General features: G+C 44.3%; 1 protein-coding gene and 1 long non-coding RNA gene across 3 annotated transcripts; both read left to right on the forward strand.

The window, feature by feature from the left end:
- The first annotated feature begins 16258 nt into the window (after positions 1-16258).
- On the forward strand, positions 16259-19610 carry LOC310782834. The gene is made up of 3 exons (XR_014553050.1): positions 16259-16391; positions 16776-16889; positions 19010-19610. It is a non-coding gene; the product is annotated as an uncharacterized lncRNA (long non-coding RNA).
- Positions 19611-22277: 2667 nt separating this feature from the next.
- On the forward strand, positions 22278-60457 carry ppp1r13bb (protein phosphatase 1, regulatory subunit 13Bb). Of its 2 annotated transcripts, none has more exons than XM_083642514.1 (17): positions 22278-22511; positions 32909-33056; positions 35670-35789; positions 37963-38033; positions 44728-44829; positions 46835-47009; positions 47869-48068; positions 49238-49402; positions 50258-50450; positions 54020-54153; positions 54303-54753; positions 54987-55774; positions 56215-56352; positions 56543-56676; positions 56817-56983; positions 57520-57719; positions 58044-60457. In XM_083642514.1, exons 2-17 carry the CDS (start codon positions 32909-32911, stop codon positions 58083-58085), a joined length of 3228 nt encoding a protein of 1075 aa, XP_083498640.1. In that variant the 5' UTR covers positions 22278-22511; the 3' UTR covers positions 58086-60457. The 2 variants fall into 2 exon arrangements, with proteins under 2 accessions (XP_083498640.1, XP_083498639.1); XM_083642513.1 differs by lacking the exon at positions 22278-22511 and adding an exon at positions 22853-22945.
- Positions 60458-60948: the final 491 nt, after the last annotated feature.

The following is a 60948-nucleotide window of genomic DNA, read 5'->3' on the forward strand; positions in this document are numbered from 1 at the left end:
CCCGAAACATCCTATGACCCCAGGGTACATCACTGAGGATACGTCCCAGTTATGCATCCATGCAATGTTTTCTTCATTTATTGTGCAGGAAAAACCCTAAATTCAGGCACTTTCAATGTATCTGTCTATTTTCAAAAACTTTTAATGCCTAGATCTTTATTTTTCAAGGACCCGTGGGAACCCTGAATAAAAGTTTAAAAATAAAAGAAAACGTTGAGTCAGGTTTGTTTTAACCAGCATCATCAACACTTTTATTTGTATTGCCCATTTCAAACATAAATGTATAATGTGATTTTTTTTTAATGTAATGTGAAACAAAATTTAAGTGGATAAACCAACTGTAAATGAGGGTCAGTGAATTAAACATAAAAGCTGAAACAAGTGAACCTGGACCAAGTATACTTTCTTAAGGAAAATGTTTTTCTTCTGTTTGCCCAGTATGATAGAAGTTATACAGTTATATAGTGACAGATTCACTTATTACAATTATTCTACCTGCTTTAAGAAAAATGATATAATAGAAGTGTCTGGGAAGAGTACTAACAACTCTATAAATCAGCAAATCCAATTACAGTGTGAATTCACAATGAATGAGTACACAGAGTTAAACCACAGAGGAATTCAATTTCAAAATATAAAATCAAATGTTCATTGCTGATTGTATTTAAATGTGGACAACAGAGTCATGGAAAAGATACAAAAAGTACAGCAAACCTTTTCTGACAGATAAGCCATTTGATATGTTGAGTCAGAACGTTTTGTCAGTCAGTGTCTTGAAAGACTCAGTTTCTTTCATGTAAACTGATGATCTTTATCTTCTATCCTGAACAGCCTCCTCCACTTTTCCTAAATCTCAAGGAGCTTCATGAGGCATCGATGCCTGATGCAACTTTTCAATAACAATATGAAAATAGTGATGTTCATCTCCATTGAACGATATGTAGGATAAGATACAAAACATGTATTTTCAAATAATATTCTCTCATTTGTTTCATCTCATTTTGAGACAATAATTTGCATTTTATAATTAATTTAGAACTGAATTGTTACGACAATGACTCGATCAATGGTCTCATAATGTTTCCACTGTGATAATATTGAAATATTGTCTAGCCCAATATGAAGTGAACTCTGCTGTGTGCTCATGTGTCTCTTCAGTCTTTGTTTATTATGACCGCAACTGTTACCACAGACTGAGCATTTAAATGCTTTATCTCCTGTGTGTGGACTATCGTGTGTCTCTTCAGGTATAGTTTATGACCAAAAAAGCACTGCCAACAGACTGAGCATTTAAATTGTTTATCTCCTGTGTCATGTGTCTCTTCAGGTTTCGTTTATCACCATAACATTGCCCACAAACTGAGCATTTAAATGGTTTATCTCCTGTGTGGACTCTCATGTGTGTTGTCAAGTGTTGCTTCTGACCAAAACATTTCCCACATACTGAGCATTTAAATGGTTTATCTCCTGTGTGGACTCTCATGTGTCTCTTCAGGTTTGGTTTATCACAATAACATTGCCCACAAACTGAGCATTTAAATGGTTTATCTCCTGTGTGGACTCTCATGTGTCTCTTCAGGTTTCGTTTATCACCATAACATTGCCCACAAACTGAGCATTTAAATGGTTTATCTCCTGTGTGGACTTTCATGTGTGTTGTCAAGTGTTGCTTCTGACCAAAACATTTCCCACAAACCGAGCATTTAAATGGTTTATCTCCTGTGTGGACTCTCATGTGTGCTGTCAAGTGTTGCTTCTGACCAAAACATTTCCCACATACTGAGCATTTAAATGGTTTATCTCCTGTGTGGACTCTCATGTGTCTCTTCAGGTTTCGTTTATCACCATAACATTGCCCACAAACCGAGCATTTAAATGGTTTATCTCCTGTGTGGACTCTCATGTGTGTTGTCAAGTCGTGTTTACAACTAAAATTCTTACCACAGACTGAGCATTTAAATTGTTTATCTTCTGTGTGGACTCTCATGTGTCTCTTCAGGTTTCCTTTACGACCAAAACTTGTACCACAGACTGAGCATTTAAATTGTTTATCTCCTGTGTGGACTATCATGTGTGTTGTCAAGTCGTGTTTACGACTAAAACTCCTACCACAGACTGAGCAACTCAATTGCTTCTCTCCTGTGTGGACTATTATGTGGTTCTTCAGCTTTCTTTTATCACTAAAACTATCACTGTTTTTCTGTGAGTCCAAGAGAGACTGACGTCCACTACTTTCCGTCCATTCATCACTGTCTTCTTCAGTCTCAGAAGAGTCTGAGGTATTGCCAGCACTGGCTGGTTCTGATACTCCACAGTCCTCCTGTTCCTCTTTAATGTGTGTGGGTCCTGGGTCCTCCTGAAGCTGCTCTCCCTCCTGACTGATCCATAGTTCATTATGTTCCTCTTTAATGTGTGGTGGCTCTGGGTCCTGTTCCTCTTTAATGTGTGGGGGCTCTGGGTCCTGTTCCTCTTTAATATGTGGTGGCTCTGGGCCCTCCTGAAGCTGCTCTCCCTCCTGACTGACCCAGAGTTCCTGTTGTTCCTCTTTAATATATGGGGGCTCTGGGTCCTCCTGGTCGAGACTGGGGCTCCACTCCTGCAGTTCAGGGGAAACTTCTGAGAAGAACGACAGCTGCTGGAAGTCTGGAGGTACGGCTGCTCTGTGTAACCGCACTACAGGATTTAAAACTGTGTCCAGCAGCTTTCGTTGTTGCTCGTTCTGTTTGGAACGAGAAGATTCTAGCCTGATATCAGACTGAATTGTTAACTCGTTAAACTCCATTTCTTGAGAAGCAGTCAACTCAGTGGAGTGGAATATGGTCTGGACTCAAGACAAAGAAGCCTCCTCCTCGTACTCTGCTATCTTCTTTCAAACAGCACAAATATCTCTTCAACTGCCGCAGTTAGTCGCTAGTTCACCAACACTGTCAGGTTTTGGACATTAAACAATGATTTCCATATAGTGACATCGGAACTTTCCCCCCTGAAAGATTTAAATTGACTGACAAACGTTCTTCAAAGATAAACGTTAGCTCCGCTCCGCTAACGTTTATCTAGCTAGCTAGCTAGCTAGCTTCACAGCTAACTAGCTAAACCATTAATTTGAGTCCATAAGAAAGAGAGAGCTTCTTCCTCCTCTCAGTGCTAAATCATCCATACATACAGTCTTCTGTTGGTCAATCGGTATGGTATGCCTCGAATATCAGAGACCTTTGTATGTTTACACACACCCGGTCCAATCGGTCTGCTGCACATGCGCGAGCTAGCTACGGCAACTCAACTTGGACAAAGACGGCGGGAGAGAAAAGCAAAGAGCGGACATGCGAGACACACACGCACACGCGCGCACACACACACACACACACACACACACACACACACACACACACACACACACACACACACACACACACACACACACACACACACACACACACACACACACACACACACACACACACACACACACACACACACACAGCTTTCCCTATATTGATTGAAAGGGCTCCTATCAGCTCTTTGTTGTATTAGGCTACTGCCCTGATGGTGTAATGTTTTAAAAGTCAAAAGCCCGATGAGCCAGGCTGGTCCCCGCCGGGTGGGGTGGCGCAGACCTGTAATCCAAGCTACTGGGAGGCTGAGGCTGGCGGATCGTTTGAGCTCAGGAGTTCTGAGCTGCAGTGGACTATGCCGATCGGGTGTCCGCGCTAAGTTCGGTATCGATATGGTGCTCCTGGGGGAGCTCGGGACCACCAGGTCGTCTAAGGAGGGGTGCATCGGCCCAGGCCGGAAACGGAGCAGGCCAAAGCCCCCGTGCCGCTCAGTAGTGGGATCGCGCCTGTGAATAGACACTGTAGTGCAGCCTGAGTAATACAGCGGGACTCAGTCTTTTCATGCTGCTTCTACTGACACATCTTTTCATTCTGCCTCTTCACATTCACTTCATTTTTACGTCTCATAGACAGCTTGATCAGAGCTTGTTTATCTGCTCTTTCCCGTCACAAACCTTCCTAACAGTCTGTCTTCTTGCTTGTCAGACACCGCCTCCACTCGGAGTAGAGGAGTAATAACCACAACCCAGACTGACTACTAGTACTTCTCCAGCTGCCTGCAGGTGGCGCTGCTCCACATACTGATTAAATAAAACAATATTTGAATAAATGTAGCCTACTTACATTCCACCACTGCTTAAATGTCCTTCTTCTCCAAAGCAGTAGCCTCTCTACGCCATTAACTTACTCTTGTTAACTACATCAAGCACCGTTTGGTCTGTAAATTCCTATTTTAATGCCTATTTAACTTGGACTGTAATTCATATTTAATTCCTACTTAACACTCCTATTCATGTATATTGTATTGACTGCACTTGCCAATGCTGTGATTTCTTGTCTTTAGATATTTTCCTATTTCCTTTCATCTCTGAATATTGATATGAGTGCTATAGCTACACTGCATACTTAAGACACATTCCTCCTATGTAATCTTGCAGCTGATTCTGATTCATCAGCAGCTTGGTTGCAAACCTGAACGACTGTGCTGATTTTCAGTTGGCGCAATGCTGTCAAAGGTGTGTTTCTCTTATATATATATTTTATTTTTGCCTGTGATGACCAGTGTAGAAATGTGTTCCCCCGGCAGACAGTGCCAAATTGCAACCACTAGACTACCAGGGAAGGATTATGAGAATGCAGTGTCTATCATATTTCACTTAACACTTTGGGTGCCACGGCCCTTGGGCAAAAGGTTGCTGTACTGTGCCACATAGGCCGCAATGCATTTTAATATAGCCATATCATTTTTTGTGTTCCTCTTATATGGACAACCAATAGCCTCAATGAAACTTTGAACCCTTCTGTTTCATTAAAAAAAAAAAAACTGTGTTTATAAACCGTTCCATTTTGGAAATACACCCCTCTGAAAAAGAGTGTTTTCGACCGAAAAGAGCATGCTGAAATTAGTTTCTGAGATAATCACATCTTTATGTTAGAAAGGCGACAGAATGAATTCTGCTTTGAGTTGAACAAAATGCTATAGCTGAAATGAAAGGTTAGAATGTCTAGTTTACCTGCGGGAAAAAGTATGTCAAAAGAATGTTTTGTTTATTTTCTACAAATATTAGTAAACAGCTTGGTCTAACATCAAAATGCTCACTTTCATGGGGTCATGCTGGATATTGAAGTCCATATTTCCACAAAGAAAGAAGATATCAACTTTTTTTTTTCTGGATGAAACTACACATTCTAAGCTTTCATTTTTTGTGTAACATAACAATATTCAAACACAAAATTTCCTGCATTGTTTTATTTTCTTGAAAAGAACCTTCACAGGAGTTGGAAATGAACACATGCTGTATATTGGAGCCAAAAAAAGGTCACGAGCGATGACATCATCACTGCTGACATCACTGGACACTTGTACCGATGACATCATCCGAGCCTATGACATTGAGGACAGTTATGACATCAGCAGTGATGTCATAAAGCTTCCATTTGCATCACTGTTATAGAAAATATTATTGTCTTATACTATAATCAATGGGCCGTGGCCTCTCTGGGCGTCCCCCTGTCTGGACAGCCATATTCAGATGACCTGTGTGGCCTACGTGTGTCACCCTGTCCACACACCATGTTTACAGACCTTTACCAGAGTTAGCACAAAACATACAGATCTTTTATAACTGCTGCTTTGAGATGTGGGGGCGAGTCATCTTCCTGGTGCGATCGTGAGTGCGTCTCTCTCGAAGTGGGCTCTTTTCAGCAAATATAATAATAATAATGTAATCAGCTATTTTGAAGAACTGTATATTTTCATATACCATTAGATATGCATGTTCTAATTGGAAATACAATGCATCCTGAAAACAAAGCAGCTTTGCCTGGTGTTTCACATTCGGCACTTATCTAGTCTCTTTTTGTTGTGAAAATGCTTTATACAACAATCACTGTGAGTGATACTCAAAAAAGCAGGGGTAGAGGCAGAGAGGTACATGGTCACATTGCGGGCAGACAAATTTGGTCTCTCTTCGGTGTCCCTTGGCTGCGCAGTGTGCACATTTCCGATATGCCTTGCTCTTGGTGGGCGGGACTTTCACCGGCTGTGGCACATGTCCCGCAAAGTCCACATTCTGCCTCACTGAAGCTGACCGCTTGCGTGTGTGTCTTGGCGTCTTTCCTGGAGGAAGAGGAGGTGGCTCGTCTGCCGGAGGAGGAGGGGGGGGGCAAGCAGATGTCGCCTCCGTCCACGATTTCACCACAGACAGGGTGAAGTCTTTGAGCGCTTTGCAGCTGGACGTAGGATTGCATTTCCTGTATACAGTAAACGCGTTGCTCATTGCAATCTGCATGAGGTAGACCACAAACTTAGAGCTCCATTTGGAAGTCTTCCTCACAAATGGATAGTAGGAGCAGAGCATCCCTTCATCCACACTAATGTTTTGTGAGGGCTGGTACATTTCCTTGAATTTGGAGAGGAGCAAATCAAGGATGAGCCGCACTTTGTGGAGCCGGTCGGTGGCATCGACCCTCTGATTGTCACAGAAATAGAGAAAGCGCCAAATCAGCTGGAACCTGTTGCGGGGCATTGTCTTCCTGAAGTATGGGGTCTCCATCGCCACATCAAGAGACCAGTAGTCAGCAATCTTGGGCTTCTTGATAAGGCCAGTCAGGAAGAGTAACCCCAGGAAACGCTTCAGCTCTCCCACAGACAGCGGTTGCCAGGCGTTTACCCGGGTGTAGGGCTCATCCAGCACGGCGATACACTGTTGAGCATAGATGTTGGTCTGCTCAACCATGATCTGCAGCAGCTCATCACAGATGAACAGCTCCAGAAAATCTGCCGGCTTGTCCGACTGGAGTGATGCAGCCGCATTCCTGGGACCTGGCACTGCTGTGAAGGGGAAGACTGTGGGGCTCCAGTCTGGCAAATCAAGCTGCTCTCCCTCCTGACTGATCCATAGTTCATTATGTTCCTCTTTAATGTGTGGTGGCTCTGGGTCCTGTTCCTCTTTAATGTGTGGGGGCTCTGGGTCCTGTTCCTCTTTAATATGTGGTGGCTCTGGGCCCTCCTGAAGCTGCTCTCCCTCCTGACTGACCCAGAGTTCCTGTTGTTCCTCTTTAATATGTGGGGGCTCTGGGTCCTCCTGGTCCAGACTGGGGCTCCACTCCTGCAGTTCAGGGGAAACTTCTGAGAAGAACGACAGCTGCTGGAAGTCTGGAGGTACGGCTGCTCTGTGTAACCGCACTACAGGATTTAAAACTGTGTCCAGCAGCTTTCGTTGTTGCTCGTTCTGTTTGGAACGAGAAGATTCTAGCCTGATATCAGACTGAATTGTTAACTCGTTAAACTCCATTTCCTTCTTGAGAAGCAGTCAACTCAGTGGAGTGGAATATGGTCTGGACTCAAGACAAAGAAGCTTCCTCCTCGTACTCTGCTATCTTCTTTCAAACAGCACAAATATCTCTTCAACTGCCGCAGTTAGTCGCTAGTTCACCAACACTGTCAGGTTTTAGACATTAAACAATGATTTCCATATAGTTACATCGGAACTTTTCCCCCTGAAAGATTTAAATTTACTGACAAACGTTCTTCAAAGATAAAAGTTAGCTCCGCTCCGCTAACGTTTATCTAGCTAGCTTCACAGCTAACTAGCTAAACCATTAATTTGAGTCCATAAGAAAGAGAGAGCTTCTTCCTCCTCTCAGTGCTAAATCATCCATACAGTCTTCTGTTGGTCAATTACAGTAAACTATACTAATGAAAGGGGGGAAATCGGTATGGTATGCCTCGAATATCAGAGACCTTTGTTTACACACACGCACGCCGCCTGCCTGGTCCAATCGGTCTGCTGCACATGCGCGAGCTAGCTACGGCAACTCAACTTGGACAAAGACGGCGGGGGAGAAAAGCAAAGAGCGGACATGGGAGACGCACACACACACGCACTCACACACACGCACGCACGCACGCACGCACACACACACACACGAGAATGAGACTGTGTACACACACACACACACACACACACACACACACACACACACACACACACACACACACACACACACACACACACACACACACACACACACACGGTCTCTCTCTCGTGGCCAGAATGATGAGGACATGCCATACTCACATATTCACAGTGATGTCATTACTCATCACCCAAAACCTTTCAGTCCTTGGGAGCTCGATCTGCAGGATTTGGAGATGGCTTTTGGACTGAGTTCATGACAAGGGCTCCTATCAGCTTTTTGTTGTAGTCGGCTACTGCCCTGATGGTGTAATGTTTTAAAAGTCCGCGCTAAGTTCGGTATCGATATGGTGCTCCTGGGGGAGCTCGGGACCACCAGGTCGTCCAAGGAGGGGTGCATCGGCCCAGGCCGGAAACGGAGCAGGCCAAAGCCCCCGTGCCGCTCAGTAGTGGAATCGCGCCTGTGAATAGACACTGTAGTGCAGCTTGAGTAATACAGCGGGACTCAGTCTTTTCATGCTGCTTCAACTGACACATCTTTTCATTCTGCCTCTTCACATTCACTTCATTTTTACGTCTCATAGACAGCTTGATCAGTGCTTGTTTATCTACTCTTTCCCCCGTCACAAACCTTCCTAACAGTCTGTCTTCTTGCTTGTCAGACACCGCCTCCACTCGGAGTAGAGGAGTAATAACCACAACCCAGACTGACTACTAGTACTTCTCCAGCTGCCTGCAGGTGGCGCTGCTCCACATACTGATTAAATAAAACAATATTTGAATAAATGTAGCCTACTTACATTCCACCACTGCTTAAATGTCCTTCTTCTCCAAAGCAGTAGCCTCTCTACGCCATTAGATTACTCTTGTTAACTACATCACGCACCGTTTGGTCTGTAAATTCCTATTTTAATGCATATTTAACTTGGACTGTAATTCATATTTAATTCCTACTTAACACTCCTATTCATGTATATTGTATTGACTGCACTTGCAATGCTGTGATTTCTTGTCTTTAGATATTTTCCTATTTCCTTTCATCTCTGAATATTGATATGAGTGCTATAGCTACACTGCATACTTAAGACACATTCCTCCTATGTAATCTTGCAGCTGATTCTGATTCTTCATCAGCAGCTTGGTTGCAAAGCTGAACGACTGCGCTGATTTTCAGTTGGCGCAATGCTGTCAAAGGTGTGTTTCTCTTATATTTATTTTTTATTTTTGCCTGTGATGACCAGTGTAGAAATGTGTTCCCCCGGCAGCCAGTGCCAAATTGCAACCACTAGACTACCAGGGAAGGATTATGAGAATGCAGTGTCTATCATATTTCACTTAATAAAGCACACTGTTTTCTGTTTTTAGTCGTTGATTGAGCACAATATGGCCAGTGGTGTCTCATGATGTCATACCACACTTATGATGTTGTGCCCAACAAGGCACACTTGACATCATCATCAAGTGGTGGCCAGTGGTGACTGATGGATGATGCCATACCCCTCTGATGATGTCATAGACATTGTGACATGATGATGCCATATACTCAGGCACTTTCAATGTATCTGTCTATTTTCAAAAACTTTTAATGCCTAGATCTTTATTTTTCAAGGACCCGTGGGAACCCTGAATAAAAGTTTAAAAATAAAAGAGAACGTTGAGTCAGGTTTGTTTTAACCAGCATCATCAAGACTTTTATTTGTATTGCCCATTTCAAACATAAATGTATAATGTCTTTTTTTTTATGTAATGTGAAACAAAATTTAAGTGGATAAACTAACTGTAAATGAGGGTCAGTGAATTAAACATAAAAGCTGAAACAAGTGAACCTGGACCAAGTATACTTTCTTAAGGAAAATGTTTTTCTTTTGTTTGCCCAGTATGATAGAAGTTATACAGTTATATAGTGACAGATTCACTTATTACAATTATTCTACCTGCTTTAAGAAAAATGATATAATAGAAGTGTCTGGGAAGAGTACTGTAGTATTTGTTTGGATTAGCTTTAAGCCGGCCAAGGCTACCAGATATACCAAAATGAGATTTAGGATCAAAATGTCAGTACCGGAAAACAACCACGCAACCACCAGGAGTACAGGTACAATATAACAATCTTTATTTAAGGCACAAATTAAAACAGGGAGTTTGGGGGTCACTAAGTGCAGACAGAATTGCTGTCTTTTGGGGGGGACCCAGAACTGGTCATATAATGTACACACCACCATCAAAGGATGCAAAACACATCAGAATAAGAGCATATCTCGGCTAGTAAAAGCACATTCCTGCTGAAGAACACCTCACTGCGAGTAGGAGCACGCCACTGCAAATACGAGCATATCACTGCTTAAGAGAACGTCACTGCAAGCCACTGCACACATACGATATGTAAACCTTAACACAGAACTGGTCACATAATGTACACACCACCATCAAAGGATGCAAACACATCAGGATAAGAGTATATCTCAGCTAGTAAAAGCACATTCCTGCTGAAGGACACCTCACCGCGAGTAGGAGCACGCCACTGCAAATACGAGCCTATCACTGCTTAAGATAACGTCACTGCAAGCCACTGCACACATACGATATGTAAACCCTGTCACACTACACACAGAGGGTCACATCACATGACACATCTAGTAGGGAAAAGAGTGAGCACAATACATAGCCCCCCCTTTATCACAAGCTCCTCCCCCCCACTCAGTTTCCCTCTATAAAACGCATGGGATAAATATACAATAGAAGATACAATGGAGTTAATTCATTAAGACATTAATTGAATGGACGATACACAAAAGGTTAAAACAGATACGTAACTTTTGTGGTCACCGAGACCCCCCCCCCCCCGGGGTCAAGGCTGTAAGCACCGTCCAACTCCCCGGGAGGAAACAGCTTCGCTGGGCGGTGCAGCAACCAAGTCTGTGATTGCACAGGTAGCGTAGCAGACGCCAACGGCGGCAGGCCAAAGGCGGAACGATTGCTGGGGCGCGACGGTGGAGCTGACGTTCCTATAGAAGAGCCCTAAACTAACCCTCTCCTTCCTACATGGACGAGACTAGACCCACGCTGACATATACTTTCTTCGCACCGGCAGCCCTAAACAGCTGCGAATGCCCCACCCGCTTTGAACACAGCCCCACACAAAACATCCGCGCGCTCCCAGAACAAGAGGCAAGTGTCAGGCTCTCTCCTTTTGTCAGCGACCCACGGCTGCAGAATCACTCGCACCTGACGCTCATCAGTTCCATTAGTTGCGGCCGGTGCGATGACGTGAGTCACTGTTTACATTACAGTACTAACAACTCTATAAATCAGCAAATCCAATTACAGTGTGAATTCACAATGAATGAGTAGACAGAGATAAACCACAGAGGAATTCAATTTCAAAATATAAAATCAAATGTTCATTGCTGATTGTATTTAAATGTGGACAACAGAGTCATGGAAAAGATACAAAAAGTACAGCAAACCTTTTCTGACAGATAAGCCATTTGATATGTTGAGTCAGAACGTTTTGTCAGTCAGTGTCTTGAAAGACTCTGTTTCTTTGATGTAAACTGATGATCTCTATCTTCTATCCTGAACAGCCTCCTCCACTTTTCCTAAATCTCAAGGAGCTTCATGAGGCATCGATGCCTGATGCAACTTTTCAATAACAATATGAAAATAGTGATGTTCATCTCCATTGAACGATATGTAGGATAAGATACAAACATGTATTTTCAAATAATATTCTCTCATCTCATTTTGAGACAATAATTAGCATTTTATAATTCATTTAGAACTGAATTGTTACGACAATGACTTGATCAATGGTCTCACAATGTTTCCACTGTGATAATATTGAAATATTGTCTAGCCCAATATGAAGTGAACTCTGCTGTGTGCTCATGTGTCTCTTCAGTCTTTGTTTATTATGACCTCAACTGTTACCACAGACTGAGCATTTAAATAATTTATATCCTGTGTGTGGACTATCATGTGTCTCTTCAGGTATAGTTTATGACCAAAAAAGCACTGCCCACAGACTGAGCATTTAAATTATTTATCTCCTGTGTCATGTGTGAATTCAGGCTTTGTTTATGACCAAAACATTTCCCACAAACCGAGCATTTAAATGGTTTATCTCCTGTGTGGACTCTCATGTGTGTTGCCAATTGTTGTTTCTGACCAAAACATTTCCCACATACTGGGCATTTAAATGGCTTATCTCCTGTGTGGACTATCATGTGTGTTGCCAAGTGTTGTTTCTGACCAAAACTCTTACCACAGACTGAGCATTTAAATTGTTTATCTCCTGTGTGGACTCTCATGTGTGTTGCCAAGTGTTGTTTCTGACCAAAACTCTTACCACAGACTGAGCATTTAAATTGTTTATCTCCTGTGTGGACTATCATGTGTCTCTTCAGGTTTTGTTTCTCACCAAAACATTGCCCACAGACTGAGCATTTAAATTGTGTATCTCCTGTGTGGACTCTCATGTGTCTTGGCAAGTGGTGTTTAAGACTAAAACTCTTACCACAGACTGAGCATTTAAATTGTTTATCTCCTGTGTGGACTCTCATGTGTGACTTCAGGCTTCCTTTATGACCAAAACTCGTACCACAGACTGAGCAACTAAATTGCTTCTCTCCTGTGTGGACTATCATGTGTGACTTCAGGTTTCCTTTAAGACCAAAACTCTTACCACAGACTGAGCAACTAAATTGCTTCTCTCCTGTGTGGACTATTATGTGGTTCTTCAGCTTTCTTTTATCACTAAAACGATCACTGTTTTTCTGTGAGTATAAGAGAGACTGACGTCCACTACTTTCCATCCATTCATCACTGTCTTCAGTCTCAGAAGAGTCTGAGGTATTGCCAGCACTGGCTGGGTCTGATACTCCACAGTCCTCCTGTTCCTCTTTAATGTGTGTGGGTCCTGGGTCCTCCTGAAGCTGCTCTCCCTCCTGACTGATCCATAGTTCATTATGTTCCTCTTTAATGTGTGGTGGCTCTGGGTCCTGTTCCTCTTTAATGTGTGGGGTCTCTGGGTCCTGTTTCTTTTCAATGTGTGGGGGCTCTGGGCCCTCCTGAAGCTGCTCTCCCTCCTGACTGATCCATAGTTCATTATGTTCCTCTTTAATGTGTGGTGGCTTTGGGTCCTGTTCCTCTTTAATGTGTGGGGTCTCTGGGTCCTGTTCCTCTTTAATGTGTGGTGGCTCTGGGTCCTCCTGAAGCTGCTCTCCCTCCTGACTGACCCAGAGTTCCTGTTGTTCCTCTTTAATATGTGGGGGCTCTGGGTCCTCCTGGTCCAGACTGGGGCTCCACTCCTGCAGCTCAGGAGAAACTTCTGAGAAGAACGACAGCTGCTGGAAGTCTGGAGGTACGGCTGCTCTGTGTAACCGCACTACAGGATTTAAAACTGTGTCCAGCAGCTTTCGTTGTTGCTCGTTCTGTTTGGAATGAGAAGATTCTAGCCTGATATCAGACTGAATTGTTAACTCGTTAAACTCCATTTCCTTCTTGAGAAGCAGTCAACTCAGTGGAGTGGAATATCTGATGGTCTGGACTCAAGACAAAGAAGCTTCCTCCTCGTACTCTCGTACTCTATCTTCTTTCAAACAGCACAAATATCTCTTCAACTGCCGCAGTTAGTCGCTAGTTCACCAACACTGTCAGGTTTTGGACATTAAACAATGATTTCCATATAGTGACATCGGAACTTTTCCGCCTGAAAGATTTAAATTGACTGACAAACGTTCTTCAAAGATAAACGTTAGCTCCGCTCCGCTAACGTTTATCTAGCTAGCTAGCTAGCTTCACAGCTAACTAGCTAAACCATTAATTTGAGTCCATAAGAAAGAGAGAGCTTCTTCCTCCTCTCAGTGCTAAATCATCCATACATACAGTCTTCTGTTGGTCAATTACAGTAAACTATACTAATGAAAGGGGGGAAATCGGTATGGTATGCCTCGAATATCAGAGACCTTTGTTTACACACACCCGGTCCAATCGGTCTTTGCTGCTGCACATGCGCGAGCTAGCTACGGCAACTCAACTTGGACAAAGACGGCGGGAGAGAAAAGCAAAGAGCGGACATGCGAGACACACACGCACACGCGCGCGCGCACACACACACGCACACGCACACACACACACACACACACACACACACACACACACACACACACACACACACACACACACACACACACACACACACACACACACACACACACACACACACACACACACACACACACACACACACAGTGATGTCATTACTCATCACCCAAAACCTTTCAGTCCTTGGGAGCTCGATCTGCAGGATTTGGAGATGGCTTTTGGACTGAGTTCATGACAAGGGCTCCTATCAGCTCTTTGTAGTAGGCTACTGCCCTGATGGTGTAATGTTTTAAAAGTCAAAAGCCCTATGAGCCAGGTTGTTTCTCGCCGGGTGTGGTGGCGCACACCTATAATCCAAGCTACTGGGAGGCTGAGGCTGGCGGATCGTTTGAGCTCAGGAGTTCTGAGCTGCAGTGGACTATGCCGATCGGGTGTCCGCGCTAAGTTCGGTATCGATATGGTGCTCCTGGGGGAGCTCGGGACCACCAGGTCGTCTAAGGAGGGGTGCATCGGCCCAGGCCGGAAACGGAGCAGGCCAAAGCCCCCGTGCCGCTCAGTAGTGGGATCGCGCCTGTGAATAGACACTGTAGTGCAGCTTGAGTAATACAGCGAGACTCAGTCTTTTATGCTGCTTCTACTGACACATCTTTTCATTCTGCCTCTTAACATTCACTTCAGTTTTTACCTCTTATGGTCATAATAACTGCTTGATCAGTGCTTGTTTTATCTGCTCTTTCCCATCACAAACCTTCCTAATAGTCTGTCTTGCTTGTTTGTCCTACACTGCCTCCACTCGGAGGAGAGGAGTAATAACCACAACTCAGATTACTTCTCTAGCTGCCTGCAGGTGGCGCTGCTTCAAAACTACTGTTTAATAGGCTATTTAATTAAAGTTCTGAGCAATCAAAAACACAAAATCACAAGGCTGTTAAGTACAAGGCTGTTAAGTAGCCTAAAGTTTAGGCTACTTAACAGCCGTGTGAATTTGTGTTTTTAAATGTTTAGGCCCTAAACAATATGAGCATTTTGATTAGGCTACTGCAGTTTGATAGCCGCTATCAGCGTTATTATTCATGTTTGCACTACTTTAATCATAGCCACCTACATGTTGCTGAATATTGGAATATAAGGTGACCGGATTGTCTTCTGTTTTCCATAGCAAAGATGCTACAGATGTGTGTAAATGTACAATCAAAACTCAACCCCAATATAGGATACTTGCTGAGCAATGAGCATTATAATGAATTGTAATAAATTGCCAAAAAAGGTTAAAAGCTATGATGTATGAAAATGAAACAGAGGAAATCATCCTCAAAGTCTACCAATCATACATCAGATCCATCTTCGAATATGCAGCACCAGCCTGGACTACAGCCTCACAACACCAATTCAACAGACTACAAACCATCCAAAACAAGGCAATAAAAATGGCATACAGACTCCCAATGTACATCAGCACTGAATACATCCACAGCATGTCCGGACTCCAAACCATCAAACAAAGAAACACCATCCTCACACAGAAATACATACATCGAGCAATCAACAACCCAGCACTGACGCAGTTAATCCATGAAGCACAATGGGCCACCGGAACACCCCTCTCCATAATCCTGCAAAACAACCCACCATAACCACCAACAGTATGATAGTATGATTTTACTTATTTATTAGACAGAAGAAAAAAAATCATCACCTTTCCTTTAATTATATCCGTTATTTAGCAGTTGCCCCCCACGCACCCACCCTCATAGACACACAAGCACATGTATCATTGAGCTCTGTTGGCTTTTTCCATGTCTATTTTATTCTGTTTTTAATTATTTCTTTCTTATTTGATTCTTTTTTATTTATTTCTTAAAAAAAAAAAAAAAAAAAAAAAAAAAAAATGCTGCCATGATACCAGTCGGCTCCTCCCCCGATCTCCGCCCCCTATGGCTCCTCCCACAGCTCCATATTCCCTGGCTCCACATCCATCCAGTTGTCTATGGATAGAAAAGGGCACAAGCCCTGAGCTATCATCAAGATCAAGAACTAACGAACGAACGATGAAACAGAGGAACAGACTACAGACTACAGACAAACTGGCCTCTAGATGTCGCTAAAGGTTTACAATTACTCTGACGTCATATTATGCGCCGGGTAGTGTGTAGCAGCGCGGGAGATTGAAAACAACAACAACTGTTGTAGCAGCTGCCTGACATCGTCCGATAAATTTGCTAAAGTGATGAAATTGGGACAGAAGAGTACGTTGAAATCGATCATTACAACGAGAAAGAGGAGTCATAATGTGACTCCAAAGGCTGCCGCAATGGTAGGTGAAGTAGGGCTCCCTACCAGATGTTTGTTGGTCGATGTGATTTTCTACATAATTTTAAACACCGCGCCCGGGCTAGCGGGATAATTCTACTGCTAACAAGTCATTTCACTTGTGTAATATTGACTTTTTTCTGCTTTGTTTTTGTTTTGTATTATTTTGGTCATGAATAACATTTAATTTATTCATATATGTTAATTATTTCTACTGGTTGATCCCTTAAGAAGTGTGAAATTATAACTGCATATTTTTCCACGGGATGGGGTCTGGGGGTTTCACTTTCAACACTGACCTAACAAGCCTAAACTAGCTAAGCAAGTAGTAAACAGAACTTCCTTGATCTATTTCGACCTCACTCAGACCTTCCTTGTTCTTCCTCAGCTTGAACTGATCATGTTGCTGTTTGTGAAGAACCTGGCAGAGGAGGCGAGGACCCTTGCTTTCCAAGACAAGACAGGCACAATCAAAGTGCAGCATGTCCGGCCAGTTTCCAAGGTCAGTCAGGAAGGATGTGTCATAGGTTTTCTCCTAGTTATGTTTTTCACATAATTGTGTTGCGAGGCAGAACAGTTTGGAACCTAGCGCTCATGTCCTAGTCCTATCAGTTATTGTACTAGCAAAAACTGCAACAGCCAACAGGAAGTAAGCTGGGGGCAATTTAGAATGTTTATGTTGTCAAGTTAAAACCGTCTATAGTGTCCTTGTCTTTTCCTCCTTCCTCCAAAGCAGTACATGTATGCAGCTTTTAAACTAATAGCCTTTGGTTCACTTTCACTACTATGGCATTGATGAATAAGACTTGACCAGAGGGCTGTACCACGAATGTTGTATAAGAAGATCCAGGATCTGTCCCTTGATCTGGTTTGGCTAAACCAGATAATTGCCATCTAGCTGGATTTTAGTTCACTCGTACTACGAAGGTCGATCGCCACTCGTTAAGTGGAACCAGGTTTTTCTAATCAAGCTGAGAGCTTGTGCACATGAAAATGCCCGTGCACAGGAGCTCGTGCCCGCAAGATGCGTGGTTTTTAACAACTAGCCAATCACAACTATGGACTGCTAGCTTTTACAGCGCCAGTATTTCCTCATTCATTCAAAGGTCAAATCGTGAAGCTTTACTACTATGTCAGAATCAAAATCCGCATTGGATATTATTAGTCTGTTCCCGATTCCGAATGACTGTCTAAAGTTACCACTTTTATTCACATCAGTCATTTATTTTAAGAGCGGTTTCTGCCTCCACGTATCCTACAGCAGCTCAATTCACCCTCTCAATAAACTCAATAAAACCGGCATGTCTTTTTTGCGAGTGGAAGCAATGTGTAATCTATCTCAGTCCAAAATCCGTATGTATGGACCATTTAGGCTCAATGAATAATAATGATCTCATGATGTGTTTAGTCGCACTGATTGAATAATTCCTATAGGCTATCAATAAAAAAAATAATGATAATAAAATTAAAAAAGGCTTCTGAACTGAATCGACACGGTACGTGCGGGCATAGATTTCATTTATAAAAAATAGCCTATTTTGTGGTCACATATATAGGCTATTGTCAACAGAGTCGCATATCTCCATATTTCATATAATGACTATGCTGGAAATATGAAGTTCAATCACATCATACAGGCCAAAAGCAACACAGTTGCAGCTGCAAAATGCAGGAGTAGCCTAGATATGAATCATCTGTGTACAGACGATCCCATATAAAATTGCTTAGATGTAGTAGGCTATTCTAGCATGTATGACCATTTCCAAACCAACGTCAGTCTCAGCTCCGTTGCGCACACGGCACCATGCGCTTTGGAGACATTTATGTAACCTTTTTATGCCCGGTTTAGTGATATTTCTCCACTCACCATTCAGCTGCAATCGATCGGTGGGGTCAAACAACGTATCTAGGCTACTTGGGAGCACAAAAATGAATATATAAAAACATATTCCAAAGTGGTAAGTAGGACTTAATTTAAATGTAGCCTGCAACAAGTGCAAGGCTTTAGTCCTTGATTAATTCAACAGGAGCCTTTTTTTTCTTTTTCTCATTCTTTTTCATATGGGGACCATATGAATGGTGACTCGCTGTTTAGAGAGAGCTGATTGGTAAGCAGGTGGGTCTTTCATGGGTTTTGATCTTATCCTCTGAACTTAACCTGCTACAAAGCAGGTCAGCCGTAGAGCATAAGTTGCTATGGTGATCTATCTCGATAATAAGTTAACTAGCGTCGTGGTACGGCAAAACTAGGGTTAAACCTGAAGTTACCCCGCTAAGCCACTAATCTTGTTTTGTGGTACACCCCTCAGGGTAAGTTAGGATGTAAACTCTGGATTCGATTTCTTGAGCCTATAGGAGATACGTTTAAAAACACCTTTAAAGGAGACTGGATGCACAAGTTAAACATGTATAAAGACCATCCTGCTGATCATTATTTTATTGTTTAGCCTGTTTAGTTTTTTTATTTAGTCCATTTTGAGTGGTAAACAATCTTTTAAAGTGTGTGTGTGTGTGTGTGTGTGTGTGTGTGTGTGTGTGTGTGTGTGTGTGTGTGTGTGTGTGTGTGTGCGTGTGCGTGTGCGCGCGCGCGCGTGTGTGTGTGTGTTTTCCCCTCATCTATAGAGAATGCTGAAAAAATCGAAAGGATGATGGGCGAAGCACAATACATCTTTATCATCATCATCATGATACTTTATTGTATATTTACATGAGTGTGTTATGCCAGTAAATGTTTAATGGCTATTACTGCCTTAATAGTTTCTTGTCATGAAGCAAAATGATACAATTATGAAAGAAATGTTGTTCCCTATTCTCATTTCAGACAACACCTTCTGGAATATCAGTTATCCATTGGAGCTTTTCAAAAGTGTGTCAACATTAAAAGAGGTTGTGGTAGTGTTTTTATTCCAACACAGATGATCAGAGCCTGTAATTAATGTTCAGAGAAAGTGTCACTCAGTTGGATAAATAGCTGCTGATAAATATAGAAAGAAAGCCAGACTCCCTCACACAATACAGTAAAATAGAGAAGGATGGTGTTTGAGGCAGAAGCTACTTTTGTATAGTTAGGGTTGTAAACTTACGGGGCTTTCCTGTTTTTACGGAATGTATGGAATCTATGGATATCAATTAAAAGCCTAATATGAGAAATTCTGGATATTTGTTGACAACAATGAGCTAAAGCAATTTTTAAAACAAAAGATATTCAAATGAGAACTTTGTTCTTAAGGGGTGATACTGTCTTAAAATGTATGTTCTTCCCTAGTTTGATGTACATTGTAATTTCAGTTAGACTTGTTGAAATAAAACTGATGAAAGGCATAAGATGAAGCATGCTGACCTTGAAGGAAGTGACATCAGGTGGCCTTATGGTATTTGATTATTAAGATGTTGCCATTGCATTTCTTTTAGCATCCATACAAGTGGTCGCTCGACTGCCCTTAATGCTGATCATCATGAAAACATCAACTACATGTTTGCGAAAGTCCTGAAGAAGCAAGCAGCATTATCTTCATGCTGAAGCCTCTAGTTTTGCTTAAATATATCCACACTCTGGACCTGTGGACTGAGCCCTCGTGGACTTCAGTCATACTCTTATATAAGCCGCTGATAGGCCTTCATTTTCTATACAAGACACATTCAAAATATACAGACATGTTTGTAAATAAGGACTATGGCTAAAAAAAATATATATTTCTTAGATCATCCACGAGTCTGCAAATCCAGTGAAGTCCGGACATTTGGATTTGGAGTGACTGCTGAGTTCGACTATGACCTTTCACCTCAGCCTGCTGTTGGTCTCTGCTCCAAACCCGCTTTTGGATTTGAGAGCCTCAATATATGGGAACCAATACAATAGCCAGTTAGTGCGGCTTCATCGGCACGCAAACTTCTTTTGGACATGGACAAAGGAGACCTTCCACCCACAGAAAGAGTCTCCCCTCATGACCAAAGTCACAGAGTTGGGTAATGATAAAGCATCAATCCACCCAGCTCAGCATGTTGAGGCTCAATCTAACCTGCTCTGCCTTGTTCCATCCCATGAGGCTCAAAATGACTGATGACTTCAAAATCACTGAGGCTGAATCAGCTTCAGCACCCCTTTGGTTTTGATGATGACTACCACCTGGAGGGAGTTGAAAGAGATATCTCTCTGCTGCCTGCTGCTCACCCTGTGGATCCACTCTGGGCTGCCTGGGTGAGTGGGAGCCACTGGTCAAATCCCACTTTGACTTAGAGGAGGAGGGATGTGGTGAGGAGCTCCTCTATGCTTCAATCACATCTCTAGATTTACAGTTGACTGCTCCCCACAGCATGGACCAACTCTGGACCAGCTTGAACCTGTTGTCAGCAGCACTGATTCTCACCTGATGCAGTTACTCTCAGTCCTGAAGGAGGGACTTGGTGAAAAGAACATCTCTGCATCCTCAACAGTTCTACATTCATGGCTGCCTGCGCTGCACACCTTGCCCCTACTCAAGATCATCTTTATGAATGGGAGCCAATTGTCAAAGCTGACTCTAAACGGATGCTGTTCCTCCAGGATGTGAAGCAGGACAGTGTCCTTTATCATCAAGAGGGAAAGAGTCAACTCCTGTCCACAGACTGAGGCTGCTTCTGAAAGCTCTGTTCCCGTCCTGGCTGTGAGGGAAAGTTCCTGTCCTCTCTGGAGGACCTAATCTCTCAAATTAGATTTTTTTTAGCCGATGAATTCTCAGATTGCTCTGGACCTAGTTTCACGTGGTCAACCCAATGTCTTACTTCAGCATGCTGGACCTGACAATAACTGCACCTCAGAGGAGGTTCTCCCCATCGCTCTTGCTGAATACACCCTGATCCACCTGCTAAAGGAAGGATCAACCAACCTGCTTCGGGACTCCCAGGCCATATCAAGCCAGAAGGGTAGTTTCATTTCTTGGATAGAAATGTGCTGACAACATTGCTGCAACAGCAGAGATGTCGCTCCAACAGACCTGCCAGACTGAAGCAGTTGAGCCAAAGTCCTGCTTGAACACCCTCTCACCTGCAGTCCACTATTGTACTGCTGTGGATGGATGGAAGGATGGAAGATGACAGCAGTGTGTGGATTCCACACACTAGAACAACTGAATCATTTCAATACATTTATTGGCACCCTGTTACACTATTTGTGCATTTCTAAAACGCACATTTATTCCTGCAGAATGGGTGACATGTAGGCCCCCCTATCCTAGAGCAGTGGAAGTGTATTGGAATATATCCATTATCTTAAATATATATATATATATATATATAGCTGGCTGTAAAATAAAGCATTACAAAAAAGGTATAGAAATGTTATAGTCTGTTTATCTCATGTAGCCTATGCAACACTATCAACGTTATGTTGTTTATTTTTTCCCATAATTCATCACTATTGTTTCAGGTATTCTTATTTAAAACAGCTCTAGGCCTATAAAACATGGGATTCAAATTAAATAGGCCATATGAAGGCTATAAATGCATCGTTTATGTCCAATGGTGTGTCCGATAATGGGCCTAGGCTGCCCAGTGCCCAGCATCGGTATATCTTCCATCACACGAAAATAGCCCAGGTTGCAGAAATAGGTGGTCCAGAGCTACTTTGACGTTACTTTGCGGTTGGTTATATCGACAGACTTGAGTTTACTGGAGAAGGCTGAAATCACGCAAAAGCAGGCAAACTGTCTGTCCCACAGTGGATAATGACGTTTAGATCATTTTTGACATTCCACGTCGACGTGCCACTCCACTGCTGCGGTTTAGCCCCGCCCCTTTTACAGTCAACAACTGGATTCCAGCTATTTTCGTCAACTAGCCTCGCTAGCAAGCTAGCGACGGTTCGCTGTATTCAAAACTATCCACTCTGAAAGGAGTTTTCGTTAGCCTGAATTACACTCAGTCGAGTTCGCGTGTGTGGGTGTATAGTTAATTTACAAAAAGAACCAACGAGAGCTGAGAGATCGCTTTGCATACCGTCCATAGCCGCCTCCGAATGTAGCCAAAAGCTAACGACGTGACGTTAGGTAGAGTTATCGTTAGCTGGCTGACAGCTGGTTTGCTTAGCTACGTGCTTTCAAGTGACGATAACGTAGCTTGCTGAAACGATGGATCGTCTTTGACATTGGTGAGTACGTTACAGAGTCCGTGTCTAATTAGTGTGTAATCGCAGGTTATTTAATGCATGTCCCTATCTTTGCGTTTCGCCTTTGGTTGCCAGCGTTGCGGGGGCTAACACTGACTAGCCATCGGCTTGTTTGTAGCAAGAGCTACACGGGCAGGCCAGGATATTAACCTAACGTGTAGTGCTGGATAACATGTGTTCGTTAGTGGGTCAACTAACCTACCTGTTAGTGTTCAATTTTCTGAGATTTTTGCAATAATTGTACTGTTTTGGTTTACAGAGAGGACTGAAGCCCTCTTGGTTGTCCTTTTGGCGTAACCAGAGCCTTTAAAAAGCAAGGTGGGCGCTGGTTGTGACTGCCGTCGTCCCTTTAAATTAGTGGGTGAGCCACCAGATGCACTGCGCGATTTGACCTCCCCCTGCCCAATATGATGCCGGTAAGTGCACATAATCCCTGCTTTATTAGCCCATTGCCCTAGCTTTCACTCATGTTGCATGCAGTTCATGCACTGCCGTGTCGACTCATTCAGAGTAACTAGTGTTCAGTCAGTGTGCATGTTTTTCTATTTGGGTCACACAGCAAACCTCGCTTTTAATCCACAGTTGTGGCTGTGTGACATCAATATTCACAGATTGTAATATTTTGTAAGCAAATTAGCTTGAATCAAGATTGATGTATGTCTGCTTCATTTGCCCTGTAGGCTACCATACATCTCCTTGTGTCCTGTCCTCAGATATTGGTTACAGATACATCAATTAGTTTCTAATAGAAAGTCTAGCAATAGTGAATTGTATCTGGTAGATAGTTTCCATAGAACTTTGATATCCCATAGCCTGGTATCTAACCCCTTTTGAATTACAGTTTTCAGCAGGAGCATACCATACCGAGCTAGATATCACATGCTCATCATGGTTGTAACTAATATCACGTTCAAAACAACTTGGAACACAGGAGAAAAACAAGCCAGACTTGTAAAAAATAAAATAATAATTGAACAGTTGTCGAGGTCGGGAAATTCAGGTATCATTTCAGAGCTCCGGTTTGTCCGAGTTGACGTCATCAAAGTGTTTGTTGACCTAATTTGAGGTGTAATTATGCAATATGTGTTCATATTGTTTATATTTCACACTGATTATAGCAATATTTTGAATTCAAGATATTTTTTAGCAATGAAATTAGCTAGCTGTGTATGTTTTTGTAACTCAGATTTAAAAACAGCATGAACGCAACTATGTCGGAGGTCGGAAATTCCGAGTTGAAACTTCCGAGTTCCGTCTGCCATCCGTTCTGTCTTGAACAAGGTATAAGTAAAGTAGATGGAAGGGATCTCAGTGTGCACTATGTCCTGATTTGTTTGGTGTGAGTAAAATATGTTGTCATTCCTAGATTGGAGATGTAATCCATGTTCGTGAATTTAGGCCGTACTGAACAGTCCAAAGGCATCAATCTGCTAAGGAGTGGACATGTGGCCTTGCATCAGTCCTTTAGCTCCTGCTGATTAAGGCCTAGGGTTCTCACTGTGTAGCTGCAGAAACCAGAGCAGCAGCACAGCAGACACACCCCACCATCATGTCCAGTGGATGGGTCAGGCACTGAAGAACTCTTCAACCTAAACTGTACTGTTCATTCCTACTCCTATCAATTTGCATATAACGACAGCCTACCCACTACTACTGGTGTCATTTACACTGGTCATACTTTTCTGTCCATTCTTATCACAATTTTAAAGTAGATTGTTTCTTAAAAGGACGGGTTAACTTCACACCTATTCATTGTATTCTGTTACATTACCACACAACCATCTTGTTGGGAAAATAACGATATAACGAATAAATATCTTAATAAATTGACAGCTATTTCTAATCAAATGACAGCCAAAGAGCTGCATATATGGTAAAGCACCATATTGGTAGGAAATGCATGTAACGACATGGGAATACTATGGATAGGCTCTTCTTAGATGATGTCGTTAAAGTATGACCTTGGGGTCAAAATCTCACAGAGGGTTGAACAATACTGCAACAAAATTAACGTTCTAAACCGGATAGCAGTAGGTTTTGAACTATGGTAATACGCAACCATTTTTATTCTGCATGGTCTTTTCAACGGCATCATTATCAAAGACACTCCTTGTTGTTGGAAAGAATACCTGTATGGCAGGCCTGTTTGAAGTAGCGTTTTGTTGGGTCCTAGAGTATATTGTGTTCTCCTGTGGTGAGATTACACTGATGGATTGGGGGGGGTGCTTTGTCCCTCAGGGAAATTCCGTAGACAGGGAAAGGAACGGGAACTCACGGATGCAGGATAAGTTTACAGAGATGAAGCAACGAAGGCGGTTCAGTGAATTAAAAGGTATCGGCTTATACTGAGCTGTCACACTTTCTTTGAAAAAATGTATGTGTCACCGGTATTGGCCAGTTCTCTTCACAAATGAACGTGCGTCCATTGAAAACATCCGAGTCACACCCTTATTTAAGATCGTTTTCCCCTCAGTTCTGCAAAGGGTTTCATCAAGCACACACACACGGGTCCTGAAGTGGCCTGTGAGTTTCCAGCAACGCTCACTACTGGAGAAGTAACTCCATATTTGCACAGGATTGACTGCAGCGGTAGTCTCGGCAGACATTTGCACCAGGCTATCAGAGTCAAAGAGCTAGTGGAGCAGAGAGCAGCGGTGGACTCCACTTTTGTGTTCTCGCGTGATTCCAGCAGCCAATGAGACCCGGGCAGATCTAGGTCTGTATGGCTGCGCCAGCTAATGCTCTGTTAAGGGGAACTTCTGAGCCGAGTAGATTGTCAAGTGGCATCAATGTCACACAGTGGAGCTAGGCATAGCGTGACTTACAAGAGGAATAAACATTGCGTTGTGGTTTAGCTTTGGGTTCTGGAGGAATGCTAGTATGAGATGCTACTAGCATTTTAGGTTGAAGTACTTGTGGTTCAAAAGTAAAAAGCCGGAAGTTAATGGATTTGACTTCTACTGTCAGAAGAACATTTCCCCAAAACTCCCCCTGAACAGTTAGAGCTGCAACAATTAGTTGATGAGTCGATTAGTCGATCGTCAGAAAATTAATCTGACATATGATGTATTTTTATAATTGATTAATCGTTTAGACACATTTTTTAAGAAAAAAACAAAACAATATTCTCTCGTTCCAGTTCCAGTCTCGTTCCAGCTTCTTAAGTGTGAATATTTTCTGGACTGTTGGTCAAACCGAAAGAAGACATCTGAAGATATCGTCTTGGGCTGGGGTGATCACATTTTTCACCATTTTGTGACATTTTGTGGACCAAACGACTAAGGGATTAGTTGAGAAAATAATTAATCAATAATGAAAATAATCAGTTGCAGCCCTACTAAACGGATGAAGAGTCAGCTGTTGATTTATTTAACTCCCACCTCTTTCCCATTGGTTAAAGAATTATGCATTATTAATTCGATTTTCCTTAATGCTTTCCTCTAATGCAGAGTAGGCAGCTTTCACTCGAAGGAACAGGTGCTTATTTTCAACAGCAGATCCAGTTTGGCTGGCCTGAGGCCCATCGCTTTCCCACACCTCTGACCAGATGCTCTTGGTGTTTTCAGGAAGGAAACAAAGGTTTTTTTTCTCAACAGAACAAAATGTGAAATATTTGAGTTTGTGCTTGGAAGAATCAGAAATACTTTATTGAGCCCAGTGGGGAAATTGGGTTTTGTTGCACTTGCTCACATTCTGGAAGAGAAATAAAATATATCCTATAGATAAGCATAGGGAAATAATAAGAAAAGAAGAAAATCTACTTATACTCTGCTAGATACTACAATTAGCCTGCATGTGACAGCAAAGCCAAGATGCACACAGGTGCGAACTGTAAATGCTTTACAAATATATGAAAGCATTTTCAGCTTTTGTTCAGCAATATCTAGTCTAATACTGATTTACTATTGCCTTACCTGAATGTCTAGTAGAGCTACATGTGATCTATTCATTTTACTGCAATTGCAAAAAAAAAAAAAAGTAAGTAATAGGATTATAAGCCTGGGGATTGAATTGTGCCTGCTTTCACTCCAGTGATTTCAATCCATGGCGCAGTGTGAAATTTTGAAAGAGGCGTCTCATGAAATATATAAAACAAAACAAAAATACTATCAGATAGACTCTGTGCTCTCTGGGAACGATATTCTGCTAGAGCGTGTTTATTTGTTGTGATTACTCTTTGCAAGATAGCGTGGGTATGAGCGATTGGTGCGGGGAGAAGTGATGATCTTTGAATCCTCCTGCCTGGGAACAGGCCAGCCAGGCTCCCCTCTCACACGTTGAATGATACACCTCTCTATCTCTGCATAATGCTCTCTGCATAGTGCTATTGTAGCATAGCATTATGCACAGTCACCAGGCAGTGGCACTGTTTGTTTTTGCATAGAGAGGCGATCTCCTCTCCGTTTCCACATCCAGACACTTGAATCTATACGATGATGCTCTCACACACTGCCAATCACAGCTGCGGCCGAACAGTCTCATTAGGAGGGGGTCTTACTGCCACCGGCACACCCCAGGGAGCCTTTTCCAATGGAGGGGCTTGCTGGCACACACCCCCCCCATCCCGCCACCCTCCAAATACATTTTTCTTGCTGTACCTCTCTCTCACTCTCTCTCTCCCCCTCCCTCCCTCCCTGCATCACATATACAGCAAGCATTTTCTCCCCCCACCGAAGTCTCCTCTGCAGCGCTTTCGTGCACTGCCGTCTGTATTGGATGTCCGCTTGCGATGACGATGGCGTAGTAATTATAAGTCTGGTGTCTGCTAAAGCGGGAGTACTATAATGAAGAGGTTTGTGACTATAGTGCTACGCAGCCTCGTTAGCCTCTCCAAGGAGCATCCCGTTTGGGCAAAGGAGCACCACCGGCCACCGAAGAAGGAGAGCAGGAGGAAACGGAGGGCTGGCAAAAGAGCCAAGAACATGGGAAGACGCAACTTTGTGAGGGGGGTTCGTATTCCTTCTTGGTGTGCGGTCGCTGGATCACTGGGTTTTATGTTATGCGGGGTGTCGTTCTCTGAATAGATAGCCTGTGTGGCCGTTAGGGTTTGTTAGTTTGTGCTGGTGTGTGAGGGGATGTTGACAGTAACCTTTATTGGTTTTCTGCGTTCAATTGAATTTAGGCCCGGGTTTGAGTGTTTGAGCTGCACTAATGCCGCCTAATTGGTTGAGTGCGTTGGCCTGATTGATTGAGCAGATGTTCTAGAAGTACTTTGCATATTTTGAAGGACATTGCAAAATATAGGCCTGTGCAATAATAGTGAAATGACTTGATTGCGGGTGTGCAGCTTATGCTGGTCTGATTTTTTTAGGACACTTTTTTTATAACAGATTTGAAAAACGCTGTCAAAATAATGTAAATAGTCTAATTTAATATATCCTCTTAATTTTTATTTTGAAAATATACCCATCAATCTTTTCTGTATTCTAACTGATGTTGCTGGCCTTGTTGTGCACCTGTATTTTTTGCGTTTGCTGTTTATCGGTTCTATGCTGTATTTTATAATTCTGCTGGTAACAACATCCCCTGGGGATTAACAAAGTACCGGTAATTATCTGTCTATAAAATTCTCACATAACTACGCCCCAGCATACTTGCCAATGCCAACACTACATTTTTTCCCACGTTTTCTCTCCCTGACGGTCTGAGTCCGTCCGTCTGCCCATCACCCCGTAGTTCCAAATGGCCCAATGTAAAGTCCCAGAGCAACCACATTAGGCAGGTGGGTTCCTATGGCCCCACACTACTCGGGCAAGGTCAGACGGACCCCAATGTGTCGACCAGATGGTGGCGCTATAGCAACTTTACGTTTTGGCCTATAACTTCTGAACCGTATGGGCCTGTTGGGCCACAATCAAAATTCCACTTTCCCTAGATTCCTTGATTATAAATTTCCGCCCGCGAGATTTTCTGCATTTTTCTTCGTCCTCCAATCTGCACAAAACTAATGTAGAAATTATTTTATTAGTCCACACTGTTTTCATATAATCTACTTCCAAACTTTCGTGTGGGGCCTATTTCACAAAAATGGCCATAACTCAGGAACACATTGTCCTATGGTAATAATAATAATCATTGGATTTATATAGCGCCTTTCCAAGGCTCAAAGCGCTGACACAGGATGATTATTCGTTCACACCATTCGTACCGGTGGTTCAGAAGCGTGGCAGCCACACATTGGCGCTCAACGGCCCCTCCGAACCACCATCATTCATGTCTACATTCATTTGGAGACAGTGTGCGGGAGTAACTTCTTTCTCACTGTGTCGGGTTTTGCCCTTCTCCGACGCACCTGTCGCGTAGGTGTGCGAAAGCCTTTTCTCCTCATGTCTACATTCATACCAATCATACCAATCATACCATTCATGTCTACATTCATACCAATCATACGAGGCAAGGAGGGTTAAGTGTCTTGCCCAAGGACACAACGATTAACAGCTGGGAGGGAGCGGGGATCGATAGGGTTAGGGTTAGGGTTATGCTGGTAACCAAACTTTGTGTGCAGGTATTGTACTCTGGGGTCTATTGCTTTTTTTTTTTTTACATTTCGCCTATAGGGGGCAATATGGCAACATTTCACATTTTAAATTCAAAATTTTATTTCTAAAAGGGCATAACGCGGTGACTGTGTAGATCATAGGAACAAAATTCCTTGATTGCTGGATTCCTTGGGCCAAGTCGCATCTATCCATATAGGCCGCTCCCATTTCTGACCACCAGTTTTTCGGCCATGTTGAATTTGGTCCAAAACCTTTTGTTCCTCTCTCTCTCTCTCTCTTTCTCTCTCTCTCTCTGTCTCTCTCTCTCTCTCTCTCTCTCACTTTTTCTTTACTGACTGACCCAAGGAACTACGGTACATTGGAGAGGACATGTTTACGATTTGACCCCTCCCCATCTTTTTCTGATGCCATCATTTTGCACTCACACCATCTTCAATACTGAGCCAAGTTTGCAGCAGAACAGTTACAGTATAACATATCCAGTGGAAAATGACAACACTAATTGGTCTATCAACACACTGGGTGAGAATTGTGCAGTAAAGGGCAGCATAAATAGATAGATTTTCTGCTGCACATCTACTAAGTAGAGGGATCAGTATTGGATTTGTAGAGTAATTAATGCACTATTATTGCCTGAATGTGACTGAGCCATTTGACTGTGCCTATGGCTACAGTAGCATTTAGTCAGACTCAGTTTCTGAATTTGCCCAAATGTGGTCAGTTAAGAGTTGTGATCAGCTCTCTAGTAAACTGATTTGGTTAGTCTACTGCAGAGAAATGTCAATTAATCATACAGTTGATTCTTCAAATCAATTAGTGGCTTTGTGATTTGTCTCTGAGAAACTCCTCGACCTCGAGTGATCTTCTGTAGGTCGCTCAGACTAAACATAGATTCTTATATGGCAGTGCAATTATACTATAGTCACCCGACACCGACAGTAGACTATGCCTGGACCGGCCTGGACGTCTGAAAACATTCAATCATTCTGTATCAAACACTTAAAAGTGGATTTGATTTGGTCCTAATTGGAAGTGAAGTTGTTGCTTTGCTGCAGTTTTACATTGGTTTGGGTTGACATTGTAGATAAATGACCCATATGTAAGCATGTGATATTGTTTGACATTTTAAAATATCGTTGTTTCTTCTTTGCCCGCTTTCCTGTTTTCGTTTCACGTTTTTTTCCCCTCAGTTAAAGCATTTATTTGGTAGCGGCCCGAGATCACCTCTTGAACGGCGCATTAATCTCACTTAGCTTTGAAGGCTTGCTGAATAAGTGAGGAGCGTTGAGCAGTTAAAAACCAAGTACAGGAAATCTAGCATTGCCTTGTTTATGATAACGAGCTGAACTTGGGACTCATCTGAAGCTGAAATGAACGGTGGCTGTCTGATTACATGCAACTTTAGTGAATGATCCTCGTGGGGAAAGTTTGGCAGCAGAAAGTAGGAATAGGATATAATTAACAATCAAGCAAATGTGGGGTTAGGCTAACCAATACCATTCCACCATTCGCATATTTATGAGAAATGTATGACAGAAAATTTCCACAAAAAAGCAATGATTCAGGCCATAGCAGGATGTGCAGAAATAGCAACAGTACTGCAGCAGCAGCAGAACTGAAACATACAGATAAAAAGGTGGAATTATGAACCATCAGTGTATATACTGTATACAATATATCACAATGAGAGGAATATGAGAAAAAGACTATGTGAGATTACAGTATACACTACAGGCTGTGCTCGTAGGATCAGCTGAAGGTGCCTCAGCTCACCATAGAGGAATGGGGGGGAGGGGTCCAGGACCGGGATGGAGTTTAGTCTGGTCCTCCACATCCTCCCCTCTGCTACTGCCTCCAGGCCAGAGCAATCTAGTAAGAGAGAGTGGCGTCAGCGGAGGTCCAAAATGAGTGACTCATTAGCCAATGAATAGCCAGGAAGGGTTCTCGCGCTACTTTTGAATGCAAAATAAAGCTGATAATGTGTGATTCTGTAAACGTCGGACCCTTTCGAAGTACATCACAAACTGTCCATTTTGCTGCAACTCAACAGCGCTGCTTAATCCATAACCTTACTTCCAGGAACTCTTGAGAGTCAAAAAACTGGTCCATTGGAGTGAATGGAGATGTCGCGACTCTCTTATATACATGGCTCTGCTCCAGGCTAGCCAGTCTCTGCCCGCCAACAGTCTTACCCTTTTCACCAGTTAGACACTTCACATTTGACATTGATGTGTGCAGTCTCCACTCCACAGACTTTGATGCTATATTTCAGAAGGGTATTGGTTGGGCAGTAATGGGCACTTAGGTTTGTTTGAATGTGTGATTGGTATTGTGGTAATATTTTATAAATACATTTTGGATTCCGTTTCCAATTATTGCTCTACAGTATATTTCCAAAAACGGTGATATCACTGCAGAGGGAATACATGCAGGGGCATGTATAGTGCTACCTCTTACCTCCCAAGTATCACCTTTGTTTGTTCAGTGGCATAATAGGCTCTAATCATAGTAAATGGTGTCCCGGCGAGCACAGGCGTGGGTGCACCAGGGGCTCAAAATAACTTGTGTTGAATGTGGGCCGTCCCAGCCGGTGGATGGCAATATGTTGTGTCAGCACAACAGGGCTTTGTACCAGGGAAGAGGAGGGCCGGCGTTTTGCTCTCAAACTAAACGTACGCCGGATGATGACATAATTCTCTCATTTGCTCACATATATCTTTGCGTTTAAACTTTTCATTTATTTTCCTACCAAATGTGTTTTCCTGTTTAATTTATTTGTTCTACTGCTGTTATTTTTGCACACTCCGTCCAGTGTTTCCCCTAGAATTGTTTTCAGGCCTGGAGGGACTTCAAAACCGAAACTGACTGCAGAGGACCCTGGCTGGTGACAGAAACTTTGGCCTTTGAAGCCAGATTTGGATAATATTAACATTAGGATTGGACTGTGATGTCATTATTCATTCATATTAGTCATTTATGTTATTAGTAAAAAAAAAAAAAAATCAGGCCTGGGGGCTGGCGAGGCCAGGCCTGTACAGTTGGAGGGGAAACACTGCTGTCTTATGCTCTAAGTGCATGTATTTTCATAATTTTCATTCATTTCTATCGAATATGTTCTAATAATAATAATGATTCATATCCCCCCCCCCTTTCTATTATTTGGTGCTGCAACAACCCAATTCCCTCTGCTCGTTAAAAGTGCGCTTCGTTTGGGGTGGTGTGAAAGAGCAAACAAACTCTGTTGCAGAACAAACAAGCAAACTCTGGTCCGCTTGAAAACGTGGGTCTCGGTTTGTTTGCAAGTGGACTCTAGTGCGGTTCATTTGTGGTGTGAAAGCAAACCAAACCAAACACAAGAGCAAATATAGGAAAGGCAGTGCATCATGAGTAGAAAAGGTGGTAGAAGGAAGCAAAACACTGCGGCGCACACGGATTGGTGCCTCACTGTCTCCTCAAATCTGCAGAATGATGTTGGACCCAACACCTCGCTGCCTCATCTGCTGCTTGTAAAATATTTATTTGATAGTAACACCAAAGTAAAACCAGAAATCCCAAGATCGCATAAAGGATGATGTCTCTCTATGGGTTGTGTTTCGCGGATTCACTTGTGTGCAGTCAGCCCTCAGCAGGCAAGGCGGCAGAAGAGGAGAGATTTCCCCTCTATATTCTGTCCAATAGACGAGTGACCGTTTCGACCACGTGACGTTGTTCAGAAAGTTTGGTGGGCTTGGAAAATTGCATGTGTGAAAGCGAACCGGACCAAATGAAAAACAATGTTGCAACTTCACCCCCCCCTCCCCCCCGTATCGCACCGAGTCCACCAGCTTATATGTGAAAGCCACCTCGGTCTCCCTCTCACGGTATTCGTCTGTCTTTCAGATGATCTTGACGGTGTACCTCAGCGATGGGGAACAGGCGGTGACCGAGGTGCCCATCACCCCGGAGACCACGTGCCGCGACGTGGTCGAGTTCTGCAAGGAGCCCGGCGAGAGCGGCTGCCACCTGGCCGAGGTCTGGCGAGGCAACGGTAAGACGCGGCCTGGAGTCGTGCTACAGTGTGAGACTGAGAATGCCTGCACATCGCTACTCAAGGCGACGTTAATGAATCCCCTCACTTGGCTGTATCCGCTGGAATAGACAGAAAGGTTGGGAGGATGGGGGGAGTGCTCGCTTTGGCTCTGGCTCGGGGCAGGCAGTGTTCAGTGTTTGTTCACCCGTATAGAAGAGCAAGAAGAACCATGGATCTCTGCCAGTAGACTGTGAAGCTGAAGTAGTTTTGAGAGAGACTCCCGAGGAGCGGGCCCACCTCTGCCAGGTTCTTTTGCGTTACCGCTGAGCTCGACACTTTGCTCAAATGCACAGGAATTACATTTTCCGAGGCAGAAGTCAGGAAGGCAGTAGCCTTTAGCTTTCCTCGCTAATGGAAAAACTAGCAGCGTGTTAGAGAGTGTTCAGGTGCTGCTGGGGCACATCCATCCACGCACGGCTGTCTGAGCGCAGGGGAATCAGGATGGGACGGGCCGTAACGAAATGGAAGGGAATCCACATCCTTGAAGAGACATAGGCATACATACATTTATAAAAACACATGTTCCGATCACTGTTGGGATGTTTGTACAGTCTGACCTCTGTTCTGAGTACATCAGCAATATTTAGTAGAAATTAGATATAGGTTAGACAAGGATTGAGTACTGTCCGAGTCCACAGCACTGTGTCACAGCACTGTGCTGTCACAGCACTGACCTGTCACAGCACTGAACTGTCACAGCACTGAGCTGTCACAGCACTGACCTGTCACAGCACTGAACTGTCACAGCACTGTGTCACAGCACTGAACTGTCACAGCACTGAACTGTCACAGCACTGACCTGTCACAGCACTGAACTGTCACAGCACTGTGTCACAGCACTGAACTGTCACAGCACTGAACTGTCACAGCACTGACCTGTCACAGTTCAGTGCTGTGACAGCACAGTGCTGTCACAGCACTGAACTGTCACAGCACTGAGCTGTCACAGCACTGACCTGTCACAGTTCAGTGCTGTGACAGCACAGTGCTGTCACAGCACTGAGCTGTCACAGCACTGAGCTGTCACAGCACTGACCTGTCACAGTTCAGTGCTGTGACAGCACAGTGCTGTCACAGCACAGTGCTGTCACAGCACTGAGCTGTCACAGCACTGAGCTGTCACAGCACTGTGCTGTCACAGCACTGAGCTGTCACAGCACTGAGCTGTCACAGCACTGTGCTGTCACAGCACTGTGCTGTCACAGCACTGAACTGTCACAGCACTGAACTGTGACAGCAAACTCCACTTTGTGGAAATGATTTCTCCCATCGCCTGCGGAGCTGACACACCCGTGTCATCAGCGCTTTTGCTGAGGGGCGGGGCCACTCCCCTGATGAAAAACAACACCAAGCCAAGGGCTTTATTAACCCACCTTATGTAATCATGTTTGGCTGCTGCCTGAGAACTGACAATGCTACTGTCTGTCCATCCATCTGTCTGTCTGCCTGCTGTGTCCCTGTCTCTACTGTCTGTCCACCAGCCTCTGCCTGTGTCCCCGTCTCTACTGTCTGTCCACCAGCCTCTACCTGTGTCCCTGTCTCTACTGTCTGTCCACCAGCGTCTGCCTGCTGTGTCCCTGTCTCTACTGTCTGTCCACCAGCCTCTGCCTGTGTCCCCGTCTCTGCTCTCATGTGTTTACCCTCTACTAATGCATATTATAACATAGCTTTGTGTGGCCAATTAGGGCGAAAACAATACAACTTAAATCAGCTCAGAAATGCAAATAACAAAACAATGCTGCTTTTGAGTCCAATGTTTTTGCTTTTATCATGCGTACCCCCCGTAATAATTCATGAACAGTCAACAACAACCATCAATCCTGTCCCATGTGTCCTAGTGAGTCATGTCATTCATTTGATTTAACTTTGAAAACTTTGTCCAAAAAGTCATACTTTGATAATATAACTGTATAAATTTATATTTCACAATTATTTTATCCATTATGTGCTTTTCTTTTCAAGTTCTTTGTAGTGATTTCCTATTTCAAAACTAAAGATAGAACACACACACACACACACACACACACACACACACACAAACACAAACACAAACAAACAAACAAACGTTCCTCCTCCAGTGGCCCATGGAAGCCTTTTGTGATGCAATTTGATTCAGAAACATCCTGTCAGCTGTTGGTATAATGGAACACCGTAGAGAATGCTGTGTACAGTATTTGCGTGTTTGAATTGGCCTGCAGTGAGAGAAACTTGCGCTCCATTTATATAATCGGCTGGTTAACTTCCCAGAGGCAACATCAGTCTGACTCTGCAGGCGATTGAAAATGAACAGCAGGCTGCATTCAGCCAAGAGACCTTGAGTTTGACACAATGTGACAGAAAACAAGAAACCAGTGCAACTTTACCACCATTGAATTCTTAATATTTTTCATAGTTTGCTGACTGTGCTTTTAGCAGGCATAATCATTTCACATTGAACTTGGAAGTTCTAGAAAACTGACTTTGACATTAGATTAGGTTTAAGAAAAAAGCACACGTTAAATATATCTAATATATCAGTTTCCATGAGGAAATTCTAAGCAGTCTTTCCCCGTCTCTGTGCTCTCCCTGCAGAGCGAGCCATTCCCTTTGAACACATGATGTACGAACATCTGCAGAAATGGGGCCCTCGGAAACAAGAAGTCAAGTTCTTCCTCCGGCATGAAGATTCACCGACGGAGAGCAGTGATCAAGGTGGGTGTGTACACCACACACACACACACACACACACACACACACTGATCAAGGTGGGTGTACACTACACACACACACTGCAGGGATCAAGGTGGGTGTACACTACACACACTGCAGGGATCAAGGTGGGTGTACACTACACACACTGCAGGGATCAAGGTGGGTGTACACCACACACACACATGCAGGGATCAAGGTGGGTGTACACTACACACACACTGCAGTGATCAAGGTGGGTGTACACTACACACACTGCAGTGATCAAGGTGGGTGTACACCTCACACACACTGCAGTGATCTAGGTGGGTGTACACTACACACACTGCAGGGATCAAGGTGGGTGTACACTACACACACTGCAGGGATCAAGGTGGGTGTACACCACACACACACATGCAGGGATCAAGGTGGGTGTACACCTCACACACACATGCAGGGATCAAGGTGGGTGTACACCACACACACACATGCAGGGATCAAGGTGGGTGTACACCACACACACACATGCAGGGATCAAGGTGGGTGTACACTACACACACACTGCAGTGATCAAGGTGGGTGTACACTACACACACTGCAGTGATCAAGGTGGGTGTACACTACACACACTGCAGTGATCAAGGTGGGTGTACACTACACACACACTGCAGTGATCTAGGTGGGTGTACACTACACACACTGCAGTGATCAAGGTGGGTGTACACTACACACACACTGCAGTGATCTAGGTGGGTGTACACTACACACACTGCAGTGATCAAGGTGGGTGTACACTACACACACTGCAGTGATCAAGGTGGGTGTACACCTCACACACACTGCAGTGATCAAGGTGGGTGTACACTACACACACTGCAGTGATCAAGGTGGGTGTACACCTCACACACACTGCAGTGATCAAGGTGGGTGTACACTACACACACTGCAGGGATCAAGGTGGGTGTACACTACACACACACTGCAGTGATCAAGGTGGGTGTACACTACACACACACACTGCAGTGATCTAGGTGGGTGTACACTACACACACTGCAGTGATCAAGGTGGGTGTACACCTCACACACACTGCAGTGATCAAGGTGGGTGTACACTACACACACACACTGCAGTGATCAAGGTGGGTGTACACCACACACACACATGCAGGGATCAAGGTGGGTGTACACCACACACACACATGCAGGGATCAAGGTGGGTGTACACTACACACACACTGCAGTGATCAAGGTGGGTGTACACTACACACACTGCAGTGATCAAGGTGGGTGTACACTACACACACTGCAGGGATCAAGGTGGGTGTACACCACACACACACATGCAGGGATCAAGGTGGGTGTACACTACACACACACTGCAGTGATCAAGGTGGGTGTACACCACACACACACATGCAGGGATCAAGGTGGGTGTACACCACACACACTGCAGTGATCTAGGTGGGTGTACACCACGCACACACTGCAGTGATCAAGGTGGGTGTACACCACACACACACATGCAGGGATCAAGGTGGGTGTACACTACACACACACTGCAGTGATCAAGGTGGGTGTACACTACACACACTGCAGTGATCAAGGTGGGTGTACACTACACACACTGCAGTGATCAAGGTGGGTGTACACTACACACACACTGCAGTGATCAAGGTGGGTGTACACTACACACACTGCAGTGATCAAGGTGGGTGTACACCACACACACACTGCACTGATCAAGGTGGGTGTACACTACACACACACTGCAGTGATCAAGGTGGGTGTACACCACACACACTGCGGATCTGATGATGGTTAATGAGGCGTATCAAAGAAGTAAATCATTGTTCCCCAGTCCCCACTGCTGCCAATTAGTATTCAATAATGCCAACAACATCTACACACAATCTGGAGGCATATTGGTGGCTATCTGCAGTCTGCAGTGGTCCCACCCAGTTCTTTAATTCTTTAGAATGCTCTGTCATGCTGCACAATCACTGTCAGTAAATGTCAAAGCTATTCCTGACAATGGTAGTTGCCTGCCTCTGAATACGCACGTGTGTGTGTGTGTGTGTGTGTGTGTGTGTGTGTGTGTGTGTGTGTGTGTGTGTGTGTGTGTGTGTGTGTGTGTCTGTCTCTTCTTGCCTGAATGTTCTTATGTTTATCTCTCTGTGACCGTTACCTTCTGCAGGGAGTCAGCAGTCTCAAGAGCAGAGCAGTCGTCGAAGTGGAAGCACTGGAGAGAAGCACAATGAGAATGGGGTAAGACCTAACTGACGTCTATCTATATATAAAATTGAGTATGTGGGCGGTTTGTTTGTTTCAAGTTCTCTGTTTGGCCACGGCTATGCCGTTTTACGTGCGATCGGGCTGAAACCTTCAGGGTGTGTTAGGAGACAGATTTTTTAATTAAGCTAATTAGCTGATCATGTGTGATCTCATCAGTGATGTTGTCAAAAGTGATGTCATAAGGGCGCACACACGCACAAGGAGGCATTGTGACAAGACTGATCAGTGATGTCACACACACACAAGGAGGCATTGTGACAAGACTGATCAGTGATGTCATAGGGAGACACACACACACACACACTGATGATGATGTCATCAGTGATATAATGGGGCGCGCGCACACACACACACACACACACACACACACACACACACACACAAGGAGGCATTGTGACATCACTGATGCAATAACATTTAGTGAGCAACATACACACACAATGCCAATAGGGCAGGCGAGGCAGAGCCTAGCGCACGCAAGATGCCTAGTCATCTAAATACCGTTAAGATAGACGCGTGCTCGCAGGATTTCAAGCTGGTTTCACTCACAAGTTATCATCATCATTTACAGTCACAAGGACAGAAGTCTCAGTATTTGTGGACATGTACGCGTGCGGGTTCTGTGTTGCAGAGTGGCCACCCACAGCTTGATGTTACAGGACTGTTGTGTTTCCCCACGGTGCCCATGTGACCTCAGGTGTAGCCACTGTTGTGTGTGCTCAGCTCTGTGACTGACTGGAGGATGTGTAGTCTGTATGGAGATGTGAATGACTCTCTGATAAGAGCCGCCTGCGGCAATGAATCCTCTCTCTCTCTCTGTCTCTCTCTCTCTGTCTCTCTCTCTCTCTCTCTCTCTCTCTCTGTCTCTCTCTCTCGCTACTACCATCTGTCCCACATTCCACATTGGGACAGTGCTGCGGTCAAGGAATCAGAACTAATTCAACCTTAAGGGGGGGAGGGAACAATCCGGGCACGGCAGGAGATGGAAGCATTGTGGTTTTATGTCTTAAAACAAGGTTATATCATTGCAGCATAAGAACACCCAGCAGCTATTTCCCTTTTCATCAAAGTTCAGAGTTGTGTCTCTGGATGTTGAATAAAGGAGATATCACGAGGGAATGCTTTGAAATGAACCACACGGCAATCGTCTACAAAGACCAACATACAGTAGTTATCTCAGCGGAGAAATTGGCTATTGATCAGCTCTGCAAGACCCCAGCGAACCATCAGTATCATTCTGCCAAGCCTTAACCACCACATCAGATATCACAGATATCACAGGCTACCTTATCATCTCTGCACCTTCCCTCAAAGAGGAAAAAGTCATCGACTCTCCATCGCTGGCTCTCCCGAGTGCTGAGGCTCGCTGTATTCCCAAAACCATTCCCCATCTCCGATTGAGAAGATGATATGGGTCAGCGTGTTGGATGATATAACGGGCCGTAAGAGGATCATTGCTGTGGCTTTTCCCCCGGGCTTTCTGTCCACCAAGCAGCGCCGATCAGCCCCTTTACACCGCCTCGTAAAGACCTGGTGCACTCACTCACATGCCCTAGGGGAGTGGGCCAATGGACACCCACACACACACACACACACTGTCATTGACTTCCTTACTAGGGCTAAATAATTGATTGTTTTGCGGTTTTAGCTCCTAAATTATAATTAATAATCGAGGCATATTGGCAATATTGAAACATTTAATGTAGTCCGTCCGTAGCGGTTGAAGCAGTTAAGATGCTGATATAAGATGCAAAAGGTGCAGCACAATCATTTTGTTCCACAAGTCGTCATGATTATTAATCGGGATAATGGCATCTAATTAAATTGTCGTTCTCAATTTAGTCATTCACTTGCATGCAGGGTTATTTTCTCAAATGTTGCATTGGTGAGGAGGCGGTGGGCTCTAGAGAGCTTGGTTAACAAAGCAAAGCTTCCACGCTGCATGGCCCTACTCAGTAGAGTGTTTCCCCCAACTTCCTCTCCGTCACTGTGCAGTCAGTCAGTGGATGTGTGTCTGTCACTGTGCAGTCAATCTGGGAATAATACTCCACATTGTCACATAATTGACGTTTGGCCCGGCCGCACGGAAATGAGAGACACGGAATCCTGACGAGAAAACGTGTGGAGCTTTTATACTCTGTGCGGGTTTCTGCTCGCGGAAGTGAGCGGGAGTCTAAAAAACGCCACTTTGTCCGCCCAGCCGCGCCCGCGTCGTTAAAAAATTCGGGGTGTGTGCACAGCCAGGTGAAAACCGTCCGCACAGGAGCCTTGCGGAGGGGCGTGTCGGCTGATTTGACGTCACCTTTCCGCACGGACACTCGCGGTCCTCGCCGATGCGGGAAGCATCATTCCAGCTTCAGTCAGTGGATGTGTGTCTGTCACTGTGCAGTCAGTCAGTGGATGTGTGTCTGTTTCTCCCTGGAGGGGGGTCTGTCAGTGATGCAGTTGAGCGTGGCTGCGTGTGCCACTGGCCTCCCCCACTCTCTGTGTCTCAGCCTGGGTTGAGTCACTTCATCCCTCCCCCCCTTCGTTTGCTTTGGTCCCCTCTCCCTCGTCTATTAGTACATCCCACACCACACCCATCCAGATCCATATATCTAAATGCCTGATAGGAGAATATTCTGTGTGAGAAACATGGGCGTGCTCTGCTCTCATGCTTTTCTGCTTATTCCTTTAAATGGCAGGAGGAAACGTTCTCGTACAGAGCTGAAGATGTACTTTTGCTAAGTGTTGATGTGTCTAGATAGATAGCAGGTTCACTCGACTGGTCTGAGCACATTGTACACTGAGACATATGCTGACAATGCTGTTATTGTTGCCGGCACTTCTCAGTTTTCTAAAGGTGCAATCATTCGCTCAAAGAAACGTCTCAGTCAGACGAGATGAGTCACTTCTGCCTATTTGCAAGTGCAGTAGTAGCCTCCTGTAGAAAGAGCATTTTTACTTGATGCGCCATCTGTCTCCAGCGCTTCACCAGCACATTTAGGGTTAACCTATATCAAGCACAATATGAATGAATGAATAATGTAAGGAAACACAGGCCACACAGTATAAAGGATCGACCAGACCACTAAACTCACCTGAAATGCTCCCAGTTTTCATGTCTTCATCTGCAGTGTGCCACTTGATCGTCTCTTCAACAATCTCATTTAAAGAGCGCTCAATTTGTTCCAGTATTCTAATTATCTCCACTACATGTTATTGGAAAAGACCATGGTAACATTTCCCCTCAGCTTCTCCTCCCACCTCCCACCTCCCCCCCACTTCACACACTTCCCTAAGGCAAGGAGCACTTTGGCATTTCAATGCACTATTTCATTTGATTCAATCATAAGCAGAATTGACCCCCAGCCTTGTGTACCTTAGAAATCAGAAGAAAGAAGCAGGCCAGCACTCACACACGGAATTCGAGCCCGACCGATACTGGATTTCTGATGCCGATACCGATATTAGGGAGTAAAAAAAATCCGATATCGATATATCGGCCGATATTCTAATATATATATATACAGTATACCCATTATATTACAATTTCTTTTTGCAATGATCCCTCATGACAAAGATATGACTTGACATACATGTATGTAATGTAGGGAGGATATTTTACGGCTTATCAATCAACTTTATTGTCCAAAATTACATCAATGCAATGAAACGGTAAACTTCACTGGGAATTTAATAATTATAAATAACTAGAAATAGAAAAACACAAATATAAAAAATATAAAATATAACTTGAGTTAAGAAGAAAGATCAAATATACACAACATCCTGTCTATAACTTAAAAAATACAAAATAAAAAAATAACGGCTAACATATCGTCCGATACCGATATATCGGTTATCGGCCGATAATAACGGTGGACCGATATATCGGTTGGGTTCTATCCAGAATGTCCTTTCAAAATGTCACCTGGGACAGAGAGCACAACGGACGTTTCAGCGTCAAGCCTTCATCAGCGTACTGTAGAAATCAGGAAACCCATGCAATGACAAGTACTAGATGCTGAACTAGAACGCCATTGAAACTATAGAGAGGTGAACTCTCCTGGTACAACCATTTCCATATTATTAAGTGTACAGTGTATGTAGTGGACAGTGACAGTGAATGTATGTAAAACAGAATTTTTCTGTTGCAGAGAATTATATTTGTCCTAACTTGGTCTATATACTGTATATCCACCATATTAAATACAGGGTTTGCAGTCATTGCCTAGAGATTCTCTGCTATTGTTGTAGTCAAAATGAACAATGATGGCAGCCGTTTGAGGCTACATTCCATTTAGCTTGTGACTGTGCACTTCCCTCTGCTTTCATCTTTCTTTATGTCCTCTCTCTGTGCTGCTCTTGAACGTTCACCGGTGTACCAGAAAGCAATCCAGACGGAGTTTGTGGCAAATCTGACCTGAAAAGACCTCCACGCAAAGCATGAAGCAGATCATTGAAACTGCTACTTGTCTTGTCATGGCAACAGTCCAGTTGTTTTTTTTGCAAGAATTGGAAAGCGTAGATCTCTGTGTTTGTCGTGTGATTGCTTATAGTAGGGGTGGGAATCACCAGATGCCCACGATACGATACTAAAACGATACTTGAGTCACTATACGGTAGTATTGCGATATCACCGATATTGCGATATATTGAATATTGTGATATATTGAATATTGCGATATTTCGATATATTGCGATTTCTTACTTTTTTAACTGCAAATGATGTCCCCAAAGGAAAACTTTGTCAACATCTGATTTATAGAACAATTTTCCAGTCTGTACATCTGACTTCAACCATTTTATTGCAGCAACATTGTCAAGTAGACAGACCAACAACTTTCATAAAGTCATGTCATAGTTGCATGCACCTGACAAACTGAACTGTTTGTTACAGTCTACTTACAGTCCACCTTAACTGGATGTGTGTGTGGACTACTGTACTTAGGTAGTTTTTGAACAATGCAACTTCACTTCACTTGCACAAAACATCTTGTGCAGCCCATTCAGTAACTGGGGAATTTGTAAATTACTGTTATGACAAAACTGTTACTGTTAAAACAAAATGAAAATATGCTACCGTTTGTTTACTGCTGGCCTTGGAACGAAGGTTTATAGCAGCCCGGTGGCATGGCATGGCCTGCAAAAAATAATAATAATATTTTTTGCAATATCGATACTATCGTCAGGCAAAATATCGCGATACTATGGTGTATCGATTTTTTCCCCCACCCCTAGCTTATAGAAACCTATATTGAGGAGAGGTAGTCCACTGTCCTAATCTATCTCCCTGCATTAATCATGGCGTGTCTGAGTAGTGCTAAGTTGCCATCTCTCAGCCACATGCCGCGCTGAGACACTGACTTTCTGCTTCCCATCAGCACCTCCTCTTCTCTGTCATCTGTCTTCTCCGTCCACCTCACCTGTTTCTCTTTGGTCCACTGTGCCAATGTTACTCTAGTCTTTTGCAACCTCACAAAAATGACGCAAAATGGTTACATTTCTCATCTTCTGCTTTAACAACACAGCAGTTGTCTGAATCAGGTTCTCAGCCAACAGATGCTAAATATGTTTGGCAGTCATAGAGAAAATGTAATCTCTCTCCTGCGCATGAATGTATACTCTGAACGTCCTGATTCATCCTAGCACCATCTTCTTCTGACAGCATTGATTGAAGCGTGAGCGCCTTATCCAGCCCACAATCCCTCTCTCGTGGTGTTTGTGTGCGCTGTGGGAACCTCTGTGTGATGCAGTGGGCTGTCTTCTCAGATAGTTTTGCTATCGCAGGTCAGTAGTCCTCTCTTCTCCGCGTGATTTGACACAGAAGCCCGTGCCTTCTGTGCAAACGGCAGCCGTGTCCGCTCACTGACTGAGTCAAGTCACTGTTGACGTCACATCGTAATGAGCCGAATCCTGTTAGATGCTCTGGCTGTTTGACCCTCTGGCTGCTTCTCCAAATGCATTTTTGCAGGCAGATTTTTTTTTTTTTTTTTTTTTTTTTTTTTTTTTAACGTAACTCTTGTCATTGTTTTATTGTTATGTACTGTAACCTTTTTCATTTTGTGTGTAACCTTTTTTTTTACGCTGGACATTTTTATTTCCTTCCTTATTGACTTCGTTTGTGACGCACTTTGTAACACTGTTGTGAAAAGTATACCAGTATACACAGGGCTGAGCCATGCTGAACTGGAAAGCATACCACACACTGCTTGCTGAGAGCATTTGCTGAAACTGTTTTTTGGTGGCTATTTTGGTAGGCATTAGTGATGAGAATTAAACTGTTGGCCCTCAGTATTTACTTGGAGCTACTTATTCGAGGTTTCTTGACTAGAGGACTCGTTTGTCCTTAAAAAGGGTGTCACCTTTTGAAGTGAACAATACTTCTTATTTAGATTTAGATAAAATGAAGGGTCATACATTTGTGGGTCTCACACAATAATTAAATGTATATAATAATATGTACGGTAGTCGGCTCCTCTACATGTGTCTTTTTTCCCCCACAGGTTTTCCACAACTCTTAGACAATACTGGATTGATGCGCTAGGTGTAGGACAACATGACACCTAGTGCAAACAAGTTGTACTGCACCACAGTAGGCTATCTTGCCCACAAGGCTCACTGTTTCCGTCCACTCTTTTGTGTGTGTGTGTGTGTGTGTGCGTGTGCGTGCGTGCGTTCGCAGGTGGGGAATCAGCGTGTGGAGCTCACCCTGTCAGAGCTGCAGGAGATGGCCACCAGGCAGCAGCAGCAAATCGAGGCTCAGCAGCAGATGCTGGTTGCAAAGGTAGCATCCTGACGTAACGTTAATGTACCTGGTCCTGCTGTACCTTGTCCTACAGTTACCTGGTCCTGCTGTACCTTGTCCTACAGTAACCTGGTCCTACCAATCATTCTATGACAGTGGCTTTCCCTTAACATGGCACTCCATCAACACATGCGGTTTACTTTTGAAATGACACGCTGGGGGACCTGATCAAGTACTACGTTTTGGACGAGGTTACTGCAAGCTACGAGAACTTCTTTAGTTAGCTGTTGTTTAAACTCCTCACATTGATTGCTACACTGCGGTGACAAATGTGAGCATCGGTGGCCTAATGGTGAGATTATTCAAGCTCAACCAAGCAACTTTGCACTTTGGCGGCCCCAAGTGACAACAAGACATAAGTGAAAGTTTGAAGGACTTCATGACCGAGGAAAAGTGTAGCGGGACGTCAGTAAATGGCACATGCCTTGGTCCTAAATATCTCCTCCTCAGTGGCTGGAGGGAGTGCAGTTCTCTCTGGAAGGATTGCTCGCTTGCTCGCTGCTGTTTAGGACACAAACTTTTTGTATTTTGCTCTGCAGTTTCAATTTGTCACTGTAGGGGGTGATGAGACGGGTCTGTTTTTATACAAACAGCTGGCTTAGTGCAGCTTGGAGTAACTTTGGTAATAAGCCTTTTAATAAGCTCTGAATTCATTTTCACAAAACTGCATATAGGTTGAAGCCAACAAGCCAAGTATGTTTGGACCACAACAGCCTTGAGGCTGTCTGTAAGAGAGTGGGCTACTATTGCTCTACCGATTCAAAGAATCCCATTATGACCTGAACAGGGACAAATAGTTATGTAACCAATGAATTGTCTCATGGGACTCACTATGAGTTACAGTGTTGTATTGTGCAGCCTGTCAGAGGTGTGCATAGACAGACACTTTACTTGCAGCTGAGCAGACCTCCTCATATGGATTCCTATATGAACACAGCAGGACAGCCATGCTCGTGGTGTGTTGATCAGTCGTGCAAGACGAAGCCCCCTGAAGACCCTGAGATGCGTCAGAGTATTTATTTGCTTTTGCTGTGGCGTCTCGAAAGTCGGCCCAGTCGGAGCCCTGCAGCCATTTGGAAACCTGCGCCTGTCATTTCCTATTTTGGGAACTAAAGTGGAGCAGCGCTCAGTTGGACAGAGATGAAGTCATCTGACCCTTCCTCAGCCCTGCCACACGGCCGTGACACAGCGCAGCACAACAGTTCATTCAGTACACGTGTGCCAGGTGGATCTCTGCAGAAGCTCAGCGCTGGTGTGTGCCGTCTTGCTGCTTTTGCTTTTCTGCACTGCTTTTCTGTCGCTGTTATTAGCCTCGACTTCGCACAAATACAACAACTGACCAGTTCAAAGCATATGTGACCCAGTTAGCCTCCTCCAGTCCGTATTACCAGATGGAGTTGTTTTGAAGTGTCAAGGAGAGAACTTTGGGGATAAACAAGTATGCTGTATTCACCTTATGTAGCCACGCCCATTTGACCCGGTTGTGTGGTCGTGTCACGACTTCCGGCTAAAAAAAAGAAAAAGGCCAGCTGTTCCAATATCATCTAACTCTGAATTAACTAATAATTTAGCCAATTGTATGTAACATACCAAATAAAAGCAAACGGCAATGTCTAATAATGCAATGTCATGTAACTGGCTCGTTAATTCTCGCATTCCAGGGAATTACGTTAAACGTCTGCGGGTCTTTAATATGTTCTGATATGATCTTATCTGTATCCTGTTCTTGAGAGCTGCAATGAGCCGAGGGTATCATTTCATTTTCCTCTTCTCTTCTCTTACAGCTCTTGTGCAGTAAGCAATTTCTTGCTATTTCAAATGGCTATTTCAAATCTCTGTTTTTAAAGACGAGAAATAAAACCTAAATTGAATCTCGACTCTCCCCTGTCGCCCGCTCTTTCCCTTTCACCCCCCCCCCCCCCCCCTGCTCTTCTCCCATCTTCTACATCTCCTGCCTGGTCAACCTCTCCCTGGCTCTCTGTAGGAGCAGCGGTTGCGTTACCTGAAGCAGCAGGAGCGGCGGCAGCAGCAGTCTGTGTCAGAGAGCGAGAAGCTGCAGAGGTTGAAGGAACGAGTGGAGAGCCAGGAGGGCAAGCTCAAGAAGATCCGGGCAATGAGAGGCCAGGTGGACTACAGCAAGGTCATCAATGGCAACCTGTGTATGTATACATGTCTATAGTTCAAGCAACATGTCATGACATGGAAACTTTTTAAACTCTCATCTATCCTCAAATATATATTCATGGACAGTCCACCACCGATATTGACAAGTCTGAGTATCTAGTGATGTTTTATCGCATGGTTTCCCCAAGTAATTCTTCACACACAAATTACAGTGATTTTTGTCCCAAAATGATATTGTCTTTGAGGAGAAGAAAATTAGTAAAAGTAATATTACTCCTTTGTATCTATCAGTAATAAGAGTCAGAAAGAAGCCTGCACACTCTTGGAGACTAGGATTATGGATTTCTGGATTACAATTCCACTTAACATTGTAACGTCAACATTTCACTCTTTGTTAAAGCATTTTTTTTATTTTATTTTATTTAACCTTTATTTAACCAGGTAAATCATTAAGAACAAATTCTTATTTGCAATGGCGACCTGAAGCATAAAGAGGTATGTTTAGAAAAGGTTAGTTGTTAGTCTCATATCAAAGTGAAATATTGCTTTAAATGTCCCCCCCCACACACACACACACACGTTAGGACAGACTACAGAGGTAAATGAACAATCTCCATATTTATGCCCAAACATTCGGGCTAATTTGGATTTCAAATAATCTGGGTGTGGAGAATTAATCTCTTATCTCGAGAAAGATTCTGTAATATTAGTCGCCTGTTGGTTATTATTTGTACGGATGCTACAGACAGAATGTGGACAGCAACAGTTTCTACAGTACAACAGACGTCACCAGTCGGCAAGGTTGTGCTCCTAACAAAACCGGCACAGTTACCTTGCTAACCCCAGTAGTCAATGTACAGTTGGGTTATGAATGAGTGCTGCTGGTTGTTTCAGCGGCAGAGATCGAGCAGGTGAGCAGCCTGTTCCAGGAGAAGCAGTGTGAGCTGCAGACGGCCGTGCTGCGGGTGGAGCAGCTCAGCCTGCAGCTGGAGGACCTGCGCCGTGGCAAAATCAACGGCATCCAGGCCGCGCTGGGAGGCCAAGTCGCCGGCACCGCTGCCCTGGAGCTCCGCAAGCTCTACCAGGAGCTCCAGGTACTGTAACGCTGCATACCTATATCAGGCCTGGAAGACATTTTTGGGGCAAGGCCACTTTGGCCTTGGATAAATACAAATTTATGGCCCAATTCCACCGCCGGTAGTAACGCGGTCCCGCTCCGCTCGACTCGATAAATGCTCTCATTCCACCGTTAAAAACTGGCCCAGCCCGATTTGATTTGTGGCTGAGTCGTGCTACTTTCATTTAGAGGCACCAGTATTTCATAATCAGTTTAAAAGTTCCGTGTATTGATTTCATTTTAACGTTATACTTATAGCCTACTTCGCAATGGGCGGAGGGCAGATATGCGGTCGCTATGACGACCAGGTGTGGGCGGAGGCAAGTAAACTTGCTATGGAAACAGAGTCTATATCAAGTAGAGCCGAGTAATACCAGATAGAGTGGAGCTGTACTGTGCTGTTATATGTGGTGGAAATGAGCCATTATTGGGGCATCACGGCCAAAACCAATGGTTATTAACACCTTTTTTTCAGTCAGTTTTTCTTCATCAAAATAAAAACCCTAATATATCAATTAAGTGCTGCTGCAGTGTATACTTACGGTAAGATGGCTCAGAGTGCAAATTTAGTTACATGTCCCAGGGATGCAAAACAGTCACCCATTTCTGAGTCTGCCCTGGTATCTGTCACCTTCTTCGCTACCCATGACTTTGCATCCCTGACTCCAGTAACACACGATATCGTAAGTGTAACCCAGGTTATTTTCTTTAGCTACAAATCACTGATGTCCCCTAAACGCCTCACAGCGTCTGCCTATCGGTAGACGCTACAATTTGGCGATGTTCTTGCGGGAGTGGGAGAAATCTCTCACTACTGTTTATGTCCAGCGTGATGACGGAAACACTGGGAAACCAGTTTTAAATGAGGAAATCCACAACTTTCTTTTAGGGGCATAACAGCCAGTGGAAAACAGGGCATGCCAAACCGGCCTTGTGGGTAGTTAGTCCATCCACGGCACTGGCCTTTTGACCTTGGTATAATTCCTGCCCTGATGTATATAGTGTATATTTTTATATTTTTCACTGGGTTTACATACTACTACAAACTATAGGAGTATCTACTGTTTTGTTGATTCTCTCTTTGTTTGTGTGTGTGTGTGTGTGTGTGTGTGTGTGTGTGTGCGCGGGGCTGCTTATCGTCCTCAGATCCGGAACAAGCTGAACCAGGAGCAGAACAGCAAGCTGCAGCAACAGAAAGACCTCCTCAACAAGCGCAACATGGAGGTGACGCTCATGGACAAGCGTATCAGCGAGCTGCGGGAGCGCCTCTACAAGAAAAAATCTGAGGCACGTCAAAAAGAGAACCTCCCTGTAAGGCTAGGAGCGCCCCACACATCTCCTCATACAGACTGTCTTTTTTCATTCTGTTTTCTTTCCATGTTTCCGGTATGTAGCTCCCTGTCTCTCTCGTCTCCCGCAATTTTCAAATGCTTCCGCCTACCCGTCGGTACTTCATAGAGGAGGAAGTTACTCGAAACTGATATAAAGGCGGGTACATCCGCTGAAGGCGGGCGCATCCGCTAATTTCTCCAATCACCTGCCTCGGTTTGGTTTACATCTGTCGTGATTGATCGAATATCATCGAACTTCCTCCCGTCTGAAGCGTTTGTTTCTTAGGAAGATGACAACTTCCTCTGGTCAAATGTTAACAGGCTAAAGTACAGACTGTCTCTGGAGCATTTGAAGATTGTGGAAGAGAGAGACTGGCTTGAGAGACTACTGTCTCTGTAGAAAGTCAGTTCAGGCACTCTTAATTGTTCATTATGCAGTGAAATGGGAAAATGATAATGAATTCAGCACGGTCGATCAGGTCACAGCGGTTTGGTTTCTCTGTTGTCCATGAGACTGTGGCTGATTGCTTTCATCCTGGGCTAATGCCCTGGAATAGGCAGCTCCTTTACAGGAAAGCTCCATTTAGAATATGAACAGTTTATCCACCATCTGTGGCGGAAAAAATAAGAAATTCTGTGTGCAATAGTGATTAAATTAATTTAGAGAAGCTATATATTTTACTCTCACCACTCGCTAATTTTGTGTGTTTAATATATAGGGTATAGGAGACAGCAGTGAGTGTAATAATGTCTATGCGTACTGAGCACTTTTCCCTTTCAATACTCAAAAATCCTTTTTAACGTGTGAAACTCTCCCTTCACTCCTCTCTTACAGCTCAACAGAGCCAACGGGCCTCCCTCTCCCCAGCCGGCGCCTGGGACTCTGGGCCGCGTGGCGGCAGTCGGGCCGTACATCCAGGTTCCTGTGCCGGGCCGACAGGAAGGGGGCTACTCTGTACCACCCGATCCCCTCAAGCCTCAGACACTGGGCGTCAATAACCAGGCCAACCACGGCCGCGCCAAATCAGGTGGGGTTCAAATTCTGGCTTATGGACATCCACAAAAAGTTGCATTTACCCAGAGTTTGCCATTAATTCCCAAAATGCAACAAACCGTAGAATACAAAAAGTAAAATGCTAATTTTACAGTGACCTCTGACAGGTAATACAATGATTTCCATTCAACTTTCCTTATTTAAAGGTGAGTGGGAAGTCGTCTTCCCCTATAACATACTAGTAGGAACATGGAGAGGGAGACAGAGTAGCAGTAAAGCAGGTGAGGATGTTGCGGGATTCAAGAGCAGCCTGGATGCATGTAGTTCCAGAGGCAGGAGTCATAAACCACTACTACTCAGTTTGTCATCCGGTCTGAGATCCCACGGATCTCTGCCTGTATCCAGCAATTTGTGCTGCAGTGTTATAGCCTAGGTAAACCCAGCCCCCACGTGACCTGCTCTCTCAGTTCCCAGTCACTAGCAAATAGTGACTGAGAACAGGTCTGAGAGCAGGTCACTGGGGGCTGGGTTTACCCAGGCTAGTGTTATCATTCCCCCATAGAAAGATGGCTTTATATGGTTTTATTTATTTTTATTTTTGGCAATTAGCTACATAGCTGGAGTGGAGAACTCGCATCACATTTATTTACTATGATTATTATTATTATTTACCCTGTCAGAGCCGAATTTGTTTTTGGAGCACAGACTGTTTCCGTATCCGCTTGTTACCAGTTAGGGCCGGTACACATGACGCTTCTTTTGCGCGCTCAAATCCAGGCGCACACGTGAGGTCGATGCGGTGGCGACGCGCACGCTCCTCTTTTTCCCGACCGCGACCACGGCGCACTGAGATAAGGTCATCTCAACTTTTTTGGAACACTGTAAGCGCCCCGCATGGTAACAGCTGAGTTGTTGTTTTTGGTTGCTTGGTAACACCAGTAGTGCAACCGTCGAACCGTCCACTTGATAAACGTTCTGTATTTACTGTCCACAGTGCGCCTCGCGTTTTCCAAGCGGTTTAGGGCGCTGCATGTGAATTCGCCCTTAAGCTGTTTTCCTTTCTTCCTAACTTTTCAGTTTTCCACCTTGGACTTGAACTCTGTGTTTGTTTTTCCCTCTTCTCTGAGCTAAATGTCTTCCTGTCTTCTGTGTTGTGTGTATTGTAAATTCCCTCCCTTTCTTTCCTCTTCTGTCATGTGTCTGGTTGTCTCTTCTCTTTGTGACCTCTTTTGTTTCACCTGGGGTGGGCACGCTGCATGGGGCAGACGGTGTGCGAAAGCCTCCCGGCCCATGGAAGGTGTCTGATTTAGACATCGTTGTGGACCCGGTGCCCCCGTCCCGTCCAGAGTCACACCCGGGCCCCGGAGCCTCCACGGGCTCCGACGGCACGTCCCGTGAGTGCACAGGTTGCATTAAGCAGAGCGATGGCACCTTCTGAACCTCGTCTCTCAAGACAGTACACAGGATCCTCAGCACGCAGTTGGAGCTTTTACTCCGCCTACTACAACCCGTGTCCCGTAAACGCTGATAGTCAGCCATATTAATCACAGATACATCTCAATTACGTACGTATTAGTTTAATTGGCTAGGAATATAAGATTCCCAAGAATGGGTGCTGCCAGATCGCATCATTCGCTCCACAGTTCCTGTCCCAGTTCCAGACGGAATCAAGTTTGGTTGCACAGCAGGGAAATCAGAGAACGAGTTGCCCTTCTGTGCCCTCGTTCAGTTACCTATTGCTGAGTGTTGTTTGGCATCATTCGATATTCCTACACCATCCGACAGTGCAGAGTGCATCCAGTTTTTCTGAATTGGCAAGAGTGTATGTTGGCATTTCATATGGAGTCTTTCTTCCGTGGGATGGCTAATGACAGCCAAATAGTAGGCTGCCATCTTTTAACACTTTGCAGGTGTCCTGCAGAAATGCCACGCTCGTGTTTCACTCCTAGCTGACAGCACGCCACATGTCAGGAAGATGCCAGTGACAACAAAGCGCTGCTGGTCCTGTGTGCACGTGCACGCGTCTGTGCACGTGCACGCGTCTGTGCACGTGCACGTGCGTCCACTTTTGAGAGGGTTCAGTGAGTCGAGTGCCTCCGTTAAATGTACCCATGCAAAGCAGTCCAACGCATTTGGGCTCTCATTTAATTCCATAACCTCACCAGCCTGCCTAACCTTAGACTTCATGTCATGTTCTCACAGCGACCATGTTGTTAGAATCCCTTTACATGCACAAGGAACTTGGCTTGTTCATGTAAAAGTGTCACTTTCATCTGTCACTCCTAACAACCTGTGACTACCCAGAGCAAGTATATCACAAACCTGAAAGCTACTTCCTTAGAGTGTGAAGTATGTTTATTTGTTTTTTGTGTGTGTAGGACTTTCTATCTTACTAGTAGTGTAGAAATCTGAGTTACCATAATTGCCACAAAGACTTTTGTGTCTGTATTCTGTATCAACATATTTCCAATGTGCTGCCATATTGCTTAAAAAAAATTGCTGTCAACATTTTCCACGCCCATTTCTGTTGTCTTTTTTGTCCTCTTGCTTTCACTCTATCCTTGCTATCTAATAGTGCATTTTGTGTCTTTTGAGTATTTTTGGCTGTTTTTAAGAAATCACTTTTATGTTGGATTCACTTGGGCTGGAGATGCACAACACTGACATAGTGCCTGTGGCAGTTCCTATTGTCTTAAAACTAACGCTGGATGACTCGACGTGTGCAGAGTAGTAAAATAATAATTTGTCTACATTCATTCACACATCGCAGCCATTAAAGCGAAGGATCAGGATTTCTATCCTATTGATCAATAACTCCTCTTAAATCATAACAGGCTTTATTCTGGTGTTTTTGAGAAATTGGCATTTGGAGAAGAAACAGGGATGTGCTTATTAGCCTCCCTGTTGATTCATTGTCATTTGCAACATTTCCATACTCTGATGAAGGTCTGTGTATATCTAGTAAATAAAGGAATTGGTGTATATCGCAATAGCAGTGTGTGGGAATGTCTTCATCCCCAGAGAAATTACTATTTCTTTGCAATGTTAGTTTAAGTCAATGGGGCGTGAAACCATTTATCTGGAAAGCCATTCCATTTACTTTCCTAAGCTGTGGTGGTAGTTAAAAAAAAGCGATGTGGTTTCTGGAGAAATGGTTTGATTCTCCGTTAACTTCTCAGTGTTGCTTACAAAGTTGCCAAATTTGCATCAACAAAATGCAAACAAGAAGTTTTTCAATGTCTCAAAATGGTGCCTGGTTAATAGGATAGGCTTGTTAAAATCCTGAACCCTCCATTTAATACCAGCTCCAGGTTTAAATGGTATAGATGTATGTGTATATAACATGATGTATGTGTATAGAACGTGATGTTACACATAGCCATGATGTCCTTCAGCTAGAATCCAATTCCATTTGATGTGGTTAATCAGATACCGTTCAAATATTGAAATGAAACTAAATACCATTCAGACCTCGCTCTGGTCCACATGCTTTATCCCAGCCCTATGGGTTGTGGCCTCCATGTCTCACACCACCTCCATCATAGCAAATTATCATCTTCTGTCTGTCTGTCTTACTGTGTCTCCATCCTCTTTGTGCACCAGCTAATGATACTGGCTGGCCTGCTGTGGGCAAGAACAATGCATCCCTGAAGCCCCCCGACAGACGGGACTCTGGGACTGATACCCAGGGAAAGAGCCCCCCTTCAGGTTCTCCTGTTGCTCCAAGTGCAGACAAGGTTGGTCCTCTTCCTTGAATGTGTATGGGAAAGCGGTATCGGTTACTTCTATAGCCGTTTACTTTTATATGATTTATTTTTCTCACCTTTCTGTACATCAAAACTAGTTTTAATCACAGATGTTTGTGTGTCTTCATGCTTCAACATAGGTGCTGGACGCCAAGATGGCCGTCTCCTCCCCTGCCATATCCAAGCCACAGCCGCCTCCCTATGGCTCGCACCTCACCTCCACCACCTCAGGGAGCTCCCTGGAGCGTCGTAAGGATGTGCCTCCGCCTCGCCCTCTCCCCAACCCGCCAGGCCCCGCCTGGCCCCGCGTCCCCCCCGCCACGGGCTCATCCTCCCAGCAGATCCAGCAGCGCATCTCCGTGCCCCCAAGCCCCACCTTCCAGCCCAATTCGCCGCTTTTCCCTCCTGGACTGAGCGAGCGTTTGGAGCCTCCTCTGTCTGTGGCAGTACGACCGTTCATCCCAGACAGAGGCTCGCGGCCTCAGTCGCCCCGCAAGGGACCAGCTACCATGAACTCCAGCTCCATCTACCACATGTACCTCCAACAGGCGGCGCCAAAGAGCCAGCCACCCAAGCCTACACTCAAAGCAGGTAATATGGCTGTAAGAGATGGACCAGTCAGGGAGGGAGGCCTTGCTATAACCATTTGTTACAGAAAATGCTCTGACTGGTTTAGATTGATTGGTGCTTTATGGATACATGACAATGCTTTATTATAATATGTTGTATTGTTGTGGCATTTTGGTATCAGTGCTACCTAGATCCAGTTTTGGCTTTCAGATAAAAAAACTCATGCCCTCACATCCACTCTTGTTTGTCTGTAGTATACGGGAAGCCTCTTCTCCACTCCAGTTCGACACCCCCCTCGCCCCTGCCTTTCATGCAGGCAGGGGGGGCGTTCCCCATGCTCCATGGCCACCACGGCGGAGAGGATACCTTCGACGGGGAGTTGGATGATCTGGAGGGCTTCCAGCTCCTGGAGCCCTGTGCGCCCCCTCCCAGCGTGGAGAACATTCCACGACCACTCAGCCCGACTAAGCTAACACCCATGGTGCACTCGCCGCTGCGCTACCAAAGCGACGCCGACCTGGAGGTGCTCCGCAAAAAGCTGGCCAACGCTCCGAGGCCCCTCAAGAAGCGCAGCTCCATCACAGAGCCGGAGGGCCCCAGCGGACCCAACATCCAGAAGCTGCTCTACCAGAGATTCAACACCTTAGCGGGGGGCATCGAAGGAAATGCAGTCAGCGGAGGAGGAGGTGGCAGCGGCGGTGCAGGCAACGGAACACCGTTCTATCAGCCGGCCAACCCTCCCAGCTATATGGGAGGCGACTCTGTGGCCGACACAGACAATGGAAACCTCCCTTCAGAGACGGAACCTCCGTCACCACCCGGGGCGGAGGAGCCGGGCCGCGAGCCTCCGCCTCCACCTACTGACGCTAACGACAACGAGCCACTGCCCCCGCCACCAGAGGGCCTCGAGGAGCCTGCTGAACCAGAGGAGTCAGAGGACAACAACAACAATAACATGGGAAGCTCTGAGGCCCTGCTGCCCAGCCCCGTGCCGGAGGTCAGCACTCCAGAGGAGAGCGGCACTGAGGCCGCGCAGCCCCTGGTGAGAGACACGCGTACTGCACACACACGCTGCCGCTTACATCTCAGCATTTACATACAATACAGTTTCCAGTAGGGATGCACCTATTTTGGCCCATACCGATAACCGATATTAACATTGCTGTTATGGCCGATGTCGATTATGATCTGTATAAAAACAAGTTTCTATGATAATGAATTTTGTACATACTGAAAAACTGAGAAAAACACTGAATTTCAAAAAACATGCCTTTCATCATTTCCAAGACTGGTAAAGGCCCTAAATCACAGATTTACCGGATTATTTCCTCTCAATCGGAACATTTTGGCTCATCAGCCCAATACCGATATATAAAAAAAATGACTAACATTGACCGATACCGATATGATTGCCGATATATTGTGCATCCCTAGTTTCCAGTCCCCAGTCACAGCCCTCTTCTCCTCTCTCCATTTTAACAGGAGAAGCGCACAAACCTGAAGAAGCCCAACTCGGAGCGCACCGGCCACGGCCTCCGGGTGAAGTTCAACCCTCTGGCTCTCCTGCTGGACGCCTCATTGGAGGGAGAGTTTGACCTCGTCCAGAGGATCATCTATGAGGTTTGTTTGTATGCCCCACACATACAATAAAAACACACACGGGTCTGTATTAACAAATACACACACGTGTGTGTATTTGCACACGCACACTTGTTTTGCAGTAGTTACCCCGGCTAGCTTTTTGTTTTTTTTATTACCCCTTCTTCTGGGATAGGAAGTGGTCTTCTCATCTGGGCCGCTCTCTTTCCAGGTGGAGAATCCCAGCACTCCCAACGATGAGGGCATCACCCCGCTGCACAACGCCGTGTGTGCAGGACACCACCACATTGTCAAGTTCCTGCTGGATTTTGGCGTCAACGTCAACGCAGCAGACAGTGACGGATGGTGAGTCCTAGCTCTCCGACACAAGGCGTTTGGATGAGTTTGATGAATTTTGATTCAGTTTGATTGCCCGGTTTGCCTTTTGTGTCCAGTAACATAATGTGTGTGTCTGTGTTTTTGCTGTTTGTGCTCTGTGTGAACAGGACTCCACTTCACTGCGCAGCCTCCTGCAACAGTGTTCACCTCTGTAAGCTGCTGGTGGAGTCGGGGGCGGCCATCTTTGCCAGCACCATCAGTGATGTGGAGACTGCTGCTGATAAGTGTGAGGAGATGGAGGAGGGCTTTATCCAATGCTCCCAGTTCCTATACGGTGAGTATCCTCCTGTCGGACTGTCATTCTTAAAGGAATAGTCCACCCCAAATTGAAAATTCACTCACTTGCTTTGTGTCTAGTTTTCATATGAACTTCAAAGGCATTCATCAGATATAGGAGTAAGCAGTTAATGGCTACATTTTCATTTTGTGGTGAACTATCCATTTAACAGACATGTTGTGTCAGTTACTCGTGAGTTGTACATGAGCCAACTTCCCCAAGAGTTTCCTAAGTCAATGATGGAATTAGATTTTTGTCTGTTTTTTTCACCCCACCTGTGTTTTTTTTTCTTCTTTTTTATAGACCACATTCATACAGACATTATAATGTGCAGCTGTTCTCTGCTCCGATACAAATTAAATACTATTCCCCAAACCGCATGAGAGATAGCAGATCACACAAATAATAATTAATTGCAACCAGCAAATACTTTAATAGCAACCAGCATGGGAGAAAATCATCTAACCACTCGAGCCACAGTATTGTTTCTTTACACACCACTGACGGTTCCTTTTTGACTTGTCATTGTCCAGGTGTCCAGGAGAAGTTGGGTGTGATGAACAAGGGAACGGTGTACACTCTGTGGGAGTACGAAGCTCCGAGCCCAGACGAGCTGTCGTTCAGCGAGGGCGACGCCATCACCATTCTGCGGCGACAGGATGACAGCGAGACAGAGTGGTGGTGGGCGCGCCTGGACGACAACGAGGGCTACGTGCCCCGCAACCTGCTGGGGGTAACGACACCTTACAATCACACGTCATATTTGTCTGCTTTCCGTTCACTTGTGAAAACAAAAACGTAGGTTCACTTACGTATCAGTCATGGCTGTGCACGTTCCAGGTAATGAAAATGCAAAATGACAAGAAGCAACAAGCCTAAAAAGCGTCCTCCAATTCCTTCATTTTTTGAAAGTGAAATCGATCGAATTTCTATTTGCGTATTTTCCTTGCAGCCTCTTAGCACAGATAATTGCATCCCCACAGCCTACAATCTCTAGTATTCCCACGTTGAAAGTGATAACGACTGCTTCTCTTCTTTCTCTTTCACCTCTGTGCAGCTCTATCCCAGGATCAAGCCTCGCCAGCGCTCCCTTGCGTAGTTTCTCACACCGGCTCCGCTGACCGTCGGGCAACGACTGGACCGCTGACAGAACCAAGAGCAGAGAACAAACCATCTTGGTGCTCTCTTCTCCCCCCGTGGCCATAACTTCCCCTGCCTCGTGCTTCTCCCAAAACCCTTTCTCTGAAGCAACAGGCGGTGAACTCTGACGTACATATTTACACACACGCCCCCCCCCCCCCCCACACACACACACACACACACACACACACATGCACGCGCGCGCGCGCGCACACACAGTCGAACACAATGAGACACAAGCACTCCAAATGCGAAAATCTCTCGTACCACTCCATCTTTTCCCAGCTGGACTCCCACCCTTCTCCCCATTGCTCCGTCATTGAACTTGATTTCATCCTAATTCAGTGTTAATTCTGACATGTCATTGACTAACCCTTGTCTCAGTGTATCTGGCGCTCACACTTCAGTCAGCTCGCGCCCCAGTTTTATTACCATGTGTTCTGCCCATGCTGTCATTTCAGAATGAGGATTGTTGGTTTACATGACACAGAAGTTGGGTGACGAAACTTTGTCAATGAAATGTAATTTGAAAAATAGGATTTCGAGTGTTTTTGTGTGCCAGTGCGATCCCTTTGCAGGAAAGTACAATATCTCAACAGTGTTTAAAATATATATTATATTATACACTGTATATGATCTAGCAGAAGTTGGTCCAAAATCTCAATCGTTCTATCGGGAGTTTAATCTTGCTCCCGTCGAGCCACCAAAGATCAATATAGATTGAACAATTTGAAATCTATCATTGTTTAATCAAAGGGAAAAGTGAGTAAATCATACGATATGCTGCAATCAGTAAAGATTAATAGCTCCCAGGAATTTATGAAAAGTTCTTCAAGCTACTTTCGTGGAGAAAGAAATGGATTTTACGAGTGTAAACCAGAAAAGAAATAGGCTAGCTAAACTCAGTCATAAGCTCGCGTCTCATGAATCTCATTTATTTTCTTGAACACCATTGCAAGGCTTGTTTGCTCATTAAGTGTTATCAATTCAAAATGCACAGACTGGATGTGCGGGGCAGGCACATAAGAATCCATTGTTCTGTAACCAGATTACGAGACGTATCAAGTTGTTTTTACGAGCAATCCAGGCAGTTAGTGTATGTGGAGTTTATATATTTTTGCTTTTGTTATCCCTGCAATTAACTGATCATAATGCTGCCGCCTGCAGTTGCCAAAGTGTATTGTCATGTCAACAACCAATATTACAGTATGCTTTACCAAACACATTGACTGAAGCTATGTCTGCACAACATCTGTTGAGACCGAGAGCATACAAGGCTACAAATGTAAACGTCTCTTACTCTGGTTATTTTCAGGAATTAGGATATGGAAAATAACTCCTGATCCCCAATTCAATTTAATGTAAAGTAAGTTATGCAAAACATGTTTACAAAATTGAATCTGCTCCATGTGGAGGAGAGCAATGTTAGTGCTTGATGGTGATGTGGGGGGTCAGTTTGGCTGTTTTCTTCCTATTGGTCAAGGCATTTAATTCAAAATAACTTAAACTCCACTTCCAAGATCCACAGTTATCCTGACTAATGACATCTATTGACTTTCTTTCCTGTTTGTTGTTTTTGTTTTGATTTGACAACATGGCAAGAAGGAAGCAGGATTTATCCAGATGGAATGGAGAACTTGCAAATATTTAATGAAATCCAGACACTGTGCTTGAGAAAAACATTTCCAAACTATCTCGACAAAATCCAGAGTTCTTTGTTTTCTCATGGCTGTCGGGTTTTATTTTCAGCTGTACATGTGTTTAATTAACTCATGTTAGTTTGTTCTTTCTCCCTGGCAAACCCTTACACAAAATACTTGTCTCAGGACCAACATGGTGCTGCTCACTCTTCCACCACCACCACCGAAGAAGTGATCATGTCTTTATTGTACCCTCAACAAACATCACCTTCATCTGAGCAGCAGTGAACCATACCACAATCCAGTTCCAAATTTAGGTCTTAGCCATCCATCGTGGCCATACCTGCATTCATTGATGGATGAAGAATACATTTGAAATGGAGAGGTTCAAATTCATTCTTCAAATCCGCTTCAGACAATCCTGAATTTGCAAAGTCCTTTTCCTTCATTTGCGCCCCCCCCCCCCCCCTGAGCTAATAAGCTGTTCCAATAACACTAATCTCTCTAATCCATGTGTATCAGATCATCTCACCATCCTGTTCTGAACCTCGAGTGACTGAGTATTATACATGTGTGCAAGCGACCCGAGCTTTATCACGACCTGAACCTGTACATAGTGTGAGGAGATATGAAATATGTTTTGACTGTTTGCTGTATGGACCGGTGGGCTTTCTGTACGAACGCTGTACTCACACATCAGATTCTGTAAATGTGAACAATAAAACAGAAGCTCTGGCATGAGAAGAAATGTTTTTTAGTCTTGTATAAGCAAAATGATTCCAGCACTTTGCCACTATAGATGCCAGTCAAGAAGTATTTCAGAGACAAAGGAATATTGGTGATCCAATTGAATAATTGGCTTTACTAATATCTCATTGTATGTTATATTTTGCTCATAAACATTCAAAATCGGTGCCTTTCCATATCTGTAATTAACACATGTACAAAAGGTGTGAATGGCTGTTGGTGCAAGAAACAGCTGGTTTTACACAAAATGCACAACGTGGGGGAGGCAACAGTATAGAGCTGCTTCATTAGAGAGCAGTGTAATGGTAAATGTATCTTAAAAGTAATAGTAATAATAATGGTAATTATTAGTAGTTGGAAGCTGGGAAGGGTGCCTCTCCTCTCAACACAGAAAATTCAACAGTATGAATTTAAGATTAACTTGAAGGAACTGTT

The sequence above is a fragment of the Poromitra crassiceps genome, assembly GCF_964638095.1.
Source record: "Poromitra crassiceps genome assembly, chromosome: 9".
In the NCBI taxonomy this organism is placed as follows: domain Eukaryota; kingdom Metazoa; phylum Chordata; class Actinopteri; order Beryciformes; family Melamphaidae; genus Poromitra; species Poromitra crassiceps.

Excerpts from the sequence above, each read along its gene's own strand:
- ppp1r13bb (XM_083642513.1), top strand. Across the intron at positions 44,830-46,834 it reads AGCAGATGCTGGTTGCAAAG|GAGCAGCGGTTGCGTTACCT; the intron begins GTAGCATCCTGA and ends GGCTCTCTGTAG. Across the intron at positions 55,775-56,214 it reads CTGAGGCCGCGCAGCCCCTG|GAGAAGCGCACAAACCTGAA; the intron begins GTGAGAGACACG and ends CCATTTTAACAG.